At 50.2% G+C, this 61,823-nt stretch overlaps 2 protein-coding genes across 2 annotated transcripts; one reads left to right on the top strand and one right to left on the bottom strand.

Annotated features, from left to right (window-relative positions):
• Window positions 1-23,529: 23,529 nt before the first annotated feature.
• On the bottom strand, window positions 23,530-34,919 carry LOC139229781 (zinc-binding protein A33-like). Its single transcript, XM_070861366.1, has 6 exons — window positions 34,503-34,919; window positions 34,319-34,414; window positions 32,740-32,973; window positions 31,546-31,568; window positions 31,331-31,446; window positions 23,530-24,216 (listed from the first exon to the last, which is right to left on the bottom strand). Exons 1-6 carry the CDS (start codon window positions 34,911-34,913, stop codon window positions 23,666-23,668), a joined length of 1,431 nt encoding a protein of 476 aa, XP_070717467.1. The 5' UTR covers window positions 34,914-34,919; the 3' UTR covers window positions 23,530-23,665.
• A 15,839-nt stretch (window positions 34,920-50,758) lies between these two features.
• On the top strand, window positions 50,759-53,130 carry LOC139230136 (guanine nucleotide-binding protein-like 1). The gene is made up of 3 exons (XM_070861979.1): window positions 50,759-50,955; window positions 52,599-52,773; window positions 52,982-53,130. Exons 1-3 carry the CDS (start codon window positions 50,857-50,859, stop codon window positions 53,128-53,130), a joined length of 423 nt encoding a protein of 140 aa, XP_070718080.1. The 5' UTR covers window positions 50,759-50,856.
• The last annotated feature ends 8,693 nt before the right edge of the window (window positions 53,131-61,823 follow it).

Consider the following 61,823-nt stretch of genomic DNA (forward strand, 5'->3'; position numbering starts at 1 on the left):
ATTAACAGAGCTACCCCACCTCCTTTCCCTTCTTGTCTATCTTTCAGAATTGTCAGATACCCCTGTCAGTTTAATTCCCAGTCTTGGCCACCCTGCAACCACGTTTCTGTAATGGCCACCAAATCATACTCATTTGGAATGATTTGTGCCCTCAACTCATTTACTTTATTTCGAATGCTGCGTGCGTTTAGATAGTGTTTTAATACTAGTTTTTAAACCATGATTTTTAGTTTTGACCCCTCCTGCAGCCCCTTTATATTCATACATATTGTCCCTTCCTATTACCTTGTGGTTTCCACTTACCCCAATGGTTATGTTTATGCAATCTTCCCCAAAATTATTTTTTGCGTGCGGTCGCTTTAAATTTGCTGCATGCCCGGCCACTATGCAGCCACACATGCGCAATATCTCTCCCAGTGGCAGGAGCCGGGGAGCGGCCTGCGCAGGACTGTGCGATTGGTGTAACATTGGTGGGCGGCCCTCAATAGCTCAACAAAACTTGCAAAATGGCCTCCAGCTAAAATAATTGCCCATCCTGCCTTACAGGATTTCTTGCATTGTCATTTAGCTCTTCCTCCTCCAGTACCTTTTGTCATTTATCTTCAATGTGCACAGAGCTATCTCTCAGTAACCAACTCATCATCATTACCCCACACATCACCACCCACCTTCCTACAGCCAGAATCTCCCTGCACCTCACCAACTGCATCTTTGTCCTAACCATGTTCTCTGGCTTCTGAACTGCTTCCTCCATGATTTGGTCTTCTGCAGTACGAGTTAGTGCTTGATCTAATTGAATACTGGAACAGGCTTGAGGGGCTGCCTGGCCGACTCCTGTTCCTATGTTCCTGTATCTGCACATTGTGTCTTTACAAGTGTTTTTCCTGCTGTCAGTGTATTCTCTATTATCTTGTGTGCTCAGTTTCCTCCAGCACTTATTTCTGTTCCTCGCTGCCCCTGTACCTGTTTGCAAAAATCCCTGTCACAGCTCCCCAGTGACTCGCCCTCAGCCCATCCACTTCACTAAACTCTGACTCAATTAGTCCAATGCTATCCTCTGGCCTTTGCTAATTATCTTTCCAATCATTTCCTTCCATTAGTTCCCGTCCGCTCCTCTCAAAGGCCCAAACCTTTTCCTTCAGGTTTTGGGCAGCTGAGATCAGCGAGTTGCTCCACACTTTACTATTGACTCTTGAGCTCTTTCATGCTGCAAAGTCGAGCCTTGTTTAGTCTGTGTGAGCACTGCCAGTGGTTAACGTTAGTTTCTGTCTATTTCAGGAGAGTCTGCCCGAGGCGCAGAGGTACGACACGCTCTCCAAAAATAACTGAACAACATTATAAAGTAGGATATTGAAGAGCTGGTTTTATTTTCTGCTGTTCAATATTTCATATTTGCATCATCAGTGAAGACGACCAACAGCCAAACGTAGTGGAAGGCAGCTGGTCTCTGGGAGCATTCAAAGAGCCTACCTCGTAATGGACATTCTCAACCCTGGTACGGACGGCCGTTCCTGTTTTCTTACTTAACCCGTTAAATGCTCAATAAGTGGGTATATCTTAATACCAGACACGAGTACAAGATTGTAAGTATTATTCATACGGACCTCAAATAAGAAAATAAATGAAATGGCTGCATGTGATGTCTGATTCATGATTTATAATGCAACAATCAAATAATCACAACTATTTTAGAAGTAATTGGCCATTAATAATGCATTCATTAGTTAAAAAAAGTGATCTAAATCATTAACCTGTTACAGTGGGTCCTTTCATGGCTTAAAACTGGAAAATTAATACATGAGTATATTCACAACTGATTTGGTCAAATCACTTTCAATCACCGTTTCCCCATATAAAAGGCACAAGTCAGGAATGTGATGGACCACTCTCCACTTTCCTGGATGAGTGCAGCTCCAGAAACACTCAAGAAGCTGGACACTGTCCAAGAAAAGGCAGCCCTCTTGATTGGTACCCATCCACCACCTTAAACATTCACTCCCTCCACCACCGTCGCACTGTGGCTGCAGTGTGTACTATCTGCACGTTGCACTGCAGCAACTCCCAAACTCGTGACCTCTACCCTAGAGGGACAAGGGCAGCAGGTGCAGGGGAACACCCTCACCGACAAGTTACTCTCCAAGTTACACACCATCCTGACTTAGAAATATATCGCTGTTCCTTCATCGTCGCTGGATCACAATCCTGGAACTCGCTCCCTAACAGCACTGTGGAAGTAACTTCACCTCACAAACTGCAGCGGTTCAAAAAGGTGGCTCACCGCCCCCTTCTCGAGGGCAATTCGGGATGGGCAATAAATGCCGGCCTTGCACCACCACATCCCAGGAATGAATGGAAAAAAAGAAATACAGAAGAAACTTTCAACACGGAATTTTCGCACTTCTGTGAAAAAAGATTAAGAAATGGCCTTGAAGAGAGTGGAACACGGGGAAGGTTGAAAATATTTGTGAACAAAATGAAGTAAATCAGAAATATAACGGTTAAGTGATGTCAGGAATGTTTTTTTTAAATCTAGATTTTAGAAAGAAGCAGAGACAGAAAAAAATAAAAAAAACCTTTGCCAGATTTCTGAGCGGCCTCCAGCGGGTGTTTGAAGAGCAGCTGGTTCGGCTGCTCAGCGTGTCCTCACTCCGCCCATTTGTACCTCAGGATTGCAATCAGGGTCCTCTGTACGTCACGGGATCCCGGTTTACAAATGATGAGGTTTCCCCCCCTGAAACAGGCTGGCATTCTCGCAGCCCATCTCAGGACCCCACCCAAGGTGGTGATGGCTGGAACACCAGCGTAAACTTTAGTGTCATTTCCAGGTGACTATCACTCCGGCTACACCAGGCGGGGCTCTTAAAATCAGCCCCGTTAGTTCAGGATAGGAGCAGGAGGAGGCCATTCAGCTCCTGAAACCTGTCCCACCATTCAATGAGATCATGGCTGAGCTGTGTCCTCACTCCATCTATCCACCTTTGGCCCATTTCCTTTAATAACTTTGGTTAACAGAAATCTATCAATTTCAGGTTTAAAATTAACAATTGATCCAGCATCAATTGTGTTTTGCGGAACAGAATTCCAAACCATTGTGTGTAGAAATGTTTTCGAACTTTGCTCCTGAAAGGCCTGGCTATAATTTTTAAACTCTGCCCCGATTCCGAGACGCCCCAAGCAGCTGAAATACTTTCTCGTTTCTTCCTATCGGTTCGCATTAATATTTTGAAAACTTTGATCAAATCACCTCTTACCCTTCTAAATACCAGGGATGGGTAAAGTAAGGACCTGAGGCCGGAGCAAGGAGCAAATAAAACAAACGAGACGTTTAGTTCATGCTTCTGGGAAATAATTAAACCCCCAATCGTTTTGTTTTTCATAAATGCCGTTTCTATTGTGCAGTTTAATAACAGGCCTGGCAGCAGAGGTGTTGCACTGATTCATCTGAAACACTGCCATGTAGCGCCACCTTCTGCCTGTGGAGCAACATTACAGGCACGAAGGTCACTGGGATCACATAACAAAAAGGAGCAGGAGTTGGCCCTACGGCCCCTCGAGACTGCTCCACCATTCAATAAGATCATGGCTGATCGTCGATCTCAATTCCACGTTCCCACCCGATCTTCATATCCATAGACTTCAAAAATCTCTCTATCTCAGCCTTGGATTTATTCAGAGACTCAGCATCCACAGCTCTGCGGCAGAGAATCCCAAAGATTCACAAGCCTCTGAGTGAAGAAATTCTCCATCTCTGTCTTAAATGGCTGACCCTTATCCTGAGACTGTGCCCCCTAGTTCTCGACACTCCAGCCAGGGCAAACAACCTCTCAGCATCCACGCTGTCAATCCCCTTCAGAATCTTGTATGTTCCAATGAGATCACCTCATTCTTCTAAACTCCAGAGAGTAGAGGCCCATTCTACATCATCTCCCATCATAAGATAGTCCTCTCATCCCAGGAATCAATCTAGTGAACCTCTGTTGTTCCGCTTTCAAGGCAAGTATATCCTTCCTTAGATAAGGAGACCAAAACAGTACTCCAGGTGTGGTCTCACCAAGGCCCTGCACAATTGTAGCAAGACTTCCTTACTCTTATATTCCAACCCCCTTACAATAAAGGACAACAGACCATTTGCCTTATTGCTTGCTGGACAAGCATACTAGCTTTGTGTTTCTTGCACAAGGACACCCAAATCTCTCTCAACACCAACATTTAAAAGTTTCTCACCATTTAGAAAACATTCTGTTTCTATTTTTCCTACCAAAGTGAATAATCTCCCATTTCCCGACATTATACTCCACCTGCCACCTTCCTGCCCACTCACTAAGTCTATCTATATCCCTTTACAAGCTTATTTTGTTCGACTCACAGCTTACTGTCCCACCGAGCTTTTTATCATCAGCAAACTTGGATACATTATACTCTCTTCATCTAGGTCATTAATATAGATTGTAAATAGCTGAGGTCCCAGCACTGATCCTTACAGCGCCTCATTGTTACAGCCTGCCAACCTGGAAAAGACCCGTTTATTCCTACTCTCTGTTTTTTGTCTGTTAATCGATCCTCTATTCATGCTAATACATTACTTCCAATCTCATGATCACTTATCTTGTGTAATAACCTTTTATGTCATCATCATAGGCAGTCCCTCGAAATCGAGGAAGACTTGCTTCCACTCTAAAAGTGAGTTCTTAAGTGACTGAACAGTCCAATCCAGGAATTACAGTCTCTGTCACAGGTGGGACAGACATCGTTGAAGGAAAGGGTGAGTGGGGAGTCTGGTTTGCCACACGCTCCTTCCGCTGCCTGCGCTTGTTTTCTGCATGCTCTTTGTGGTGACCGAGGAGTGGACCAAGTGATATACAAGATCGACACTCAAGTAGTGAAGACAGACTTCGAGATGTGGTTCAAAACAGTTTTTTTGCAGGCCTGGGGGGGAACCTTCCAAGATTGCTCCTGGATACAACTCCGGTTAAATCTAAGTTACAGCATTATATATCTTTTAGTACAAGCTTATCTCGCAGGCAAAGCCTGCATCTCATCATTTTTCTTAATTAAAACATTGTGTGTCTTAAACATTCTTTTAGCTTATCTTGTACATATAGTAACCGTGTCTTATAGTATCTTTCTCAAGGCCTCATCTGCTTGGGTGTTTGGTGATTATATATCACTTATTGTCTGGTTGCTTCGGTTTTAGTTTTTGCAAGTTAGCATAATTATATAATACAGTGCTTTTAGATTTAGCAAGTTAGCATAATTATGAGTGTTTTTCTTCACCCTAGCCTTCGGATTTTGCAAGTTAGCATAATTATATGAGGATTGATACAGTGCTTTTCTTCAGCCTGGCTTTTATACATAAGTTTAAATGATCCCAGGCTATGCACCTTAAATTTGGGGCTTTTTAGGGGTACTTCAGTTCCCCCTTGTGGCCCATTGGTCACTGTACCCAATACGGCCACTTAATTTAAATACATTTTCCATCTGTTTCCCATTCCATGGCTCCCCCCCTTTTTGCACCCTTCTATTACCGTGCCCCCTCACCTTTTCTGGGGTATCTGGTCCACCTGATCCGTACAAACGGTATGATCCTGAATCAAACTTTCCAGTTTACCAGAATACTCTAGGCACTCTCTGCTAACAACGTTTGTGCGAATTTCCTTCCTGTGTTGTAATTCTGCCATTGTTACATAATCATCATGTGATGCTGCACTTGCCTGGAGATGCTTCTGCCCCTTGCTCTGTTGTCACATTATACATATCATTACTACCCAACACAGAACCAAGAACAATTGAACGAAAACCAACACACGGGATATAATCCTAATCCAAGGGTGGATGCTTACATTCATTCCCCAATCCCACAGTTTATGGAACCAAGGGACCGTATCCAACTCTTTCCCAATGTCTTTTGTCAATTTCGTAAGGTTTCTTTTGATGAGATGATATCGTTTGACACTGGCAACAAGTGAGTTCTTAAGCCGGTTCAAGTGTTCCGGCAGGCGTGGCATTGGTGGTGCAATATCACTTGTGTATTGTTCCAGCTCGTCCTGTAAACTGTCTTTTACATTCATCGTAGCTGCCTCCCGCACATGTATATAGAGCATTCGAGCGTGTCCCACACTTACTGACATCCTTGGGGTGAAGCAGGAATTTGGGTTAGTGATGTTACATACAGTTTCACCATACGTATATTCCCGGAGGGTCGTTGCCACACAGTATTCTCCCTTCCCGCGATCAGCGGAATGGGCGGCCTCCGTGTCTGCCGGACTTTCAACCAAGACACAGTTTTCAGTTTGATTATAACCACATTGGTCTCACTCCCCCTGTCCCACCAGGTGGGGACATGTGGTTAATCGACCCCTCCGTCTACACCCCTCCAAGGATATTCCCACCATTGCCTTGTTGTGTTTTATGGCATATCCGTCGGTAGGATAGTATTGTAAATATCTGTCCCGTCGGAATAGCCCGATGTTATCTACTTCGAACTGGGGGTACGGGCCTTGGCCAACTTCTTCGTTCTGCGTCTCTTTAATCTGCCTGCACATTCTCCCAGGAGCATCAGCACCACTATCAGCTGCACTGGGACTAACACATGGGATATAATTCTAATCCCTATCTTGTAACTTTACTCGGGTATGCCTCGCCTGTCTTGGCACTAGTTACATAACATCACCAACCAACTCAAGGCTATTACTATCTGTACTGCCACTAGGGTATGTGAAAGGATCCTTATCCACGGATGTATAATCTCAAGTACCAAGGCGGGTTTTTCAGGTTATCCTTTATTTCACTGTCCAGTTCTTATGCTTTATCCTTGAGCTCATCATATCTTTTAATGTTATTTCTTATTAGTTCTTTGAGCTCAGTTAAATCTTCAAGTAACAGGGGAATTGGTGGTGCTTGTTCTTCCATCTAATCATCAATATCTTGCTTAATCTCATCGCTTATATTTAATGTCATTGTCTTCCTGGCGAGTATATACGTCATGTGTGTTCTTCCCACTGCCACCCACACTCTGGGAGTAAAGCAAAAGTTAGGCATTGTAATGTTACAAGTCAAGCCTCCATAATTGTAAGTTCCCAGGCTAGTTACCACACAATCTTCTCCTCGCCCTTGATAGGTGTAATGTGTGGGTTCGGTTCGGGCAGGGCTTATTCCAATGACACATCTTTCCGTAGCTATCCTTGCTCCCGTCTCCCACTGGGTGAGGGCATATAGTTAGTCTTCCTTCTCTCCAGCACCCGGATAAAGATATTCCCCTTATATTTCCATTCTTTTTGATCTCATCCTGGTCCATCGCGGATGTACTCTTCCCATCGTATTATGTTTGTTTCCTCTCGCATCCTCCTGTAACCACATACACCCTGGTCATTCCTTTCAGGATGCAGGTGTCTAATGGCCCAGTGTGCTTTGCCATTTCTTTCAACTGTTATTTATTCAATCTGGAACTCGCCTGGTTTGTATCTGATCCATATTATGTCTCACCTGACCGATCATCCATCTCCCACAGGCATGACATGCGTCTCTTTTCCTGTCCTCGGCATCGTCCTCTCATTCCTGCTTATTTAGCTCGTTAATTGTTCGTGCATGGCCTTCCAATACGGATATACCCTCTTGCAGTTTTTTGGATGTTTTAGATCCTAACTCTGAAGATTCTATCCCTATCCTGGCCTGTTTCCTCATTAGTACCTCCATCATTCCCCTCAAACTATCTACTCCTGCCTGGATCACCTGTATATCTAGTGCATCGACTAGAGAGGTCCCTCTACAGTTAATGCGTCATTCCCTATGGATCTCCTCTCTCTTCCTCCTTTGTGTCTCAGCTGCTTGTGTTACTCCCTTGCTCCTGATGTGTCACTAGCTATTCTCAGGATTGTGTTTTGCAATCGTTTGTACAACGCTTCAGTCTTGGGGCTAAACTTTTCTGGCAGGTATAGATAGGGCTGATAGATTTATGCTCACAGGTAACATTTCAGCTACACATTGTCAAATAACGACATTACTTCTGTTCCAGGTTTAACTACCACGCGCTTTCCCAAGGTTAATTCCCCTGATTTACAATATTCAGGTAACATTTTGTTACCCATTTATCTTGTGGCTTCAAGATAAACGCTCCTGACACTCGGATGCAGCCCCCTAGGGGCTGCTTTACCTAATTGTTGTACCCTCCGGTGTGGGTAAATGCTTCTGGGCCTCCTGGGGGCAGCCTTGTAGCTTGTCCTTGTAGAATCGGAAGGGTGGTGGTGATCACATTTATATTCTGTTGATAAAACACATCCTGGATATTCCAGGTTTTTAGTTAGAGTCTTACCATTTCTATTTCAACAGGATTGTTTGCACCATGTCTCCCATTGTTTGCACCATGTCTCCGGGCGTGTGCCCTTTTCCAGATCCATTTCATTATAGCCAGTACCCCATATATTGCAAATATCCATCCTAATCCTCTTTTTAAAAAGTCCATCTGTCGCACCTTTATATTCTTTCAGCTGGGACCAGTGCTTCCATCGACCCCTACCTTTCATATTCACACAAGCCACGTATCTCCACTAATTAATACCTCATATGGTCCGCTCCACCTAGGTGCAAACCCTGGTTTCTCTGCCACCTCCTTAACCATTACCTTCGCTCCCACCTCGGGGATTATAGCCGAGGTGGTTATCACACTACCTTCGCCCTCCTCCTTCTGCCTTTCCCAGACCTCCTGTCGCATACCTTTCAACTGCTCACTCAATTCCCTCACATACTTTCTGATTCTATCTTGTAATGGTCCTAATAATGAAACCACCCGGAGTCATGGATAGGCTGTGATGTGAGAAACTTTATTACAAGCATGCAGGGGACAGAACTCTGTGTGCTCTGGTTACAGAAGAATATTACACTGCTTGTTTGGGACGTACATGCCTGCTTTTTATGAAGCCTCTTTTCTTGTGCAGTCAGCACTGCAAAACGATGATGGAAATGCACTGAACAGAAAGAACAAAATCAGCACTGGGTCTGTCCCAGGCTCTAGTTCGAAAAATGCCAAATATCCACTCTTATCTCAAACAATTTGTAGCTTGTATTCTGGATTGTAGGCGAGGGCTGATTCTTGCCCTGTTGCTGTGATTGTTGTAACACACTATTTGCAGAACCTCATGACCAGTTCTGCCACTGCAAGTCAGCAAGAGGTGTGTCTGCCAACAATTAGTTGGTATAAAAAAGTAACTGCTGTCATGATTCTGTTTCATAACGTTATTTTTTATATTATGTCAAGTGATTAAAATGGACAAATGCACAGTCCGAACGCGTGATCTTGTACTTTATCGTTTGGCAAGATGAGAGTTCAGCCTGTTGGAACGATCATTCTGTAAATCCTATTAATTAAGTACAGTGCTCTGAATTATTCAAAGTCTCGTGTCACACTCTATGGCAAGCATGCAATTATCGCCAGATCGAATGCAAAGTGTTTATATTTCAGTATTATAAGATTCAGGGGACAGAACTTTAACAAAGACTCTCTCCGATCGAACAATATATGTCTGTGACTGACAGCTGCTCAACCGTTGGCTCTGCCCATGTGACAGGCTAATGTCTACACCCGTGTCTTTTCCATAACTAGAACAGAGTCTAGCACGTAGGCTTTGAAAGCTGCTTTCCATTATCTCAAATGTTCCAGTTTCAAGGCCATTACATCTCACTTTCTGTGGTTCTTCAACCACCGTATCTGAAGTCACAAGTTCAACTTATATTGTCCTTTGTTCTAAACTGCTAAAGACTGCAGTTTTAACATTTTAATTTTTCCAAAGTCCCTTTTACACTTTCGCAGATAGCTCCCCACTTGTCCAGGAGTTTGACCTGATCCCCGAAGGTATTTCTAGATTGGTTCCAAACCTTTTAGTTCTTTTTTTAAAGAGATCAGATTTAACTTTTTATTTTAAATGTATTCATTTTGTTGTGCCTTTTCTTAACCAGTGGTGCTTGAAACATTCACAACATTAACTCTTCACTGTTCCCATCCTAATTTCTGCTCCCCTTTTGAGTTATTTGTATTTAATTTTGGATTACAACGTGTCAAATATGGTAATATTGTTTTTTTTTAAATCGGACTTCTCATTTATGCTTATAGTGATTCACAGATCACAGAATGCAAAGTACGTGGTTTATAATTGTGTGCCCAACTTCTGTTTTAGAAGCTGAACATCAAAAACTCTAATCTTTTGCTCTGTAACTTCAATTTTATGATACAGTATCTCATAAATTACATCTTTTTAAGTTTCAGCTTCTGATGCAGTAGTTGTGTAATTTTATTAAAAAGGCTTACAAACCCAAGATTTTCCAATACAATCAAAATGTTTATCAAGGAGAATCACCTGAAATATCTCAAAATCCCAATTCAAATATTGTACTGCCAATCTTTTATTTAAAACTCTTTTTACTGAGCTAGAAGCTTTCGCGACAAGGTTTTATACAAAGGGAAATGGGGGCGTACTTCCCCAGACTTCAGCCTTGAGAGACCCACGCAGGCTTTTTAAAGGCATTACAATCTCCCTTCTACGTTCTTTATCTCATTCCTAGACTAAATTTATTGTCTTTCGACCCAATGTAATCAATGATTACATGTGTTGACAAGTGAGCATGTCAAAAAAAATTTTTTTAAACCAACGGGACCACGCATTTTTTATCTTTTGATCAACAAACCTATCCTTTGTGCATTTCCTAGCTCCGTAACTTATCATCCAAATAAATCCACACCTGCGTCTCTAACTTAAAATGTAATTCAATTCTAGGTTCATACTTTCTTAAAGCTTCCCACATACAGGACAACACTGCAGCAAGGGTTTTAAAAAAAAACTTTCACTCTGTCTGGAAAAAGTGGGTGGAGCCAAAACAAACAGACAGCTCCACCACTTTCTCAAACAGGCTTTCAGACACATGAAAAATTCATTAATTCCCACCTCAAATATTCCGCAGTCAAAAATTACACAAGCATTTTCATTCAAAGACAGACATTCACAAAAGTCTCTCTTCATTCAACAAAGTTTATTGTTTGGCCGGCTCTATTTTTGGATCCATACTTCACTTAAGATAGTCACTATCGTGTTTTTTTTATGGTCGTCAGAAAAATATCTACTAAGCGAGCCGTCCGTCCCCCAATCTAGTGTATCTTTACATGCCATTTCTACACTGGGTCCAGGAGATGTCGCTCGGTATCACGATCCTACGGTCTAAGTGTGTTCCCTACACCTACTTGATCCTGGCCGTCACATGGGACTAAGTCCTCTTAATTCAGGTTCAGGCTAGGCGTTTGAGATATTAGACCGTCTGCTCGTGTTGATCAACCAGCGTCCTCCTTCAGCACCCGTTTCTCGTTACTGTCACACACTTGGTTAGGATTTTGCCGCTTCCCCGGCTACACCGACCCGCACCACTCCTCGAGTCTGTCCCCACTTGTTCTTTGGTCGTGATCTTGTCAAATTCCACAGTCCGTTTTGAGCACTCTAATTTATGGGTGGTAAATGAAAAGTACTCGCCCTCTTTCGCTCAACGTTCCTGGGGAATGGCAAGACGTCACGACCCTGCTCGCTGCACCAAAATGTGGTGACCGAGGAGTGGACCAAGTGATATACAGGGTCCACACTCAGGTAGAGACGACAGACTTCGGTATATGGTTCAAAATGGTCTTCAATCGCAGGCCTGGGGGAGAACCTTCCGAGACTGCCCTCGGATACAACTCCGCCGGTTAATCTTTATGTTAGTCTTTTATACCTTATTAGTACAAGCTTATCTCACAGGCAAAGCCTGCAGCTCAGCATTTCTCTAACTAAATCATTGTGTGTCTACATTCCTTTAGAATTACATTTCATCATATCTTATCTTGTACAGATAGTAACAGTGTCTTGTGCTACCAGTCCCAAGGTCTCATCTACTTGACTGGTTCCTATCTATTCTACCGTTAGCTTGCTGTCTTGTTTGTTAGCTTTTGTGAGTTACAATTAATACATGATGATTGATGCAGTGTTTTCTTCACCCTGGCTTCCATGCGCTTTAAATGATCACAGGATATGCACTTTTCCTTGGGGCTTTATGTATACTTCAGGGATCAAGGGGTATGGAGAGAAAGCAGGAATGGGGTACTGAGGTGAATGATCAGCCATGATCTAATTGAATGGTGATGCAGGCTCAAAGGGCCGAATGGCCGACTCCTGCACCTATTTTCTATGCTTCGATGTTTCTATGAGTATTTCCAGCATTGTCTCTTTTTATTTCAGCTTAATGTCGGTGGTCAGGGAACTTTACGAAACAACAATCTGAGGCAAATTGTGTTTGACTAACTTGCTTGAATTTTTTGATGAGGTAACGGAGAGGGTGGATCAGGGCAGTGCAGTTGATGTGTGTTTGGACTTTCAAAAGAAGTTTGATAAAGTACCACATATTAGGTATGTTAGAAAAATTGAAGCCGGTGGGTTACAAGGGGCAGTAACAGTGTGGATATAAAATTGCCTGAGGGATAGAAAACAGAGAGTTGTGGTGAATGGCTGTTTTTCGGACTGGATGGAGATATACAGTGGAGTTCCCCACAGTTCAGTACTGCACCACTGCTGTTCTTGATATACATTAATGACTGGGACTTGCGAGTACAGAGCACAATTTTGAAATGTGCAAATGACTTAAAACTTGGAAATGTAGTAAAGTGAGGAAGATAGTAATAGACTTCAAAAGGACAGAGACAGGTTGGTGGAATGGGGGGAGACATGGCAGGTGAAATTCAACACAGAAAAATGTGGTGATATATTTTTCTGGGAAGAATGAGGAGAGACAACGGCCCAGAAATCCCAGTTTCTCCTTCCCACGGGTGATCGACTGGATCCTAGAAAAAAGATGCGCACTTACCAGAACCTGCTGCGCCCACGAGAGATCCCGGTCCTGAGGCCTCCACTGACTGCGTGTTGGAGCGCGTGCACGTCAGGACATGCGCAGGGCTGGAGCTGCAGTCACATGGCTCTGGGCAGCCAATCAAGGTAAAGTATGTTCTCATTCATAATAATGGGAACTCCGTAAGTTGGAGATTCCATTATTATGAATGAGAAACCCCCCCAAACACACAAAACATTAATAAAAAAAGAGAAAAACTACACTACATATTTAACATTAATTTAAATTAAAGTTATTTAGGTATTATTAAAACAAATTATTTTTAGGAATTGTTTAAAAGATTTTTAATTATGTTTTAAAATAAATTTAACGTATCGGGCAGGGTTTTTAAAATAAAGTATTTTAAATATTATTTTTTGTTTTAAGTGTGTTTTAAAACTCCTGTACCTGTAAAAGTAGGCTATGTGCCTGCTTTTATCAGGCGCAAGAGTTTCCAGGACCACCACTGGACAAGATATGGGTAAATACCCCAATCTTGCCCTTGCCAATGTCCTGGATGTGGAGATGTGGAGGATCTGTCAGGCTCCAGCTCCAGCTTGACAGATCGGAAAAGTCGGTTTTCAGCACATGCGCATTGTGTGCTGAAAACCGGCTTTCGTGATGCCTTCCCCGGTCTGTACACACTCCGTACGGACCCGGGAGGCCGGGATTTCTGGGCCATTACATGCTAAATGGTACAAGTGTAAAGGGGGTGCAGGGAGAGAGTGTTCTGGGGATGTTTGTGCACAAATCTTTGAAGGTGACACACCAGGTTATCTGAGCAGTTAATGAAGTACAGGTTGTACCTCCCTTATCCAGGACTCCCTTATCCAGCACCACCCCTCGTCCGGCATGATTCTGGTGTCTGGGGGCGCATGCACAGAACGCGGCCGACTTTGGGGCCCGCCGACACTCGGCCCACCAGGGGCCCGCCGACACTTCCCTGCCCCCCCCCCCTCCAAACCCCTACCCCCCTCCTAACCTCAGGCCGCCTCCGCGCATCCCCCCTCGGTGTGACCTCCCTTTATCCGGCAAAAACCCTTATTCGGCACAGGCCTGGTCCCGAGGGAGCCGGATAAGGGAGGTTTAACCTGTATATGTGACCCCGGGTTTATAAATAGAGGCAGAGAATACACAAGCCAGGAAGTTATACGAAACCGATATAAAACACTAATTCTGCTCCAGCTGGTGTATTGTGTCCAATTCTGGGCACCACAATTTAGGAAAGAGGTGAAGACTTTGGAGAGGGTACAGAAAAGATTTACGAGAATGGTTCCCGGGATGAGGGATTACAGTTACACAGATAGACTAGAGAAGCTGAGGTTGTTCTCCTTAGAGCAGAGAAGGCTAAGAGGAGATTTGATGGAGGTGGTTAAATTTATGAAGGTTTAGATAGACCACTATCGCTTAACCAGGCTGGCCAAGTGGTTGTCCGTGAAGTTCTCCTTGGTGGGGTTGGAGGGACGTCTCCGGGACCTCAGCTGCTGTCTCGCATGGAGCTGCTGGCGGAGCTCGGAGATACGCTCTTCTTTCTGTGGGGCACGGAACCAGGAAAACAGGACGAGCGGTTAGAGCGAGATTGGGCGTGTGGTCAGTGCACGGGGACTTATTCCCACACGTTGGGCGAGTGGTTCAGGAAATCGCAGGCCCCGTGATTCTCCAGCCATTAAACGTCTGCAGCCCACTCACTGCCCTCTGACCCCCCCTCACCGCCCTCTGACCCCCCCTCACCGCCCTCTGACCCCCCCTCGCCGCCCTCTGACCCCCCTCGCCGACCTCTGACCCCCCCTCGCCGCCCTCTGACCCCCCTCGCCGCCCTCTGACCCCCCCTCGCCGCCCTCTGACCCCCCCTCGCCGCCCTCTGACCCCCCCTCGCCGCCCTCTGACCCCCCCTCGCCGCCCTCTGACCCCCCCTCGCCGCCCTCTGACCCCCCCTCGCCGCCCTCTGACCCCCCCTCGCCGCCCTCTGACCCCCCCTCGCCGCCCTCTGACCCCCCCTCGCCGCCCTCTGACCCCCCCTCGCCGCCCTCTGACCCCCCCTCGCCGCCCTCTGACCCCCCCTCGCCGCCCTCTGACCCCCCCTCGCCGCCCTCTGACCCCCCCTCGCCGCCCTCTGACCCCCCCTCGCCGCCCTCTGACCCCCCCTCGCCGCCCTCTGATCCCCCCTCGCCGCCCTCTGACCCCCCCTCGCCGCCCTCTGACCCCCCCTCGCCGCCCTCTGACCCCCCTCGCCGCCCTCTGACCCCCCCTCGCCGCCCTCTGACCCCCCCTCGCCGCCCTCTGACCCCCCCTCGCCGCCCTCTGACCCCCCCTCGCCGCCCTCTGACCCCCCCTCGCCGCCCTCTGACCCCCCCTCGCCGCCCTCTGACCCCCCCTCGCCGCCCTCTGACCCCCCCTCGCCGCCCTCTGACCCCCCTCGCCGCCCTCTGACCCCCCCTCGCCGCCCTCTGACCCCCCCTCGCCGCCCTCTGACCCCCCCTCGCCGCCCTCTGACCCCCCCTCGCCGCCCTCTGACCCCCCCTCGCCGCCCTCTGACCCCCCCTCGCCGCCCTCTGACCCCCCCTCGCCGCCCTCTGACCCCCCCTCGCCGCCCTCTGACCCCCCCTCGCCGCCCTCTGACCCCCCCTCGCCGCCCTCTGACCCCCCCTCGCCGCCCTCTGACCCCCCCTCGCCGCCCTCTGACCCCCCCTCGCCGCCCTCTGACCCCCCCTCGCCGCCCTCTGACCCCCCCTCGCCGCCCTCTGACCCCCCTCGCCGCCCTCTGACCCCCCCTCGCCGCCCTCTGACCCCCCTCGCCGCCCTCTGACCCCCCCTCGCCGCCCTCTGACCCCCCCTCGCCGCCCTCTGACCCCCCCTCGCCGCCCTCTGACCCCCCCTCGCCGCCCTCTGACCCCCCCTCGCCGCCCTCTGACCCCCCCTCGCCGCCCTCTGACCCCCCCTCGCCGCCCTCTGACCCCCCCTCGCCGCCCTCTGACCCCCCCTCGCCGCCCTCTGACCCCCCCTCGCCGCCCTCTGACCCCCCCTCGCCGCCCTCTGACCCCCCCTCGCCGCCCTCTGACCCCCCCTCGCCGCCCTCTGACCCCCCCTCGCCGCCCTCTGACCCCCCCTCGCCGCCCTCTGACCCCCCCTCGCCGCCCTCTGACCCCCCCTCGCCGCCCTCTGACCCCCCCTCGCCGCCCTCTGACCCCCCCTCGCCGCCCTCTGACCCCCCCTCGCCGCCCTCTGACCCCCCCTCGCCGCCCTCTGACCCCCCCTCGCCGCCCTCTGACCCCCCCTCGCCGCCCTCTGACCCCCCCTCGCCGCCCTCTGACCCCCCTCGCCGCCCTCTGACCCCCCCTCGCCGCCCTCTGACCCCCCCTCGCCGCCCTCTGACCCCCCCTCGCCGCCCTCTGACCCCCCCTCGCCGCCCTCTGACCCCCCCTCGCCGCCCTCTGACCCCCCCTCGCCGCCCTCTGACCCCCCCTCGCCGCCCTCTGACCCCCCCTCGCCGCCCTCTGACCCCCCCTCGCCGCCCTCTGACCCCCCCTCGCCGCCCTCTGACCCCCCCTCGCCGCCCTCTGACCCCCCCTCGCCGCCCTCTGACCCCCCCTCGCCGCCCTCTGACCCCCCCTCGCCGCCCTCTGACCCCCCCTCGCCGCCCTCTGACCCCCCCTCGCCGCCCTCTGACCCCCCCTCGCCGCCCTCTGACCCCCCCTCGCCGCCCTCTGACCCCCCCTCGCCGCCCTCTGACCCCCCCTCGCCGCCCTCTGACCCCCCCTCGCCGCCCTCTGACCCCCCCTCGCCGCCCTCTGACCCCCCCTCGCCGCCCTCTGACCCCCCCTCGCCGCCCTCTGACCCCCCCTCGCCGCCCTCTGACCCCCCCTCGCCGCCCTCTGACCCCCCCTCGCCGCCCTCTGACCCCCCCTCGCCGCCCTCTGACCCCCCCTCGCCGCCCTCTGACCCCCCCTCGCCGCCCTCTGACCCCCCCTCGCCGCCCTCTGACCCCCCCTCGCCGCCCTCTGACCCCCCCTCGCCGCCCTCTGACCCCCCCTCGCCGCCCTCTGACCCCCCCTCGCCGCCCTCTGACCCCCCCTCGCCGCCCTCTGACCCCCCCTCGCCGCCCTCTGACCCCCCCTCGCCGCCCTCTGACCCCCCCTCGCCGCCCTCTGACCCCCCCTCGCCGCCCTCTGACCCCCCCTCGCCGCCCTCTGACCCCCCCTCGCCGCCCTCTGACCCCCCCTCGCCGCCCTCTGACCCCCCCTCGCCGCCCTCTGACCCCCCCTCGCCGCCCTCTGACCCCCCCTCGCCGCCCTCTGACCCCCCCTCGCCGCCCTCTGACCCCCCCTCGCCGCCCTCTGACCCCCCCTCGCCGCCCTCTGACCCCCCCTCGCCGCCCTCTGACCCCCCCTCGCCGCCCTCTGACCCCCCCTCGCCGCCCTCTGACCCCCCCTCGCCGCCCTCTGACCCCCCCTCGCCGCCCTCTGACCCCCCCTCGCCGCCCTCTGACCCCCCCTCGCCGCCCTCTGACCCCCCCTCGCCGCCCTCTGACCCCCCCTCGCCGCCCTCTGACCCCCCCTCGCCGCCCTCTGACCCCCCCTCGCCGCCCTCTGACCCCCCCTCGCCGCCCTCTGACCCCCCCTCGCCGCCCTCTGACCCCCCCTCGCCGCCCTCTGACCCCCCCTCGCCGCCCTCTGACCCCCCCTCGCCGCCCTCTGACCCCCCCTCGCCGCCCTCTGACCCCCCCTCGCCGCCCTCTGACCCCCCCTCGCCGCCCTCTGACCCCCCCTCGCCGCCCTCTGACCCCCCCTCGCCGCCCTCTGACCCCCCCTCGCCGCCCTCTGACCCCCCCTCGCCGCCCTCTGACCCCCCCTCGCCGCCCTCTGACCCCCCCTCGCCGCCCTCTGACCCCCCCTCGCCGCCCTCTGACCCCCCCTCGCCGCCCTCTGACCCCCCCTCGCCGCCCTCTGACCCCCCCTCGCCGCCCTCTGACCCCCCTCGCCGCCCTCTGACCCCCCCTCGCCGCCCTCTGACCCCCCCTCGCCGCCCTCTGACCCCCCCTCGCCGCCCTCTGACCCCCCCTCGCCGCCCTCTGAGCCCCCTCACCGCCCTCTGTTCCCCCCCCTCACCGCCCTCTGTTCCCCCCCCCCACCGCCCTCTGTTCCCCCCCCTCACCGCCCTCTGTTCCCCCCCCCACCCCCCCCACCGCCCTCTGTTCCCCCCCCTCACCGCCCTCTGTTCCCCCCCTCACCGCCCTCTGTTCCCCTCACCGCCCTCTGTTCCCCCCCCCCCACCGCCCTCTGTTCCCCCCCCTCACCGCCCTCTGTTCCCCCCCTCACCGCCCTCTGTTCCCCCCCCCACCCCCCCCACCGCCCTCTGTTCCCCCCCCTCACCGCCCTCTGTTCCCCCCCCTCACCGCCCTCTGTTCCCCCCCCTCACCGCCCTCTGTTCCCCCCCCTCACCGCCCTCTGTTCCCCCCCCTCACCGCCCTCTGTTCCCCCCCCTCACCGCCCTCTGTTCCCCCCCCTCACCGCCCTCTGTTCCCCCCCCTCACCGCCCTCTGTTCCCCCCCCTCACCGCCCTCTGTTCCCCCCCCTCTGTTCCCCCCCCTCACCGCCCTCTGTTCCCCCCCCTCACCGCCCTCTGTTCCCCCCCCTCACCGCCCTCTGTTCCCCCCCCTCACCGCCCTCTGTTCCCCCCCCTCACCGCCCTCTGTTCCCCCCCTCACCCCCACTCTGTTCCCCCCCTCACCCCCCTCTGTTCCCCCCCCTCACCCCCCTCTGTTCCCCCCCTCACCCCCACTCTGTTCCCCCCCCTCACCGCCCTCTGTTCCCCCCCCTCACCCCCCTCTGTTCCCCCCCCTCACCCCCCTCTGTCCCCCCCCTCACCGCCCTCTGTTCGCCCCCCTCACCGCCCTCTGTTCCCCCCCTCACCGCCCTCTGTCTCCGCCCTCGAGTGTTTCAGACCACACAGACGCAAGCTCGAGATCCCACGACTGGCCTGATGTGTGTATTGTCCTTCTCCACAAGGTTTCTGTGTCATGTGTTCTGGGGGTTAAAGACCGACTGTTCAGTGACTTTTATTACTGGACCTGACGTAAATGTTGCCCCAGCTGGAGGATGGACCATCCAATGAAAATGTTAATGTGCGGAGAGAATCCGTTGCTAATGCCGTGTGGGTCTTCAGAACTGAGATGTTATTTAATCCCCTTGTGTTACATCCAGCTGTTGTGTGGGGGCTTTTGCAACACGGGCAGAGGTGTAAAACGGGCAGTATCGCCTCGGTCACCCGTTATACGCCCGGCCCAATATTCAGTTCCGTTGATGTAAATAGCACTCAATATTGGGCGTGTGGTATAACGGGCACCAAATACAATTCCACCTGTTTTGTGTCCCACCACCTAAGTCCAATTCCACCCCTACGGTCTATTGAACAAAGGGTCAGAGCTGCAGACGTCACAGTTCCGTTGCTCCTCTCTGCTTTCTTGGTCTGCACAGACCCGTTGTCTTATTACGGATGGCAACTCAACCCATTATCACCCGATTCATTTTTATTTCAGAATGTTATGACCGTCTTATCTGTATCGTTCTGAAAGAGTCTTATTTGCTTCTTGAGTCCTGCCGTGTCAGATTGTACAAACCGCTACTTTAGAGCGTCGCAGTGGATTGGACGACCCGTATTGTTCTGTTATGTTGGAAAGTGAATGGTGATCATTTCTACCTTGTACATTGCACAAACCCATCAGGATTTGATATCTCAAGATGCATGGATGGCTTTAACACCCCGCTCACTGTAATTGGTAAGGACGTATTTATAATAAAATGTTTGTGTATTCTGTTACACTACCTTGTAGTTTCTGCAATGTGTTAGCGAAGTTATAAATGAGTGGAAAGATTTTTTACTGATGTTGGAAAATCAGTGGTAGCCGCTCAGGGAGAAGGTCGTGGGTTCAAGTGCCACTCCAGGAACTTGAACCCAAAATCTAGGCTGGCACACCAGTGCAGTACTGAGGGAGTGCAACACTGTCGGAGGTGCCATCTTTCAGCCATGACACGATTTCTCATCGAGCAGGGGACTTCTCCCTGGTATCCTGGTCTATATTATGTGGCCCTTTATCTCTTGCTGTGCACAAATCGATCACCGTGTTTCCTACAATACAACAGTGACTACACTTCAAAAGTAATTCATTGGCTGTAAAGTGATTTGGGAAATCCTGAGTTTGTGAAAGGCGCTATAGAAATGCAAGTCTTTCTCTTTTTATCTATTTCTTTCATTATTTCTTTCATTTTCTCTCTCTCGAAGAGCAACAATGAACCCAACACCCTTTCCCTTGACCATCCTTGTCTTGTGTTCCCAGTGGGGTCCCGCCAGCTGACCACACAAAGTTCATCCCAACATTCCGGTACTTATCCCAGAAACTCTGTGTGGGGCTGGCTCCTGGCTGGGCTTCCCACACTGATACATGGAAATATCAGGCGGTTTCACATCACGAATACGGTTTGGTTTCTGAGCCAAGTTTCGGAGCTGTGAAGACAAATCGCCCCAGCGCCACAAATTCAATCGGTTAAAATAAACTGAACTCAATTTTACCCATTTCTACTGGGTGTTATCCTGAAGGGATATTGCTGCATGTTGGTTCAAAATGTGTGTCCATCATTATTGGAAACAATTTTGTTTTCTTTCAACAGAAGGACCACCGATATATGTCCAAGTGGAGATGGGGTGTGACTTGGTGGGGAACTTGGGGGTGGTGGTGTTCCCATGCACCTGCTGCTCTTGTCCTTCTCGGTGGTGGGGGTCAGGGGTCAGGGAGGTTCTGTTGTAGAATGCTTGGCGAGTTGCTGCATGTGATGGAGGGAGTGGGTGTTTAAGGTGGGGGAGGGAGTGGGTGTTTAAGGTGGGGGAGGGAGTGGGTATTTAAGGTGGGGGAGGGAGTGGGTGTTTAAGGTGGGGGAGGGAGTGGGTGTTTAAGGTGGGGGAGGGAGTGGGTGTTTAAGCTGTTGAATGGGCTGCTGATCAAGCTGACTGCTTTGTCTTCTATGGTGTTTGGATATTTATATATGTGTAAATTATATTTAAAATTCCTGTTCAAATAAAGTCACTTTTCAAATGCACCCATTGTCATTTAAGAACATATTCTTCCTGTGACCATAAACGCTGTTGCCTCCAATTACAAGGGATAGAACTGGTGGTACTGTTGGTTACAGAGAAAACAATTATTTATTTAACCTAAGTGTATGAAATTTTGCTTTTCATTGTGTGATTGACACTCAGAACTCGCAGCAATTGAATATCTTTGGGAATGTTAAAGAACCCCCACTTTTGACCTATCATTGGATATCAGGATACCTTCATTGCGTATTACAGTAAATGGGACATTTTCACCAGTAGGTATTTTCTCAAAACATGACCACCAATGTTGAAACAATGTAAAGGTGTGTGTGAACTTCCATGGTTGGAGATTGGGAAGCTGTGCAATACCAGGTCAACATCTTGGCAGAACCACACTGCCGGCTGGTGACCAAATGAGTCCCTTCAGCACCTGGTTATATCTGTGGAGATGACCAAAGACACCAACAGTCAACACGGCACGCTGTCTGTCATCTGCTGGCAGCCTCTCACTTTACCGGGCTGACACACCCCTTAACCCATGCTTTTCTGTTTCTGTCCATGCACATCGAGTACAATCTACAAAAACAATCTGATCAACAAATGTAACAAGATCAGGTTAGGATCAAAGTGCATCGGGACATAGGAAGAGGAAGAGGACATACAGTCTCTCGAGCCTGTTCCATCATTCACTTTGACCATGGCTGATCTATATCGTAACTCCATTTATCTGGTTTGGTTCCATATCCCTTCAGACCCTCACCTAACAAAAATCTGTCAAAGTCGGTTATGAAATTTTCAATCAACAACCTGACTCAACAGCTTTTTGGGGAAGAGAGTTCCATATTTCCACTACCCTCTGTGTGAAGAGGTGCTTCCTGACATCACCCCTGAATTTAATGGCTCTAATTTTAATGTTATGCCCCTTGTTCTGGAATCCCCCACCAGAGGAAATAATTTCTGGTCAATCTGTGCTGCACCCTCTCCAAGGCCAACATATCCTTCCTGAGATGTGGGGCCCAGAACTGAGCGCAGTGCTCCAGATGTGGTCTGACCAGAGCCTTATACAACTGGACCATTACTTCACCTTTTCAGGCAAGGAACAGAAATAAATAAAGTACATTGCCCAAGAATGTCCGCTTTGAGCGCAATCAGAAATTCGGGCCCAAATTACGTCAGTTTTGAGAAGTTTTATTTTCCGTACTTTGCCCGTGGATCCCAAATACCAGTTTTGCTCTATTTATTGCCCCACCCAAGAACAAGGCCCAATTATTGGGAGACAGTAAATGAAAGTGCAGTTAAATGAAAGGTGTTGCACACAGTGATGAGTTGTGCGCCCAGCGTCATTCTGTCCAAAGTAAACCAACAAAGTGAGTGCGCTGGGTTGTTAGTGAACCGTTAACCTTTTTCTCTCCACTTTCCATATTTGCATCTCAGCACTTTGTGAGCAGGAAAGAGTTGCCTATAGGCAGGAAGAACAAGAAATGTACCACAAATAACAGCATTCCTCACCACCTCACACACTTCACCTTTTTTGTATTGGTTCACACCTTGAGCACAACATATTCCCAAGTGTACAGAGTTTGAGTGAGTATACAGAGAAAAACATAGAAGTTACAACATGGACACAGGCCATTTGATAAATCCGTCCATGTCAGCATTTACCCTCCACCAAAACCAGTAATTCTATTCACATTTAACCGTCCTGTTCCCATATCGCACTCGGTAACAATCAGAGGGTCTAAGGAGCAGGAAGGGTGTTGGTAACGATCGGAGGCGAGCGGGAGCTGGGGTCAGGAATGATTTGGGACAGAATAGCAAATCGGGGGTCAGAGCAGCGGTTGGTCGATTGGATGGCCGGAGAAGCGAGCGGTGGAGCAGGACTGGGGAACAATTGGAGCGCCAGTGTAGCAGATCGGAGGACGAGGGAAGCGGGTGTACTGAAAGATCGTGTTGCGGAGAAGGAGATTGGGGTCTTGAACGATCGGGGGCCGGAATCACGTATTGGGAACTGGAAGATTGGGTGGGATCAGGAATGACCGGGGACCAGAGGACAAGCAGGGTTCCAGAGCAGCAGATCGGGGACCGCAGGGAATGTGGGGGGCGGATTCGGAATATCCAGGAGGTGGGTGAGGCAGACGACATCGGAGGACGGGAGGAACATGGGGAGGGGGGATCGGAGGCCTCGGGGCTTGTCCGATCGTGGGGAGGGGGTGAGGCAGGGACACTGGATCCAGGAGGTAAGTGTAAAGGTGCTTACCTCCTGGATCCAGCAGTACTCACCTTCCATTAGCTGGCGGCTTTCACCAGGCCTGAAAAACCCAACCAGCTGCAGTTACATTTAAAATGGAGGTTAAATCTGAGGCACGCCAGCCTCATTATAATATTTAAATGTTGACCCGCCTCCTGGGAGCGGATTGGCTGCCCGGCCCCGCCCCGCCTCCGTTAATACTGGAAGTGGGCGGGTTGGAGGCGGGTTCTGGTCAGGATTCAGATTTTAACACTTTAACTTCCCACCCGACCACAACCCACCCGTTTTTGGGTTAAAATTCCCCCATTGTCACTCGGTTGTACCCGCCCTGACCTCAGGTGACATTGGGACCATCCGCACCACCTGTGACTGAGACCGACGACCATCAGTTTGCAGCTGGCAGGAGGCAGGTAGGTGGTGTGAAATTATGGGATGGACAGGTTAGTGACCTTTGACCCCGCAGATTGTCAGTGGGGCGGAGTTTTTCCCGCCGTCACTCTGTCCCGGACAGAAGATGGGAAAGAGTGTCTCAGTGAAAGTGTGGGTGAAGGTGTGGAGTTGGGACATGTTGTCCACATTGTAAAATGACACCTGTCCCCTCTCATAGTCCAGGAACACCCCGATCTTCCGGGGATCCCCATTCGGGGTGAGGGGGGTATCAGAGGGGGAGGTGAAGGCAACATAGCCACTTCCGGGATAAAGCCCCACAGTCCAGTATCCGGCCTCAGGTCTCAGGCTGATTCCCCCTTTCCTGTTGACAGACTCTCGGGCCACTCCCACAACCCACCGTGTCTTGTTCCCCACCTCCACCTCCCAGTAGTGTCTCCCTGATGTGAATCCCTCCGATCCCAGGACACGGAGACGGCGATCAAACCTCTCCGGGGTGTCAGGGAGCTCCTGCTGTTTGTCTCCGTCTCTCACACTGGTCCGGTCCTCAGACACGATGAGCCAGGGATTCGCTGTGTTCAGATCCAGAGTCAGAGAGGCTGGAGCTGGGGGAAAGTTACAATAACACAGTGAGCGGTTTAGTTTGTTGCTGTGATTTATTCAAACACTTCCCCTTTTTAAAGTAGCCATTCGGGGGATTCCCGGGAACTGCGGTATGTTTAAAGGGCTCCAGGTTCTGTTATTGGAATCTGCTCTGACCCGGGGGTTTACACTCCTGGGGTCGCTCTGACCTCTGCTGACCACTGCGATCTGACCAGGAACTCTGCGGCCCCCGGTCCCCTGCTGTTCTCAGCGGCTGCACAGTGACCCAGGGACCTTCAGAAACACACAGGGAATCGGCACCAGAGGCTACGGCGGGGCTTCCGAACGGAAGAGGGGGAAAGGTACAGGCACCGGATGGGAAGAGAGAAGGGAAGGGAAAAGGGGAAAAGAAGCAAAAGTGGGGGAACTGCTGCAGAGGGAAAGAGAGAACCCAGAGGAGGAGGGAAAATAACTTTATATAAAAATACTCAGCAGAGGCAGAGAAAGAGGAGATTGGACAGAGGAAGGGAGGAGAGGAGCTGCCGCAGGGGGAAAGGGAAAGAGCGAGATAAAGAATTCAAGGAGAGAAAATGAGAAAAGTAGATGCAAGAGAAGAGAGAATTGGACAGAGAGGCTACGGCCCACAACTCGATCTGTCCAACAACCTGACCAGGAAGACAAGAAACACTGCAACAACCAGGTAGTCCCAGATTCAGAGACACAACATGAAACAAGCAGCCTGGACACAGCACCCTCAGAACACACCAGGTTTATGAGTGAGTGGGTGGGACAAATGCTGGCCACCTTCTCCTCAGCCAAGAGCAGAGGACAGTCACACTAATTGTTAAGTTCAGAATAACTCCACAAGACTGTGTTGTAAGCTCAATCCATTGTGACCTTGGTCTCTTTCATATAACTCCAAAGTGAGGCAGCAACATGGTGGCCTGCTTTTTATACCTGCTTGCACCAGGGTACACAGGTGACCCATAGGTCTCCCACAGGTGTGCCCTCTAGTGGCAAGTCTTACACACAGGTGAGGTTCACATACATAACATCACTTCCCCCCAAAGTTTTGAGTACAAGTTATTTACAGGTTGAGGCGATCTGGCGGTCTGCGTTCCCTGGTCGATCGCCTGAGTTGACACCTGGCATGGGTAAGTTGGTCGGGTCATCGCTGCACGGAAGCTGGGCTGGTCTGGTCGGACTGTCGGGCAAGGTGGGTTCATTCTCGTGGTTGACACCGAGGTCAATTGCTGGTTGGGTGTGTGTCGGTGGATCATAGATGGTCGGGTCTTCCTCAAACTGGTCTTGGTCGTCCGTGAATCGCAGTTTGGTCTGATCCAGGTGCTTTCTGCACGTTTGCCCATTCAACAATTTCACAACAAACACTCGATTCCCCTCCTAGGCTAAGATAGTGCCAGCAATCCACTTGGGACCGTGACCATAATTTAGAACAAACACAGGGTCATTGACTTCAATGTCACGCGAGGCCGCCACGCGATCATGGTACACATTATATCTGTGCCCCCGGGTTTCTACGTGATCATTGAGGTCCGGGTGGACTGAGGAGAGCCTGGTTTTCAGTGCTCTCTTCATTAACAATTCTGCAGGGGGAACCCCACTGAGCGAGTGGGGACACGTCCGGTAGCTGAGCAGCTCGATAACCGGGTCTGCAAGGAGCCAGCCGTTACACGTCTCAAGCATTGGATGCGGGCTTAAATGGGACAGACCTGACATGCTTGATGCCATTGCAGGTCATGAACTCGTTGAATTCCGAGCTGGTGAAACATGGTCCATTGTCACTGACAAGGAGGTCGGGCAACCCATGGGTGGCGGACATGGCCCTGAGGCTTTCAATGGTGGCAGTGGACGTATGCAATGACATTATTATACATTCAATCCATTTTGAGTAAGCATCCACTGCTATGAAAAATATCTTCCCTAGAAAGGGGCCAGTGAAATCTACGTGGACCCTGGACCATGGTTTGGAGGGCCATGACCACAGACTCAGTGGGGCCTCCCTGGGTGCGTTGCTGAGCTGTGAGCAAGCGTTACATTGGTGTACGAATGACTCTAATTTGGAGTCAATGCCGGACCACCAGACTTGCGACCTGGCAATAGCCTTTATCATGTCTATGGCTGGATGGGTACTGTGTAGGTCGCGTATAAATGTTTCTCTGCCTTTTTGGACAAAATCACGCGATTCCCCCATAGGAGGCAATCCAACTGGACTGACAGTTCGTCCTTGCGGCGGTGAAAAGGCTTGATTTCCTCTTGCATTTCCCCGGGAACCCCCGACCAGCTCCCACTGAAGATGCATCTTTTTACTGGTGATAACAGGGGGTCTTGGCTGGTCCAGGACCTGATCTGGCGAGCCGTGACGGGTTATCCTTTGCTCTCAAAAGCATCCATTACCAGAAGCAAGTCTGCGGGTTGTGCCATTTCCACCCCGGTGATGGGCAATGGTAGCATCCATTACCAGAAGCAAGTCTGCGGGTTGTACCATTTCCACCCCGGTGATGGGCAATGGTAGCCGACTGAGGGTGTCAGCGCAGTTCCCTGTGCCTGGTCTGTGGCACATTACATAGTTGTATGTAGACAATGTTAGTGCCCATCCTTGGATGCGGGATGAAGCATTGGTGTTACATAGAAACATAGAAAATAGGTGCAGGAGTAGGCCATTCGGCCCTTCGAGCCCGCACCACCATTCAATAAGATCATGGCTGATCATTCACCTCAGTACCCCTTTCCTGCTTTCTCTCCATACCTCTTAATCCCTTTAGCCGTAAGGGCCATATCTAACTTCCTCTTAAATATATCCAATGAACTGGAATCAACAACTCTCTGCGGTCGGGAATTCCACAGATTAACAACTCTCTGACTGAAGAAGTTTCTCCTCATCTCAGTCCTAAATGGCTTACCTCTTATCGTTAGACTGTGTCCTCTGGTTCTGGACTTCCCCAATTTCAGGAACATTCTTCCTGCATCTAACCTGTCCAGTCCCGTCAGAATTTTATATGTTTCTAAGAGATCCCCTCTCATCCTTCTAAACTCCAGTGAATACAAGCCCAGTCGATCCAGTCTCTCCTCATTTGTCAGTCCTGACATCCCGGGAATCAGTCTGGTGAACCTTCGCTGCACTCCCTCAATAGCAAAAACGTCCTTCCTCAGATTAGGAGACCAAAACTGAACACAATATTCCAGGTGAGGCCTCACCAAGGCCCTGTATAACTGCAGTAAGACCTCCCTGCTCCTCTACTCAAATCCCCTAGCTATGAAGGCCAACATACCATTTGCCTTGTTCACTGCCTGCTGTACCGGCATGCCAACTTCCAATGACTGATGACCATGACACCCAGGTCTCGTTGCACCTCCCCTTTTCCTAATCTGCCGCCATTCAGATAATATTCTGCCGTCGTGTTTTTGCCCCCAACGTGGATACCTTTGCTTTCTGAGAGCAGTGATGTGAGCGGTTTGTGGTCGGTTTCGAGCTCGAACCAGAGACCGAATAGATATTGGTGCATTTTCTTAACCCCGTGTACACAAGCCAATGCTTCTTTCTCAACCAGCCTTGGATAAACTTCTGGACACATATGCAACCGGTTGCAGTTTGCCTGACACATTTGCTTGCTGTAACACACACCCGACCCCGTATGACGACGCATCACATGCTAGGACTAAGTGTTTACATGGGTCATACAACACAAGTAATTTGTTAGATTATAGCAGGTTTCTGGCCTTGTTAAAGGCTGTTTCTTGAGATTTACCCCAAACCCAGGCATCATCCTTGTGTAGCAGCAAATGCAAGGGTTCCAGCAAAGTGCTCAACCCCAGTAGAAAGTTACCAAAGTAGTTGAGGAGTCCCAGGAACGAACGCAGCTCCATCACGTTCTGTGGCCTGGGTGCATTCTTGATGGCCTCTGTCTTGGAGTCTGTGGGTCTGATGTCGTCCGCCGCAATCTTTCTCCCCAGAAACTCGACCTCTGGCGCCAGGAAAACACACTTTGAGTGTTTCAGCCTGAGTCCCACTCTGTCCAGTCGCTTTAGAACCTCTTCCAGGTTGTGCAAATGTTCGGTGGTGTTTCGACCAGTGATCAAGATGTCGTCCTGGAACACCAGTGTACATGGAACCGATTTCAGCAGACTCTCCATGTTCCTCTTCCGCCGCTGAGCAAATCCCAAAGGGGCATCTGTGGTACAAGAACAGTCCTTTGTGTGTGCTGATGCACGTCAACTTCTTTGCCGGTTCAGCCAGCTCCTGGGTCATGTACGCGGAGGTTAGGTCTCGCTTGGTGAACAACTGTCCCCCTGCTAGCGTTGGGAATAAGTCCTCCACTTTGGGTAGCAGGTACTGGTCCTGTAGCACGACTCGGTTGATCGTCACCTTGTAGTCCCCTCAGATTCTGACCGTCCCATCGCTCTTTAATACCGGCACGATTGGACTGGCCCACTCGTTGAACTCGACTGGCGATATGAGTCCCTCTCATTGAAGTCTGTCAGCTCGATTTTGACTTTCTCTCGCATCATATATGGGACTGCTCGGGCCTTGTGATGAACGAGCCGTGCCCCAGGAACAAGGTGGATCTGCACTTTGGTGCCTGTGAAATTGCCGATGCCTGGCTCAAATAACGCTGGGAATTTGTTTAGCACCGGGGCGCACGGGTCGTCATCCACCGAGGACAGTGCTTTGATGTCGTCCCAGTTCCACCGGATCATGTCTAGCCAGCTCCTGCCGAGCAGCATTGGGCCATCGCCTGGCACAATCCATAGTGGTAAGTTATACACCATTCCCTCTTACAATACTTTCACTGTCGCACTGTCAATTATAGGTATGAGTTCTTTGGTGTAAGTGCGGAGTATAGTGTGAATCGGGCTCAGTTTTGGCCTCTGTGCCTTGTTACTCCACAGTTTCTCAAAGGCCTTCTGACTCATAATCGATTGACTTGCCACTGTGTCCAATTCCATGGAGACTGGAATAACATTAAGTTTGACTTTTAACATTATCGGAGGGCTTTTGGTGGTGAAGGTGTGTACACCATACACTTCCTTCTCTTCCTCTGGTTGAGTTGCCTCTCCTGCTCAATCAGCGTGATCCACGCTGGATCGGTCGCTCTCTGCTGACTTTGCCACGTGGGGAGTCTGAGGTCGCTTGCACATTCGCTGGAGGTGCCCCATTGTTCCACAGCCCCTGCACACTTAGTGCTTGAATCGACATTGATGGGCTCTATGACTGCCCCCACAGCGCCAGCATGGTGTTAATGGATTCACATTAACACTCCCCAGCAGCCTCTGAGTCACACTGGGCCTGGCCTCTGTGGCCGTGTGGACCCTACCATGTACAGTCCTGCCTGCTGAAGGCATTATTTTCAGCACAGTACTTGCCGGTGAGCTTCGGTTCTGTGAAGATATCTGTTTCGTGTTGTCGCTCGTGGATGTGAAGACTTGGGCTATTGTGATGGCTCTGCTCAGATCCAGGGATTCGGCAGACAGCAGTTTGCAAAGGATGCCCTTGTCGCCAATTCCCAGCCGAAATAGTCCCGCAATATTTCCCCCAAGGATCCTGCAAAGTCGCACTGTCCCGCAAGGCGTCTTAGGTCGGCAACGAAACTCGCCACGTTCTGGCCTTCGGAGCGACCGTGCGTGTAAAAGCGGTACCTGGCCATCAGGATGCTCTCCTTTGGCTTGAGGTGCTCCTTAGCCAGAGTGCACAGCTCTGCGTACGGTTTCTCCGTTAGTTTGACCGGTGCCAGCAAATTCTTAAGGAGGCCATATACCGATGACCCACATACGGTGAGGAGAATCGTCCTGCGCTTGATCTCTGTTTCAGCAGGGTCCACTTCGTTGGCCACAAAGTACTGGTTGAGGCGCTCAATGAAGGTTTCCCAATCATCACCCTCAACAAATCTCTCAAGAATACCAACGGCAGCCATTTCTGCGTGAAGCTTCGGGATCTGTAACTCGTCACCAGTTGTTAAGTTCAGAATAACTGCACGAGACTGTGTTGTAAGCTCAAACCATTGTGACCTTGGTCTCTTTTATATAACTCCAAAGTGAGACAGCAACATGGTGGCCTGCCTTTTATACCTGCTTGCACCAGGGTACACAGGTGGCCCATAGATCTCCCACAGGTGTGCCCTCTAGTGGCAAGTCTTACACACAGGTGAGGTTCACATACATAACTCTAATCACCTGCAACCTCCCCATTACTCTGGAGAGACACATTCCTGGAGAAGGAGGCCGCTCCATCCGAATGAAATTTGATGAACAGGAGAACCCAAAGTGATGCTTCAGTTCAGTGTCCCGAATGAGGAGTCCCCACATCAGCATTCCTCACACTCGACCCACCTATGGACAGCACAGGAACCAGGAGTGGAGACCCAAACTGTGCTCTTCACTCCAAACAGGACAAGCTCCCAGCGGACACAGGACACGAGGACCAGCAGCCGGAGCAATCCGAGATCAGTGTGGTGTCCTGGGCCTAGAGGATGTACGGTGGGCCCACACCCCAAAGAGAAAGAATTCACCTTCTCCTTGAACCCACACAAGACACACTCCAGGATCGGCTACTCCTCCCTGAAGCATCCCGTCTATCCCGCCTAACCTGTTGTGATAGGAGGTAAACAGGACTTGCACCAATTATCCTCCATTCAGTCCTCTGAGCCTCAAACATGACTCAGAGTTCCTGCCTACCTCTGGGCAAAGCTCATCTCCTCACATATACCCTGAGGTGGAAAATGCAGGACTGAACTATTGCACATGGTCACTCTGTGCCCTAATCTCAGACGGTGAGCTCTGACCTGGAAAATCCACACCAACTGACACCCACCCTACCAAAGTTAACATCCCATAATCCCGGAGCTTTCTCCCCTCCGACTGAACCTCCCACACCCTGTACTGGAGACACAGAACCAGATACTCTGAAATTCATCACAATCATGTCAATACATAAGAAAAGTAAGGTTATCCCCACATGGTCACCATACACACTCCTTAATGCTGCCTATAAAATATTGGCCAAGGTCCTGACCTCCAGACTAGACACGGACATCAGTGATCATTTAATCTGGGGTCTGGGAGCCGGTTTAGGCTCCTCTCATCTGGGTTTATAAATCAGGGAAAGGAATATCAGAGTTTTACCGGGGTTAATGGTGTCTATCATTTCTCTCCACGCTGTGTACTGTAAAGGGCCGTTGAACTTTCCGATCGACAGCTTGTCATCTGCCAATGATAGTTTATAATAATCCTCACCAGTCCTGTAAATATTAAACAGTTGATGTTATAAATTGACCATAAACACTTTGCTGAGTTATTTTACTAAATTGTGCAGAGTTTCAGTAAACAGTTTGTCCTACCTCCTCTTCTGACACGTTTCCTCCTGAAATCAATAAAACACAAATCTGAGTTGACGGAGACTGACCGTCTATATCCGGACAGCAGAAATTACACCCACATTGTTACAAGATGCTGATAATTCCCAATTCTCACTGCCGGGACCACACAGATAGAAAGAGGATATATTTGAAAATCAGACAGCAGAAATTTCAGGAAAAATTATTAAAATCATTTGGGAGAAAGAGGTTGCAGTTGGAAAATGTGATTTGTGTTGTCAGGTTGTGGAAATGAACACCAGTCTCACTCAGAGACACAGTGACTCTCACACCCACCGTACCAGACACACCCACACACTCACACAATGTAACTGGACCAGGAATGTAATTCGGGATCCAGGAGGGGTTACTGAGCCCGATCGTGTAACATCAGTACAGATACAGTCAGGAACCATTATCCTCGGCAGTTCCTCGGAATCGAGGAAGATTTGCTTCCACTCTAAAAGTGAGTTCTTAGATAACTGAACAGTCCAATACTGGAATTACAGTCTCTGTCACAGGTGGGAGGAGAGGTAGAAGGAAAGGGTGGTTGGGACTGGTTTGCCGCACGCTCCTTCCGTTGCCTGCGTTTGATTTCTGCATGCTCTCGGCAATGAGACTCGAGGTGCTCAGCGCCCTCCCGGATGCACTTCCTCCACTTAGGGTGGTTTTTGGCCAGGGACTCCCAAGAGTCGGTGGGGATGTTGCATTTTATCAAGGAGGCTTTGAGGGTGTCCTTGAAATGTTTCCTCTGCCCACCTTGGGCACACTTGCCGTGTAGGAGTTCCGAGTAGAGCGCTTGTTCTGGGAGTCTTGTGTCAGGCATGCGAACAATGTGGCCCGCCCAGTGGAGCTGGTTGAGTGTGGTCAGTGCTTCGATGCTGGGGATGTTGGCCTGATCGAGAACGCTAACATTGGTGCGTCTGTCCTCCCAGGGGATTTGCAGGATCTAACCTCTTGGGGAACACAGAAACAATTACAAGCTAAGTATAAGATGAGGGCAACTCATTCCCGGATCCTGCAGACAGTGTGGGAGACGGTTAGTTCAGTCACAATAGAAGATCCACCCCGGAATAGATAAAACAATCGGTTTAAATCAGTTTAGAATTTTTCAGCAAATGCTGCATTTATTTCAACATTGTCAGTTATTTTACAACTAACCCGCAATATAATCCTCACCTTCAGAAATGTCAGCCCGTCTTGTTGCTCCATCTGTTTCTGCAACTTTGAAAGCTGCTCCTCAATAGAATTTAAATTCTCTTGAATTTCTCGAAGGTTTTTCTCCATTGTATCTACAATCCTCTCCTCTTCTCCCCTGAGATCTCTGATTAAACGCTGCTCTTTCTCAGTGAGAATCTGGTGCATTTTAGCGAACTCGGATGTGATGTGGGTCTGCAGACTGCTCGACTGTTCCTACCAAATGAAAGGTGAAAAATAATCCTGTCCTGTGATCAAGTCACAAATGACATCCTTTGTGACTGTGACAAAGGTAAACTAGCCCTCCGCGTCCTTCTCGACCTGTCTGCAGCCTTTGACACGGTTAACCACTCCATCCTCCCCCAATGCCTCTCCACCATCGTCCAGCTGGGTGGGACTGCACTCGCCTGATTCCATTCTTATCTATCTAATCGTAGCCAGAGAATCGCTTGCAATGGCTTCTCTTCCCACTCCCGTATCGTTACATTTGTGGTCACCCAAGGATTTATCCTTAGTCCCCTCCTATTTCTCATCTATATACTGCCCCTTGGCGACATCATCAGAAAACACAACGTCAGTTTCCACATGTACACTGATGACACCCAGCTCTACCTCACCACCACTTCTCTCGACCCATCCATGGTCTCCTTGTCTGACATCCAAATCTGGAGGAACAGAAATGTTCTCCAATTTAATATTGGGAAGACCAAAGGCATTGTTTTCGGTTCCCGCCACAAACTCCGTTCCCGAGCCACTGACTCCATCCCTCTCCCCAACTTCTGTCTGAGACTGAACCTCGCTGTTCACAACCTCGGTGTTATATTCACCCTGAAATGAGCTTCTGACCACATATCTACAGCATAACTAAGACCACCTATTTCCAACTACTTAACATCACCCGTCTCCGCCCCTGCCTCAGCTCATCTGCTGCTGATGCCCTCATCCATGCGTTTGTAACCTTTAGGCTTGACAAATCCAACGCATTCCTGGCTGGCCTCCCACATTCTACCCTACGTAAACAAGAGGTGATCCAAATCTTGGCTGCCCATGTCCTAAATCGCACCAAGTCCCGTTCACCCATCAGCCCTGTGCTCGCTGACCTACAATGGCTTCCGGTTGAGCAACGCCTCGATTTCAAATTTCTCATTGTTATTTTCAAATCTCTCCATGTCCTCGCCCCTCCCTATCTCTGTAATCTCCTCCAGACTCACAACCCTCCAAGATGTCTGCGCTCCTCTAATTCTGCCCTTGAGCATCCCTGATTATAATCTCTCAACCATTGGTGGCCGTGCCTTCTGTTACCTAAGCCCCAAACTCTGGAACTCCCTGCCTAAACATCTCCGCCTCTCTACCTCTCTTTCCTCCTTCATGACACTCGTTAAAACCTCCCTCTTTGACCCAGCTTTTGGTCACCTGCGCTTATTTCTACATATGCTGCTTGGTGTCAAATGTTTATCTCATACTACTCCCGTGAAACGCTGTGTAATACAAGTTGTTGTTGTTGTTGTTAAAGGAACAAAACTAACCGAGATCCCAGAAAATCAGCACAGGGAGAGCTTACCCTAACTTCGGAAATCTGCCGTTTCTGTTTCCGTTCTGTTTCTAGAACCGCCGATTTCTTCTCTGTCAGAGATTCTAAAGAGGATTTCAGCTGATCCTGGGGTTGGGAGAAAATCACAGAATGAAAGGGCTGGACCAGGAAAATGTGATAAAATAATCAGGTGATAAAATCTGTTCTATTTTACCTTGTAGATTACAACAGCTTCTTTAATCGACATGAAGGTGTGAGCTTTGTGTTCCCGCGAAACGACACAAGTCAAACAGATCAGTTTCTTGTCAGTTTCACAAAACAGCTTCAGTTCTTCCTGATGTTCCTCACAGTGAAGTATATTTTCCTTCTCTCTCGGATTCAGGGTTAATTTTCGAGCTTTCTCCGACAGACTGGACAAGGCCCGACTGGTCCTGAGGTTTATTTCTGGAAACTCCTCTCTACATTCCGGGCAGGAGTTTGCCTCCTTCTTTTCCCAACACCGTGTGATACAGGAGCGGCAGAAGTTGTGTCCACAGTCCAGTGAAACCGGATCGGTGAAGAATTCCAGACAAATGGGACAAGTTACCTCCTCAGTCCAACTCTCGGGCTGCTGCTTGGAAACCATGTTCACACTCAGCACTTCCTGATTCAACCCCCTTTCAGTCTCAATGTTGCTGAGCTCCAGCTGGATCCTGTCACTAGGTGGCGCTGCTGGACAATATTTCTCAACCAAGGATTTTTGTCGGTTTCCTGAAAAAGATTTTGTTGCGGGAAAACCACACATTTGATTTCTGTGCAGTGAAGGGCCGTATTAAACAAACCGATTTACTCTGTGCATCAGTTTAATGTCGTCATCAATCACAGGCAGTCCCTCGAACGAGGATGACTTGCTTCCACAAGAGTTCAAAGACGTTTCAATGAAGGACCTGATGTTCCAGTCCTGAACTCCAGTTGAGGGGGTGGAAGATGTCTGTGCGTGGATTGTTTAAACGTGTGGTGACCGTTGCACATCAGCCACCACACGGGCTTGACAGAGCTCAGCCTTTATCCAGTGGCAAGGGTTAACCAGGACGACTGGAGACCTGCTCTGCTGCACGGACCTAGTGCGCACACATATCGCAGTGTGGGCTGGTCCGTGCTGCCCCTGGGCCCTCGGCTGTTCTGGGTCCATGCCTTCATTCGCTGCACCTTCACCCACAATGTCCAGGGCCTGGTGCTCCAGCTCTATTTATAGCCCCGACCTGCAGTGGTGTTCTCACAGGTCAGGGCGGCCCATGATGTCCCAGGGCCTGGTGATTAATTAGAGAAGGGGAAGGGATGCTGGTCAGATCACTGCCTTTAATTAACACGGTGCGTCGGGGCGGGGGGTACAAGGTGCTGGGGTGTGGTCTGACCAGCATTTTAACCAACCATCGCAAGTCTGTGATTCCTCGCCTGGGAAATCCGGGCTTCAAATTGCATGTTTCAGGGGATAAAATAGTGATTATGAAGACGATGTTAAATAAAATGGAGAAGCGATAGTGATAGGGGATTCAATTGTAAGGGGAATAGATAGGCGTTTCTGCGGCCGCAACCGAGACTCCAGGGTGGTATGTTGCCTCCCTGGTGCAAGGTTCAAGGATGTCTCAGAGCGGGTGCAGGCCATTCTGAAAATGGAGGGTGAACAGCCAGTTGTCGTGGTGCACATTGGTACCAACGATATAGGTAAAAAATGGGATGAGGTCTTACGAGACAAGTTTAAGGAGCTAGGAGCTAAAGTTAAAAAGTAGGACCTCAAAAGTAGTAATCTCAGGATTGCTACCAGTGCCACGTGCTCGAGTAGGAATCGCAGGATAGCTCAGGTGAATACGTGGCTTGAGCAGTGGTGCAGCAGGGAGGGATTCAAATTCCTGGAGCATTGGAACCGGTTCTGGGGGAGGTGGGACCAGTACAAACCGGACGGTCTGCACCGAGGCAGGACCAGAACCAATGTCCGAGGAAAAGTGTTTGCCAGTGCTGTTGGGGAGGAGTTAAACTAATATGGCAGGGGGGTGGGAACCAATGCAGGGAGACAGAGGGAAACAAAATGGAGACAGAAGCAAAAGACAGAACGGAGATCAGTAAAAGTGGAGGGCAGAGAAACCCAAGGCAAAAAACAAAAAGGGCCACTGTACAGCAAAATTCTAAAGGGTCAAAGTGTAATAAAAAGGAAAGCCTGAAAGCTCGGTGCCTCAATGCGAGGAGTATTCGGAACCCAGGAGAGGGCTCTGAGCTAGTTAGAGTGGGTGAGAGCTCAGATGAACAGGACCCCAAGAAAGAATGCAAAAGGCAGGAGGCAACAGAGCAGAGTAGCACTGGGGTAAGTGTAAACCACAAGGAAGGGACAAGATGTATGAATATAAAGGGGCTGCAGGAGGGGTCAAAACTAAAAATCATGGTTTAAAAACTAGTAATAAATGAAGGCTTTGTGTCTTAATGCAAGGAGTATCCGCAATAAGGTGGATGAATTAATTGTGCAAATAGATGTTAATAAATATGATGTGATTGGGATTACGGAGACGTGGCTCCAGGATGATCAGGGCTGGGAACTCAACATTCAGGGGTATTCAACATTCAGGAAGGATAGAATAAAAGGAAAAGGAGGTGGGGTAGCATTGTTGGTTAAAGAGGAGATTAATGCAATAGTTAGGAAAGACATTAGCTTGGATGATGTGGAATCTATATGGGTAGAGCTGCAGAACACCAAAGGGCAAAAAACGTTAGTAGGAGTTGTGTACAGACCTCCAAACAGTAGTAGTGATGTTGGGGAGGGCATCAAACAGGAAATTAGGGGTGCATGCAATAAAGGTGCAGCAGTTATAATGGGTGACTTTAATATGCACATAGATTGGGCTAACCAAACTGGAAGCAATACGGTGGAGGAGGATTTCCTGGAGTGCATAAGGGATGGTTTTCTAGACCAATATGTTGAGGAACCAACTAGGGGGGAGGCCATCTTAGACTGGGTGTTGTGTAATGAGAGAGGATTAATTAGCAATCTCATTGTGCGAGGCCCCTTGGGGAAGAGTGACCATAATATGGTGGAATTCTGCATTAGGATGGAGAATGAAACAGTTAATTCAGAGACCATGGTCCAGAACTTAAAGAAGGGTAACTTTGAAGGTATGAGGCGTGAATTGGCCAGGATAGATTGGCGAATGATACTTAGGGGGTTGACTGTGGATGGGCAATGGCAGACATTTAGAGACCGCATGGATGAATTACAACAATTGTACATTCCTGTCTGGCGTAAAAATAAAAAAGGGAAGGTGGCTCAACCGTGGCTATCTAGGGAAATCAGGGATAGTATTAAAGCCAAGGAAGTGGCATACAAATTGGCCAGAAATAGCAGCGAACCTGGGGACTGGGAGAAATTTAGAACTCAGCAGAGGAGGACAAAGGGTTTGATTAGGGCAGGGAAAATGGAGTACGAGAAGAAGCTTGCAGGGAACATTAAGGTGGATTGCAAAAGTTTCTATAGGTATGTAAAGAGAAAAAGGTTAGTAAAGACAAACGTAGGTCCCCTGCAGTCAGAATCAGGGGAAGTCATAACGGGGAACAAAGAAATGGCAGACCAATTGAACAAGTACTTTGGTTCGGTATTCACTAAGGAGGATACAAACAACCTTCCAGATATAAAAGGGGTCAGAGGGTCTAGTAAGGAGGGGGAACTGAGGGAAATCTTTATTAGTCGGGAAATTGTGTTGGGGAAATTGATGGGATTGAAGGCCGATAAATCCCCAGGGCCTGATGGACTGCATCCCAGAGTACTTAAGGAGGTGGCCTTGGAAATAGCGGATGCATTGACAGTCATTTTCCAACATTCCATTGACTCTGGATCAGTTCCTATGGAGTGGAGGGTAGCCAATGTAACCCCACTTTTTAAAAAAGGAGGGAGAGAGAAAACAGGGAATTATAGACCGGTCAGCCTGACCTCAGTAGTGGGTAAAATGATGGAATCAATTATTAAGGATGTCATAGCAGTGCATCTGGAAAATGGTGACATGATAGGTCCAAGTCAGCATGGATTTGTGAAAGGGAAATCATGCTTGACAAATCTTCTGGAATTTTTTGAGGATGTTTCCAGTAAAGTGGACAAAGGAGAACCAGTTGATGTGGTATATTTGGACTTTCAGAAGGCTTTCGACAAGGTCCCACACAAGAGATTAATGTGCAAAGTTAAAGCACATGGGATTGGGGGTAGTGTGCTGACGTGGATTGAGAACTGGTTGTCAGACAGGAAGCAAAGAGTAGGAGTAAACGGGTACTTTTCAGAATGGCAGGCAGTGACTAGTGGGGTGCCGCAAGGTTGTGTGCTGGGGCCCCAGCTGTTTACATTGTACATTAATGATTTAGACGAGGGGATTAAATGCAGTATCTCCAAATTTGCGGATGACACTAAGTTGGGTGGCAGTGTGAGCTGCAAGGAGGATGCTATTAGGCTGCAGAGTGACTTGGATAGGTTAGGTGAATGGGCAAATGCATGGCAGATGAAGTATAATGTGGATAAATGTGAGGTTATCCACTTTGGTGGTAAAAACAGAGAGACAGACTATTATCTGAATGGTGACAGATTAGGAAAAGGGGAGGTGCAACGAGACCTGGGTGTCATGGTACATCAGTCATTGAAGGTTGGCATGCAGGTACAGCAGGCGGTTAAGAAAGCAAATGGCATGTTGGCCTTCATAGCGAGGGGATTTGAATACAGGGGCAGGGAGGTGTTGCTACAGTTGTACAGGGCCTTGGTGAGGCCACACCTGGAGTATTGTGTACAGTTTTGGTCTCCTAACTTGAGGAAGGACATTCTTGCTATTGAGGGAGTGCAGCGAAGATTCACCAGACTGATTCCCGGGATGGCGGGACTGACCTATCAAGAAAGACTGGATCAACTGGGCTTGTATTCACTGGAGTTCAGAAGAATGAGAGGGGACCTCATAGAAACGTTTAAAATTCTGACGGGTTTAGACAGGTTAGATGCAGGAAGAATGTTCCCAATGTTGGGGAAGTCCAGAACCAGGGGTCACAGTCTGAGGATAAGGGGTAAGCCATTTAGGACCGAGATGAGGAGAAACTTCTTCACCCAGAGAGTGGTGAACCTGTGGAATTCTCTACCACAGAAAGTAGTTGAGGCCAATTCACTAAATATATTCAAAAGGGAGTTAGATGAAGTCCTTACTACTCGGGGGATCAAGGGTTATGGCGAGAAAGCAGGAAGGGGGTACTGAAGTTTCATGTTCAGCCATGAACTTATTGAATGTTGGTGCAGGCTAGAAGGGCTGAATGGCCTGCTCCTTCACCTATTTTCTATGTTTCTATGTTTCTACCTAAACGCACACAGCATTCAAAATAAAGTAAATGAGTTGATGGCACAAATCATTACAAATGAGTATGATTTGGTGGCCATTACAGAAACGTGGTTGCAGGGTGGCCAAGACTGGGAATTAAAGATACAGGAGTATCTGACAATTCGGAAAGATAGACAAGAAGGGAAAGGAGGTGGGGTAGCTCTGTTAATAAAGGATGATATCAGGGCAGTTGTGAGAGACGATATTAGCTCTAATGAACAAAATGTTGAATCATAGTGGGTGGAGATTAGAGATAGTAAGGGGAAAAAGTCACTGGTGGGCACAGTTTATAGGCCCCCAAATAATAACTTCACGGTGGGGCGGACAATAATCAAGGGAATAATGGAGGCATGTGAAAAAGGAACGGCAGTAATCATGGGGGATTTTAACCTACATATCTATTGGTCAAACCAAATTGCACAGGGTAGCCTTGAGGAGGAATTCATAGAATGCATACAGGATTGTTTCTTAGAACAGTATGTAACAGAACCTACAAGGGAGCAAGCTATCTTAGATCTGGTCCTGTGTAATGAGATGGGAATAATAAACGATCTCCTAGTAAAAGATCCTCTCAGAATGAGTGATCACAGTATGGTTGAATTTGTAATACAGATTGAGGGTGAGGAAGTAGTGTCTCAACGAGCATACTATGCTTAAACAAAGGGGACTACAGTGGGATGAGGGCAGAGTTGGCTAAAGTAGACTGGAAACACAGACTAAACGGTGGCACAATTGAGGAACAGTGGAGGACTTTTAAGGAGCTCTTTCATAGTGTTCAACAAAAATATATTCCAGTGAAAAAGAAGGGCGGTAAGAGAGGGGATAACCAGCCGTGGATAACCAAGGAAATAAAGGAGAGTATCAAATTAAAAACCAATGCATATAAGATGGCCAAGGTTAGTGGGAAACTAGAAGATTGGGAAAATTTTAAACGACAGCAAAGAATGACTAAGAAAGCAAAAAGGAAAGGAAAGATAGATTACGAAAGTAAACTTGTGCAAAACATAAAAACAGATCGTAAAAGCTTTTACAGATATATAAAACGGAACAGAGTGACTAAAGTAAATGTTGGTTCCTTAGAAGATGAGAAGGGGGATTTAATAATGGGAAACGTGGAAATGGCTGAGACCTTAAACAATTATTTTGCTTCCGTCTTCACAGTGGAAGACACAAAAACCATGCCAAAAATTGCTGGTCACGGGAATGTGGGAAGGGAGGACCTTGAGCTAATCACGATCGCTAGGGGGGTAGTGCTGGATAGGCTAATGGGACTCAAGGTAGACAAGTCCCCTGGTCCTGATGAAATGCATCCCAGGGTATTAAAAGAGATGGCGGAAGTTATAGCAGATGCATTCGTGATAATCTACCAAAATTCTCTGGACTCTGGGGAGGTACCAGCGGATTGGAAAGCCTCTGTTTAAAAAAGGGGGCAGACAAAAGGCAGGTAACGATAGGCCGGTTAATTTAACATCTGTAGTGGGGAAAATGCTTGAAGCTATCATTAAGGAAGAAATAGCGGGACATCGAGATAGGAATAGTGCAATCAAGCAGACGCAACATGGATTCATGAAGGGGAAATCATGTTTAACTAATTTACTAGAAGTCTTTGAGGATATAACGAGCATGGTGGATAGAGGTGTACCAATGGATGTGGTGTATTTAGATTTCCAAAAGGCATTAGATAAGGTGCCACACAAAAGGATACTGCAGAAGATAAAGGTACGCGGAGTCAGAGGAAATGTATTAGCATGGATAGAGAATTGGCTGGCTAACAGAAAGCAGAGAGTCGGGATAAATGGGTGTTTTTTGGGTTGGAAATCGGTGGTTAGTGGTGTGCCACAGGGATCGGTGCTGGGACCACAACTGTTTACAATATACATAGATGACCTGGAAGAGGGGACAGAGTGTAGTGTAACAAAATTTGAAGATGGCACAAAGATTCGTGGGAAAGCGGGTTGTGTAGAGGACACAGAGAGGCTGCAAAGAGGTTTAGATAGGTTAAGCGAATGGGCTAAGGTTTGGCAGATGGAATACAATGTCGGAAAATGTGAGGTCATCCACCTTGGAAAAAAAATAGTAAAAGGGAATATTATTTGAATGGGGAGAAATTACAACATGCTGTGGTGCAGAGGGACCTGGGGGTCCTTGTGCATGAATCCCAAAAGGTTAGTTTGCAGGTGCAGCAGGTAATCAGGAAGGCGAATGGAATGTTGGCCTTCATTGCGAGAGGGATGGAGTACAAAAGCAGGAAGGTCCTTCTGCAACTGTATAGGGTATTGGTGAGGCCGCACCTGGAGTACTGCATGCAGTTTTGGTCACCTTACTTAAGGAAGGATGTACTAGCTTTGGACGGGGTACAGAGACGATTCACTAGGCTGATTCCAGAGATGAGGGGGTTACCTTATGATGATAGATTGAGTAGACTGGGTCTTTACTCGTTGGAGTTCAGAAGGATGAGGGGTGATCTTACAGAAACTTTTAAAATAATGAAAGGGATAGACAAGATAGAGGCAGAGAGGTTGTTTCCACTGGTCGGGGAGACTAGAACTAGGGGGCACAGCCTCAAAATACGGGGGAGCCAATTTAAAACCGAGTTGAGAAGGAATTTCTTCTCCCAGAGGGTTGTAAATCTGTGGAATTCTCTGCCCAAGGAAGCAGTTGAGTCTAGCTTATTGAATGTATTCAAATCACAGATAGATAGATTTTTAACCAATAAGGAAATTAAGGGTTACGGGGAGCGGGCGGGTAAGTGGAGCTGAGTCCACGGCCAGGTCAGCCATGATCTTGTTGAATGGCGGAGCAGGCTCGAGGGGCTAGATGGCCTACTCCTGTTCCTAATTCTTATGTTCTTATGTATTAAAAAAATGAAACTGTACAAACGATGGCAGCAGTTGGAAATGTAATCCGCGCGCTGGGCGCTCACCGTTCCATCGGTGCCCCTTCTCTGGGTCAGACGTTTGTTTATCCTGCAAACCTCGTGGGCTGTCGCCGCACACACACGCGCGCGATTGGACAGGTTTTTGTACGGCAGGGGAAGTTCGAGGATTGTGGGGAGCGGGCAGGAGCGGGCGGGAGAGGGGAGGGGAAGTGGAGGCCGCGATCCCATCGAGTGGCGGAGCGAGGCTGGAGGGGCAGTGCTTCTTGCTCCTGCCTCTCACGTTATTAATGTTGTATGGAGCCAGGAAACAGGCTCTGAAGGCGTAGAAATAATTGCTCTAATCTCAAATGTTTTGCAGGTGATGTGAATATGTCAGAAACTGATAATTATCCTGGATTTGTTAAACTATTTAATTGCACCACCCTCCATACATTGATGTGCTTTTTATTACAGTTTATTGATTTAATGTGAGGTTTTGGGGGATGTGCCGTTATGTTGCTCCACATGTTGGCCCAGATTTGAAGTTTGGAGCCACCTCTGGTCATATTTCAGGCCCGGGCAATCTGAAAGTGAGAGGTGGGCGGACTGGGCGGAGTCTTGCTGAATTCCCGGGGAGGAGGGTACATCGGGTGGGGGGAAGAAGGCAGCCTCCTAACTGCTGGAAACACATTCTTGTGCTCAATTCTCACTGCAGCTGGTGGTGTCCGGGCACGGCCGTGCTACAGGAGCGCTTGGACAGACCTGGAACTATCGAATCCCTAAAGCCCCTCTCTTTATCCGTGCAGATGTTGGTCTGAGCAGCCACCGTTATCCGTGCAGATGTTGGTGTGTGCTTCCTACAGCTGGTGACTGCCCCCATTAAACCCCGAATGACTGTATCCCCCTCTCTCCAATTGTGCAGGTCCCGGTGTGTGTCCCTTACAACCGGATCCACCACAATTATCTGCCAAGTGCATTGTGGAACAACCCACTCTGCATGGACCGAGCGAGACCCAGTGTGAGCGGATGTTTGGGGCGGTTTTCTCCTTCGTTCTTAGCCGCAGGGCCATGGGTCTGTTCAGCTCAGGGGAGTCTCTCAATCTGATTTGAAATGCACAACAGTCCCAGAACAAACTCTCTCCCCCTCCCCACACCAGCTTCCCCCCCACCCCTCCCCCAACACCGGCTCATTCACCCGCTCCCCAACACAAGATCTCCCCCCAACACAAGATCTCCCCCCAACATAAGATCTCCCCCCAACACAAAATCTCCCCCCCTCCCCCAACTCCAGCTCTCCCCCACCCCTCCCCCAACTCCAGCTCCACTCCCCCCAACTCCAGCTCCCTCTCGCCTCCCCTCTGCAACAACTCCCACTTTCCCCACTAACACAGGCCAATATATCCTTGCTGAGGTACGATGCACAACTATTTTAAAAGCAACTTTCAATCAATGCCCCTCTTTTTTTTGAGGGCACCAAAAATCATAAATTAACAATTAAAGATTAAAGGGAACCTTTGTTGAATCAAATCAAATTAAAATTCTGTTCCCTGTTGAAATGATGCACTCCAGTCCCTCCGGCGCCCACCTCTTGCAGAAGGCCGTGAGCGTACCGGTGGACACCGCGTGCTCCATCTCCAGGGACACCCTGGCTCGAATGTAACCACGGAAGAGAGGCCGGCAGTCGGGCTGAGCGACCCCCTCGACTGCCAGCTGCCTGGACCAGTTAATGACCACCTTGGCCAGGCCCAGGAGGTACGGTGCACAAGACTGAACGCAGCACTCCAGGTGGGGTCTGATCAAGGCTCTGTACTGAAGCACAACTTCTAACCTTTGTATTCCAGCACCCTGAGATAAAGGACTACATTCCACTGATCTTTGTGATTGCTTTTTGTTGCTGTCTACTAGCTTTAAATGATGTGTACTTGGCCTCCCCAATCTCTTGCTCCTCTACAGTCCCGAGTTTCTCACCATTTAGAGACCCCTCGATTTAACTTTCTTGGGCCCAAAGTGGATAACCTCACACTTACCCACATTGAATTCCAGTTGCCGTTGTTTTCCACAGCTCAGTGGGAAGGACCATTGAGAAACCAACCACTGACACCAGGCTGCACACTGACCCTCACCCCGAACATTCAACAATATTTTTAACACAACAATAACAGTGAACATTTAACAAAAAATTATTTTTAACAAGATCTACCAATATACAGCCCATGGACAGGGTGCCCCCTCCCGAGTAACGGGACCAATACGTCGTGCAGCAGGGGACCTAAGGGCCTGCTGCTGTGGTGTGGAGGGAGGGGGGGGGTCGGGAGGCGGGGGGGTGATGTTGGCAGAAGCTCCTCAGTGGCTGGAGGAGAAGATGTTTCGGGAGAAACGTCAGAAGGAAGTTCTTCGTCCTGACTCGCATCTGTGCTGGTGGTTGTTGGGACGGCACCTTGGGGTGCAGTGCCATCTCCCGACACTATCACATACCACAAGGCATGGACGGTGTCAGTCGTTCGGCCCATTGCCACCACTATCCGCTCCATGCTCTCCGTTATTCGTGCAGACATTGTGGCAATGTTTCCGGTCAACCCACCAATCGCCTGGAGGAGCTCTCGACCGATGTTGATGCTCGCCCTTGACAGTGCGACCATGTCCCCGTTAGGATCTGCCCGTCGCAGCGCGTGCCTACCTCGCCGACGCAACCTCCGTGGGGTCAGCGTGGGCACTGTACACCTTGGAGTGGCCTGCTGCAAGCCGCTTGGCCCCACTACTTCATCCGTCGATGAAGACATGGCCGCAGCTACAACAGATGACAATTGGTCATCTTCCTCCTCCTCCTCAGTAGTCTCCTCTGCACTCGCGGTGATGGCCCGCAGTGATGACCCACGGTCATGACCTGTGGTGATGACCTGTGGTGATGACCCGTGGTGATGACCTGTGGTGATGACCCGCGGTGATGACCCGCGGTGATGACCCGCGGTGATGTCCCATGGTGATGACCCATGGTGATGACCTGTGGTGATGACCCGCGGTGATGACCCGCGGTGATGTCCCGTGGTGATGTCCCGCGGTGATGACTCGCGGTGATGACCCGCGGTGATGACCCATGGTGATGACCCGCGGTGATGACCCGTGGTGATGACCCGCGGTGATGGCCGGTGAAGACAATGATGACCCACGGTGATGACCCGCGGTGATGACCCGCGGTGATGACCCGTGGTGATGCACAGGCATTCATGGAGGGGCCTCCCTTTGCACCTCGGGAGTCTGGGGACCGACAAAACATAATTGAGGTTATTAGAACAGAAGGGTAGACATGAGAATGCTTGCTCTGTGCTGACATATGTAGGTGGAGCAACACTACTGCAATAAATGTGAACGAGAGACGTTACATATGATTACATCATAGGGTTGTACATCTATGGAATTCTCTGCCCCTGTGGAGGCTGGGTCATTGAATATATTTAAGGTGGAGATAGACACATTTTTCAGCGATAAGGGAGTAAAGGGTTATGGGGAGCGGGCAGGGAAATGGAGCTGAGTCCATGATCAGATCAGCCATGATCTTATTGAATGGTGGAGCAGGCTCGAGGGGCCAAATGGCCGACTCCTGCTCCTATTTCTTCTGTTCTTATGTTGTGAACCTGAGAGTAGTACAGAAGCTGCATGCAGAACATGCCATCATTCATATATTATAATGAAATGCCGTTACAGGACTTTGAATTACCACTGGTTTACCGCTGCTTTACACATTACTCACGTGGTACAACAGGATCTGCACCACCACGGGTGGCAGAGCGACTGTGGCTGCCCACTCGTGCTGCAGCACGTTCCTCCAAGTCCGTCAGGGTGTTTATTTCTGCAGGGCCTCCTCCGGTGCGCCTCTGCTCCAATTGATTTTTGAAATCTTCCTCTGCAAACGTGACAAGAGCATGGCATAAACTAACTGACTAGGTCCTATTACAGAAAGACAAAAGATTCTAACATTATATGCTAATACGGTTTGTATTCACAATGGATGCATGGTTATAACATCTACGTTTAGAGAAAATATTTAATAACATCGTGTTTAGTAACTAATGCTTGACACCAAACACCTCGCGTACCATCTCCAGGAAGGGCCCATCCACGGGCCGTGCCATTCGGCACCTGAGGGGAGGTAGGTGGTTTATTTCACTCGATGGAGGACCCCCGGGGGGTGGGGGGGAATCAGGACCGCTGGTGAGCTCGGCAATGACAGGAGTGTAATGGGAGGGGGCACCGTGTCCATGGGCTGTGCTCGGAGACCTCCGTGTGACCGGAGCTAATGTCCCAAAGTGTCCCAGGGCAGACAGTGAGCCAGGACAGCTCTCCCCCAGTCCAGGCTGGGTCACTGTGTAAGTGACAGCAGCCGGAGAGACTGACACAGTCTGGGTAAAGGTGACCAGACCCCTCAGTGCTCAGTCGTGCCCCATCCACCAACGTAACACAAAAGGAGACGGTGCCAAAATTAGACTGAAAGGGCGCACGTTCTGACCCCAGTCCAAATCTTAGCAGGGAATCTACACCAGAAAACCCAGCTTCATTACAATCCGGCAGATTTACATATTCAGTGGATCATTACAATTTAAAATCTATTTAATACTTACTCTTGTGGATACAACCGGGCTGTTCCACCTCTTGTGGCACTGGTGCAATTCCCACCTATCGTGGGACACCGAGGACACCACATCGACCATCTTGCCCCATATCTTCTCATACGTCCGGGGTGGAGGTGTCCCACACCCACCCCGGGTTAATTGGCCCCACCACGTCTCCACTTCATTCACCAAAGCATCGTTTGCCTCATCAGAGAAGGGTTTAGCCCTCCTTCTCCCTGCAACTTCCTGCACTCTCTCCCCAGTCTTCGTGCCACATCTCCATCTCAATTTTTGCTATTTTTCTCACGATAACTCTCTTTAACTTTACAAATCACAAATCCTTCAACCTCCTTCCTTCACACAAGCTCCTCTCCACCACAAACACTCTTTCTCCCTCCCTTTGTCTTCTGAGCATGGGCAGATGACCCCTGACCCCCCGAATCTTCTTTGCAAAAAAAATCGCTTGCTCAGAACAGCCGTTGCTATGGACACCAGCCTTACACGACTGAATACATCGCTAAGACCCATTCCACATCGCTAAGGCTATCGCCCAAAATAAAAAGCCAAAAGTAGCGGTCAAAAAAATGGGCGATATTCCAGCGATCCTGAAAAATACAAAATCACTCAGGCCGGAAACATTGTCAATTTTTTGGGTGATAAAAATCTTAGTGGAATGTCTAGCCCATAGAAAGATAGAAATTTACAGCGCAGAAGGAGGCCATTTCGGCCCATCGTGTCCCTGCCGGCCGACAAAGAGTCACATGGCCCTCGGTCAGCAGCCCTGAAGGTTAAATATAAACCGATGAACAATGAACAATGGCGGAAAGGTAAAGAGCACCCAGCCCAACCAGTCCGCCCCACACAACTGTGACACCCCTTACACTGAAACATTCTACACTCCACCCCAACTGGAGCAGTGCGATCTCCTGGGAGAGGCAAAAAACAGATAAAAACCCAACCCAACTGGGGAAAAAAATCTGAGAAAATTCCTCTCTGACCCATCCAGGCGATCGAAACTAGTCCAGGAGATCACCTTGGCCGTATTCGATTCCCTGAAGTACTTACCATCGTATCTGTACCAGCCAACAAGAGGTTATCCAGTCCAATCCCACTTTCCAGTTCTAGGTCTGTAACCCTGCAGGTTACAGCACTTCAAGTGTTCATCCAAGCACTTTTTAAATGGAATCCAGCCGATTTTCCCCAGCCGGCCCCTCCCCCCATCCACTTAGAGTGCAGAGGTCACTTGGAGTGCAGAGGTCACTTGGAGTGCAGAGGTCCAGGGTCAGATTAAGGGCCTGATGGGCCTGGGGCAAACTGATCCAAATGGGCCGATAGTTATGTTTGTTCATGTTCATTACATTACGTTTATGATTCTGATTCTGAGTATGGAAACATAGGCCAGTATATTCAACAATGAAAGCAGATATTCTGTATCAAGTAGGTATTTATTCTGGTTCTGGTAACATTGCAATACTAGATTCCTGTACATATATGTAAATTTCTCTCAATAAGATGTGAAATAAAACAGGCGAGTACATATTGTGTTGTGTATGTGGGTCCATCAGTGTATATAGGTCCTTCTGTATACCGGTATAAACAAGTGAATCTAACCTGTATAAACAAGTGTATACCCTGCAGATACTTTACAAGATAACATTGCGAGACTTCCTGTACGTGAATGTTCTTTGTTGGGCCTGGGGCTGCAGCCCCATCCGCCCCGTGGTTAATGCGCCCCTGCGGGGGTCACTTGGATGTCCCGAGTGCAGTGCTGGCTGAGTTCAGTAACTCTGGGCTCAGCTTCAGTTGAAGTTGGGACTGACTAGTGTATGTGACAACCCTCTGAAGCGGTCACTGCGCCCCTGGACTTGGGAACTCTCTCCCTAAACCACTTGCTACCTGTGTGTGTCCGGGGCCACTGGGAAAGAGCAGTAATGAGGCCTTTCCAATTCCGGCACATCCCGAGAATGATTCAAAAATAGAAAGATTGATTCCCTTCAAAAATCTCCTGTTAAAGACCACTGCTGTCTTCTCGTGTCTCGCCCCCGGAGCGTTGCGACTCCTGCTCGGTGCTCTCCCTCCCCCTTTGGGCCCAATCCAAGGTGAGAGAGAGGTGCTGTATAAAAACCTGACGGCTGTTTCCCAGCTCCTGTTCCTGCTGCGTTCTGCCTCTCCCGGATTCTGCTGTTCTCTGGGTGGCTCTCGCAGTGACACCTGCTGACAGGAACCCGCACTACATCAGCACCACCAACACAAGCCCTCGCCCGCCTCACAGAACCACAGCACAGAAGGAGGCCATTCCCACCATCGTGTCCACGCCGGCCGACCAACAGCTACCCAGCCTAACCCCACCTTCCAGCTCCAGGTCCGTAGCCCTGCAGGTTACGGCACTTTAAGAGCACATCCAAGGAGCTTTTAAATGTGGTGAGGGTTTCTGCCTCTACCACCCTTTCAGGCAGTGAGTTCCAGACCCTCACCACCCTCTGGGTGAAGAAATGGTTCCTCATCTCCCTCTAATCCTTCTACCAACTACATTCAATCTATGTCCCCTGGTTATTGACCCCTCTGCTGAGGGAAATAGGTCTTTCCCATCCACTCTATCTCGGGCCCCTCAGAATTTTATACAATTAAATCTCCCCTCGGCCTCCTCTGTTGCGAGGAAAGTAACCCCAGCCTCTCCAATCTTTCCTCATAGTTAAAGTTTTCCAGTCCAATTAGTCCCACTCCCCCACTGCTCCTCCCCCCCAGCCCCGCAATTTTTGTCCTTTTCACGTATTTATCCAATCCCCTTTGAAAGTTAAATCTGCTTCATCCAACCTTTCAGCCGGTACATTCCAGATTTAAACATAGAATAAAAATAAACTCTCCCCATCGCCCCTCTGGATGTTTTGCCCATTGCCTTAAATCGGTGACCTCTGGTTACTGACCCTCCTGCCACAGGAAACAGTGTCTCCCTATTTACTCGATCAAACCCTCGATTAAAATAGAGGCTGGGAACATGAGGACAGGAGGGGGCCATTCAGCCCCTCAAGCCTGTTCCACCATTCAGTTAAATTATGGCTCATCTGTATCTTAGCTCCATTTACCCGCCTTGGTTCCACATCCCTGTTTGCCAAACAAAAATCTATCAATCCCAGTTTAGAAACTTGCAATTGAGCCCCAGCCTCAACAGCTTTTTGGGGGAGAGAGTTCCAGATTCCCACTGCCCTTTGTGTGAAGAAGTGCTTCCTGACATCACCCCTGAACAAACCTCGCTCTCATTTGCAGGTGATGCCCCTTGTTCTGGACTCCCCGCCCACTCGGGGAAATAGTTTATCTCGATCTGCACTATCAAATCTTTTAATGATCTTAAACCCCTCAGTTAGATCCCCCCTCAATCTTCTATACTTGAGGGAATACAAGCCTAGTCTGTGCAACCTGCCCTCGTAATTTAACCCTTTGAGCTCCCGGTAACATTCTGGTGAATCCGGGCGGCACCCCCTCCAAGGCCAATATATCCTTCCTGAGGCGCGGAGCCCAGAACTGAACGCAGTTACTCCAGGTGGGGTCTGACCAGAGCTTTATATAACTGCAGCAGAACTTCCAGCCCTTGGGATTCCAGCCCTCGTTCCTTCCTTCCTTCTCGAAGCGGCTAACTGCTTTTCTGTCTCTTGCTCGTGGACCTGAGCAGTTGGAAGGAGAAGATGGAGCGTGACGCGGCAAACACTCACCACGAGGACCTGACCGACGAGGAGGACGAAGGTGATGCTGTCCTGGTGGAGCATCAGACGGATTCTGCCGTGGAGATGTGCGCACCGGTGGACCAACTGTACAAGGATGGCATCCTCACCGTGGGTTGTGTGGGTGAGTTGGCACAACCGGAGCATTGGGCTTTTAACGTGGTCGATGCAGTGGGTGGTAACCGCTGGAAACCAGCAGCTCCCTCCCTTGTCTTTAAGGAGCCCGTGTTTTCCTTGCCGAGAAAACAGTGCACTTGGCTACCACCAGATGGCAGTGCTGCAGAAACCCCATCGCTCAACTTGTTTAAAGTTTAAAATAATGTTAAACTGTTCCTGCTTCCTGGCACGTCTCCATCCTCGTCCCTCCTCTTTTCTCCACACACAGGCATGTTTCTAACGGGGGTCACTAGGTGGCAGTCAGGAGCAGCAAGCCGGGCTCGTTCCTTTCGGTCTCCCACCCTGGGGCACTGAGGCTAAATGTCGCTCCCCTACTGACACTCTGCCTGAGGCTAACTAACTCAGCACAGACCGTGGATTGAAGCTGGGTCATCGTGGTGTGTGTGTGTGTGTGTGTGTGTGTGTGTGTGTACCACCTCAGGCTGGGCACTGACTTACTGAGCCACTGCGGTAAAAGAAAAGAAAGACTTGCATTTATATAGCGCCTTTGACAACCTCAGGACGTCCCAAAGTGCGCCACAGTCAAAGAAAGTACTTTTAGAGTGTAGTCACTGTTGTAATGTGGGAAACACGGCACAGCAAGCTCCCACAGACAGCACTGTGATAGTGACCAGATAATCTGTTTTTGTGATGTTGATTGAGGGATAAATATTGGCCAGGACACCGGGGATAACTCCCCTGCTCTTCTAAAGTAGTGACATGGGATCTTTTACATCCACTGGAGAGAGCAGACGGGGCCTCGGTTTAACGTCTCATCCAAAAGACACCACCTCCGACAGTGCAGCACTCCCTCAGCACTGCATGGAAGTGTCAGCCTAGATTTTGTGCTCAAGTCTCTGCAGTGAGACTTGAACCCACGACCTTTAGTTATGTTAAACCTGTATCGAACCTTGGTTGGACCACACTTAGAGTACTGTGCACTGGTTGCCATATTATACAAAGGATATAGAGGCACTGGAGAGGGTGCAGAGAAGATTTACAAGGATGATACCAGAAATGCGAGGGTATACATATCAGGAAAGGATGAACAGGCTGGGTCTCTTTTCTCATGAAAAAAAGTCGGCTGAGGGGTGACCTAATAGAGGTCTTTAAAATTATGAAAGTTTTTGATAGAGTGGATCCAGAGAATGTTTCACTTGTGGGGTAGAACATAACTAGGGGCCATCGATATAAGATGGGCACCAAGAAATCCAATCGGGAATTCAGCAGAAAATTCTTTACCCAGAGAGTGGTGAGAATGTGGAACTCACTACCACAGGGAGTGGTTGAAGTGAATAGTATCGATACATTTAAGGGGCGTCTGGAACAACATATGAGGGAGAAGTGAATAGAGGGTTATGGTGATAGAGTTAGATGAGGAAAGACGGAGGAGGCTCGAGTGGAGCATAAACACCGGCATGGACTGGTTGGGCCGAATGGCCTGTTTCTGTGCCGTGTATCCGATATAATCCTATGACCTTCGGACTCTGAGACCAGAGTGTGACCCACTGAGCCACGGCTGACCACTAAATGGGCAGACCATTCACCTCCCACCTCACTGAGTCACGTCCCGTTTCTGAAGATTGCCGTTTTGCCTCCCTCTCGCTCTAGATTCTGGCCGGGATTTACCCCATCGCACAGATCCAGGAGCCTTACACCTCCGTCGGTTACCTGGCCGCGAGGATCCCCGTGCAGAAGCTGCTGAAGCTCAAGCCCCCTGACGTGGAGGAGGACAGGCCCGGGGAGCAGGCCGAGACCAGGTTCACGGCCTGGGACATCTGTGAAGGTAACTGGACGGTGAGATCAGCAGTCGGGGAATTGTGGGCTGGGACAAAGGGGAGAAGAGGCTGTTTACTAGTTATTGTTAAATAATCTGTGAGCTGAAAAACTTTTTTGGGCCTTGCGTCTTGTATTAATACCGAGCTCCAGGCTGGACCTGGGCTGAGAATTGATGCCTTTCTGACGTACACCGTCTGTCCTTTGTCACCTTACAGCCTGGGCGGAGAAGAGGGGCTACAAGACGACTAAAGCTGCCCGGAATGAGGTGTACCGGATGGCCAACAGCATCCTTCCATTGACTGACTGTGGACGGGGGCCTGTGTCTGTACATGCGACCCCCAGGCTACACCGTACAGAAAGGTGAGGGCTCGGTCTCCTTGTGTACCGAGTGTCAGCGGGAGCGGCTGTGGGGAGTCGAGCCAGAGTTTGAGCTTGGGACCTGAATCTCCACTACAGAGCGCTGGAATCACTGGCACCTCGAAAACGGCAAACCTCTCGTCACACAGATGGTGGGATCTTGGTGGGCAGCTTTCTTCGGGGCCAGCGGTGAGCGAGAGCCTTTGCTTCACCGCTGGCCGCAAATTCCAGGCCCTTGTTTTTACACAACTCTTAAAGAGCGCGTCTCACTTACCTCGTTACCAACAACATCTTGTATTTATATAGCGCCTTTAACGCAGTGAAAGGTCCCAAGGTGCTTCACAGGAGTATTATGAGACAAATATTAGACACCAAGCCACAAAGTAGAAATGAGCGCAGGTGACCAAAAGCTGGGTCAAAGAGTTCGGTTTTAAGGAGCGTCTTGAAGCAGGAAAGAGAGGCTGAGAGGTTTATGGAGGGAGTTCCAGAGCTTGGGGCCCAGACAACAGAAGGCACGGCCCCCGATGGTCGAGCGATTATAATTAGGGATGCTCAGGAGGGCAGAATTAGAGGAGTGCAGACATCTCGAGGGGTTGTGGGGCTGGAGGAGATTACAGAGATAGGGAGGGGCGAGGCCATGGAGGGATTTGATAACAAGGATGAGAATTTTGAAATCGAGGCATTGCTTAACCGGGAGCCGATGTAGGTCAGCGAGCACAGGGGTGATGGGTGAGCGGGACCAAGCTGAAGGGTTCTGCTGTCTTTCCTCGTACCTCGTGGCACGAGGGGATGGGCCTGGTTGGCTCTTTCTCTGCACTGTGTCCAGTGCTTCCCTTGGGTCTCGGTGATCAGAAACAGACACAGCCCTCCAGAGGCAGTGTAACCCGGGGTAGGGGACACTGCACAGTGTGCGTGTGCACCCTCTGACTTGTTTACGGTTTGGGCTGCATTGTTTAACGTGCGGCTTGCTTTACTGATGGGCTGCTCGGCAGTGGTTGGACCCGATCCGAGCGTTTAACATATTGATGCAAGTGTTGACCCTTGAACCTGCTGTGCCTGTTTCATAGTCATGGTATCTTGCAGCACAGGAGGGTGATCGGCCCATCGTGACAGTGCTGTCTCTTTGAAAGAGCTCTCCAATTAGTCCCACTCCCTGCTCTTTCCCCATAGCCCTGAAAAATCTTTCCTCTTCAAGTATTTATCCAACTCCCTTCAGAAAGTTGCTAATTATAAAGGGTTTTGACAGAGTCATTGGGAGAAACTGTTTCCACTGGCAGGAGGGTCAGTAACCCTCCCAGAGGTCACAGAGTGCAAAGTTCACCATCATCATAGGCAGTCCCTCGGAATCAAGGAAGACTTGCTTCTACTCCTGAAGTGAGTTCTTTGGTGGCTCAACAGTCCAATACGAGAGCCACAGACTCTGTCACAGGTGGGACAGATAGTTGTTGAGGGAGGGGGTGGGTGGGACTGGTTTGCCGCACGCTCTTTCCGCTGCCTGTGCTTGATTTCTGCATGCTCTCGGTGTTGCAACTCGAGGTGCTCAGCGCCCTCCCGGATACACTTTCTTCACTTAGGGCGGTGTTTAGACAGGGACTCCCAGGTGTCAGTGGGGATGTTGTGCTTTATCAGGGAGGCTTTGACGGTGTCCTTGTAACGTTTCCTCTGCCCACCTTTGGCTCGTTTGCCATGAAGGAGCTCCGCAAAGAGCTTTGGGAGTCTCGTGTCTGGCTTGTGAACAATATGGCCTGCCCAGCGGAGCTGATCAAGTGTGGTCAGTGGTTCAATGCTGGGGATGTTGGCCTGATCGAGAACACTAATGTTGGTGTGTCTGTCCTGCCAGGGGATTTGTAGGATCTTGCAGAGACATCGTTGGTGGTATTTCTCCAGCGAATTGAGGTGTCTACTGCACATGGTCCATGTCTCTGAGCCATACAGGAGGGCGGGTATTACTACAGCCCTGTAGACCACGAGCTCGGTGGCAGTTTTGAGGGCCTGGTCTTCAAACACTCTTTTCCTCAGGCAGTCGAAGGCTGCACTGGCGCACTGGAGGCAGTGTTGGATCTCGTCGTCAATGTCTGCTCTTGTTGATAAGAGGCTCCCGAGGTATGGGAAATGGTCCACATTGTCCAGGGCCGTGCCGTGGATCTTGATGACTGGGGGGCTGTGCTGTGTGGTGAGGACAGGCTGGTGGAGGACCTTTATCTTACGGATGTTTAGCGTAAGGCCCATGCTTTCATACGCTTCAGTAAATACGTCGACTATGTCCTGGAGTTCAGCCTCTGTATGTGCGCAGACGCAGGCGTCGTCCGCATACTGTAGCTCGACGACAGAGGTTGGGGTGGTCTTGGACCTGGCCTGGAAATGGCGAAGGTTGAACAGGTTCTGTAGTTTAGTACCACTTCAGCGGGGAGCTTGTTGACTGTGAGGTGGAGCATGGCAGCGAGGAAGATTGAGAAGAGGGTTGGGGCGATGACACAGCCCTGTTTGACCCCGGTCCAGACGTGGATTGGGTCTGTGATGGATCCGTTGGTAAGGATCACGGCCTGCATGTTGTCGTGGAGCAGGTGGAGGATGTTGACGAACTTTTGGGGGCATCCGAAACGGAGGAGGACACTCCATAGACCCTCGCGATTGACAATGTCAAAGGCCTTTGTCAGGTCGAAGAAGGCCATGTATAAGGGCTGGCACTTTTCCCTGCATTTTTCCTGCAGCTGTCGCGCTGCAAACATCATGTCTATGTGTCCCGTAGGGGACGAAATCCGCACTGTGACTCCGGGAGGAGCTCCTCGGCCACAGGGAGAAGACGGTTGAGGAGGATTCTCGCGACGACTTTCCCCGTGGCTGATAACAGGGAGGTTCCTCTGTAGTTGCCGCAGTCGGACTTGTCCCCTTTTTTAAAGATGGTCACGGTCACTGCATCTCTGAGATCTCCCGGCATGCTCTCCTCCCTCCAGATGAGAGAGATGAGATCATGGATTGTGCCAACAGTGTCTCTGTGCCATATTTCAGTGCCTCAGTAGGGATTCCATCTGCTCCCGTAGCCTTGTTGTTTTCAAGCTGTCTTCCGGCTTTTTCTACCTCGTGCAGTGTTGGGGTTTTGCCGAGGTGGTGGTGGGTAGCATGCTGCGGGATGGAGTCGAGAACACTCGGGTCAAAGGCAGAGTCTCGATTGAGGAGATCTTCGAAGTGCTCCTTCCAGCGGGCCCTGACTGCCTCGGTGTCCTTGATGAGTGTTTCCCTGTTCTTGGCCAGCAGTGAGGTGGGGCCTTGGGTGTTTGGACCGTAGGTGGCCTTGACTGCGATGAAGAATCCTCGCACACCATGGCTGTCGGCCAGCTGCTGTATCTCCTGTGCTTTCTCCATCCACCACCTGTTCTTTAGGTCTCGGGTTTTTTGTTGGATCTCAGCCTTGAGCCGTCTGTAATGCTGCTTTGCTGCTCCCGAGTTGGGTTGTTGTTTAAGGCTCAGAAATGCCCTGCACTTGCGATCTATTAGCACTTGGATCTCCTGATCATTCTCATCAAACCAGTCCTGATGTTTCCTGGTTGAGTGACCGAACGTCTTTTGCAGGCACTGGTTATGGAGGCCTGGAGGACAGACCAAGCGCTGTGGGCATTCTGCGTCTCGGGGTCATCAAGGCACGCCAGATTGGCTGTGAGGCGCTGACTGTATCGGGCTCTCTTAGCTGGGTCTTTGAGTGCCCCGTCAGTCACTTTTTTGCGGCACTGCTTCTGCTGTCCCCTCCGCTTTGGGGCTATGTTGATGTCAATGATGGATCGGATTAGGCGATGGTCCGTCCAGCAGTTGTCAGCTCCTGTCATGGTGCGGGTGATGCACACATCCTTGCGATCCCTGGCTCGGACGATGACATAGTCGAGCAGGCGCCAGTGTTTGGAGCGAGGGTGTTCCCATGACGCCTTGTATTTGTCCCTCTGGCGAACAAGGTGTTGGTGATGACAAGTTCATGTCCTGGACATTTTATCAGGAGTAGGGTACCGCTGGAGGTGGCTTTCCCTACCCCCTCTCTGCCAATCACGACTTCCCAAAGGGCTGTGTCCTTGCCGACCCTGGGATTGAAGTCACCGAGGAGAATCAGTTTGTCATCCGCGGGGACGCAGAACAGGGATTTTTCGAGGCTGGAGTAAAAACTCTCTTTAGCCTTATCCGTTGCATTGAGTGTTGGGGCGTAAGCACTGATGACTGTGGAACACTGATTCCGGGATAGGGTGAGTCGGAGAGTCATGAGGTGTTCATTAACCCCGGAGGGGAATCTTTGAGGCGGTCGACCAGCTTGTTTTTGATGGTGAAGCCGACTACATGAAGGTGGTGTTCTTCCTCTGGTTTCCCTTTCCAGAAGAAGATGTAACCTCCACCTTGTTCCTTGAGCTGGCCTTCCCCTGCCCGCCGGGTCTCGATTAGGCCGGCGATGTCGATATCAAAGCGTCTAAGATCCCGGGCAACTATCGCATTCCGGCCTGTTACTGTTGGAATGTCCCTGAGGGTCCTGACGTTCCAGGTCCCGAACTTCATGTTAGAGGAGTGGAAGATGCCTGTGCGAGAGATGTTTTAAGGTGGAGTGGTCGTTGTACACCGGCCACCCCACGGGCTGAGCTGAGCAAGGTCTTGGTCCAGTGGCAAGGGGCCCAAGACCACTGGAGACCAGGCACTAGTATATGGGTCTAGTTGCCTACAGCGAGATGATAGCCGCAGGCTCGGCGCTGAGAAGCGCCCTGGATGGTAGGTGGTCCAAGGTATTCGGAGGGTCAGTGGCCCCCTGGGGATCAGTAACACAGGGTGCTGGGGGAGGGGTTACTGAGTGACAGTGTGAGGGAGCTGGATTAACATCAGTACAGATACAGTCAGTAACACAGTGCTGGGGGAGGGGTTACTGAGTGACAGTGTGAGGGAGCTGGATTAACATCAGTACAGATACAGTCAGTAACACAGTGCTGGGGGAGGGGTTACTGAGTGACTGTGTGAGGGAGCTGGATTAACATCAGTACAGATACAGTCAGTAACACAGTGCTGGGGGAGGGGTTACTGAGTGACAGTGTGAGGGAGCTGGATTAACATCAGTACAGATACAGTCAGTAATACAGGGTGCTGGGGGAGGGGTTACTGAGTGACTGTGTGAGGGAGCTGGATTAACATCAGTACAGATACAGTCAGTAATACAGGGTGCTGGGGGAGGGGTTACTGAGTGACAGTGTGAGGGAGCTGGATTAACATCAGTACAGATACAGTCAGTAACACAGGGTGCTGGGGGAGGGGTTACTGTGTGACAGTGTGAGGGTGCTGGATTAACATCAGTACAGATACAGTCAGTAACATAGGGTGCTGGGGGAGGGGTTACTGAGTGACAGTGTGAGGGAGCTGGATTAACATCAGTACAGATACAGTCAGTAATACAGGGTGCTGGGGGAGGGGTTACTGAGTGACTGTGTGAGGGAGCTGCATTAACATCAGTACAGATACAGTCAGTAATACAGGGTGCTGGGGGAGGGGTTACTGAGTGACAGTGTGAGGGAGCTGGATTAACATCAGTACAGATACAGTCAGTAACACAGGGTGCTGGGGGAGGGGTTACTGTGTGACAGTGTGAGGGTGCTGGATTAACATCAGTACAGATACAGTCAGTAACACAGGGTGCTGGGGGAGGGGTTACTGAGTGACAGTGTGAGGGAGCTGGATTAACATCAGTACAGATACAGTCAGTAATACAGGGTGCTGGGGGAGGGGTTACTGAGTGACAGTGTGAGGGAGCTGGATTAACGTCAGTTCAGATACAGTCAATAACGCAGGGTGCTGGGGGAGGGGTTACTGAGTGACAGTGTGAGGGAGCTGGATTAACATCAGGACAGATACAGTCAGTAACACAGGGTGCTGGGGGAGGGGTTACTGAGTGACAGTGTGAGGGAGCTGGATTAACATCAGGACAGATACAGTCAGTAACACAGGGTGCTGGGGGAGGGGTTACTGAGTGACAGTGTGAGGGAGCTGGATTAACATCAGTACAGATACAGTCAGTAACACAGGGTGCTGGGGGAGGGGTTACTGAGTGACTGTGTGAGGGAGCTGGATTAACATCAGTACAGATACAGTCAGTAACACAGGGTGCTGGGGGAGGGGTTACTGAGTGACAGTGTGAGGGAGCTGGATTAACATCAGTACAGATACAGTCAGTAACACAGTGCTGGGGGAGGGGTTACTGAGTGACAGTGTGAGGGAGCTGGATTAACATCAGTACAGATACAGTCAGTAACACAGTGCTGGGGGAGGGGTTACTGAGTGACAGTGTGAGGGAGCTGGATTAACATCAGTACAGATACAGTCAGTAACACAGGGTGCTGGGGGAGGGGTTACTGAGTAACAGTGTGAGGGAGCTGGATTAACATCAGTACAGATACAGTCAGTAACACAGGGTGCTGAGGGAGGGGTTACTGAGTGACTGTGTGAGGGAGCTGGATTAACATCAGTACAGATACAGTCAGTAACACAGTGCTGGGGGAGAGGTTACTGAGTGACAGTGTGAGGGAGCTGGATTAACATCAGTACAGATACAGTCAGTAACACAGTGCTGGGGGAGGGGTTACTGAGTGACAGTGTGAGGGAGCTGGATTAACATCAGTACAGATACAGTCAGTAACACAGGGTGCTGGGGGAGGGGTTACTGTGTGACAGTGTGAGGGTGCTGGATTAACATCAGTACAGATACAGTCAGTAACACAGGGTGCTGGGGGAGGGGTTACTGAGTGACAGTGTGAGGGAGCTGGATTAACATCAGTACAGATACAGTCAGTAATACAGGGTGCTGGGGGAGGGGTTACTGAGTGACAGTGTGAGGGAGCTGGATTAACATCAGTACAGATACAGTCAGTAACACAGTGCTGGGGGAGGGGTTACTGAGTGACAGTGTGAGGGAGCGGGATTAACATCAGTACAGATACAGTCAGTAACACAGTGCTGGGGGAGGGGTTACTGAGTGACAGTGTGAGGGAGCTGGATTAACATCAGTACAGATACAGTCAGTAACACTGTGCTGGGGGAGGGGTTACTGAGTGACAGTGTGAGGGAGCTGGATTAACATCAGTACAGATACAGTCAGTAACACAGTGCTGGGGGAGGGGTTACTGAGTGACAGTGTGAGGGAGCTGGATTAACATCAGGACAGATACAGTCAGCAACACAGGGTGCTGGGGGAGGGGTTACTGAGTGACAGTGTGAGGGAGCTGGATTAACATCAGTACAGATACAGTCAGTAACACAGGGTGCTGGGGGAGAGGTTACTGAGTGACAGTGTGAGGGAGCTGGATTAACATCAGTACAGATACAGTCAGTAACACAGGGTGCTGTGGGAGGGGTTACTGAGTGACAGTGTGAGGGAGCTGGATTAACATCAGTACCGATACAGTCAGTAATACAGGGTGCTGGGGGAGGGGTTACTGAGTGACAGTGTGAGGGAGCTGGATTAACATCAGTACAGATACAGTAAGTAACACAGTGCTGGGGAGGGGTTACTGAGTGACAGTGTGAGGGAGCTGGATTAACATCAGTACAGATACAGTCAGTAACACATGGTGCTGGGGGAGGGGTTACTGAGTGACAGTGTGAGGGAGCTGGATTAACATCATAGGAACTTAGAAAATAGGTGCAGAAGTAGGCCATTTGGCCCTTCGAGCCTTCGACCATCATTCAATAAGATCATGGCTGATCATTCACCTCAGTACCCTGTTCCTGCTTTCTCCCCATACCCCTTGATCTCTTTGGTCGTAAGGGCCGTATCTAACTCCCTCTTGAATATATCCAATGCACTGGCCTCAACAACTCTCTTCAGTCGGGAATTCCACAGGTTAACAACACTCTGAGTCAAGAAGTTTCTCCTCATCTCAGTCCGAATTGGCTTACCCCTTATCCTTAGACTGTGTCCCCTGGTTCTGAACTTCCCCAACATCGGGAACATTCTTCCTGCATCTAACCTGTCCAGTCCCGTCAGAATTTTATATATTTCTATGAGATCCCCTCTCATCCTTCTAAACTCCAGTGAATAAAAGCCCAATCGATTCAGTCTCTCCTCATATGTCAGTCCTGCCATCCCAGGAATCAGTCTGGTGAACCTTCGCTGCACTCCCTCAATAGCAAGAACGTCCTTCCTCAGATTAGGAAACCAAAACTGAACACAATATTCCAGGCGAGGCCTCACCAAGGCCCTGTACAACTGCAGTAAGTCCTCCCTGCTCCTATACTCAAATCCCCGAGCTATAAGGCCAACATGCCATTTGCCTTCTTCACCACCTGCTGTACCTGCATGCCAACTTTCATTGATTGATGTACCATGACACCCAGGTCTCGTTGTACCTCCCCTTTTCCTAATCTGCCGCCATTCAGATAATATTCTGCCATTGTGTTTTTGCCACCAAAGTGGATAACCTCACATTTATCAAAATTATACTGCATCTGCCATGCATTTGCAAGCTCACCGAACCTATCCAAGTCACACTGCAGCCTCTTAGCATCCTCCTCACAGCTCACACCGCCACAGCTTAGTGTCATCTGCAAACTTGGAGATATTACACTCAATACCTTCATCTAAATCATTAATCTATATTGTAAATCGCTGGGGTCCCAGCACTGAACCCTGCGGCACCCCACCAGTCACTGCCTGCCATTCTGAAAAGGACCTGTTTATCCCGACTCTTTGCT

The sequence above is a fragment of the Pristiophorus japonicus genome, chromosome 19, assembly GCF_044704955.1.
Source record: "Pristiophorus japonicus isolate sPriJap1 chromosome 19, sPriJap1.hap1, whole genome shotgun sequence".
Taxonomy (NCBI): Eukaryota; Metazoa; Chordata; class Chondrichthyes; family Pristiophoridae; genus Pristiophorus; species Pristiophorus japonicus.

Bases quoted from the DNA above. Each gene is read 5' to 3' on its own strand.
- LOC139230136 (XM_070861979.1), top strand. From the start codon at position 50,857: ATGCTGTCCTGGTGGAGCATCAGACGGATTCTGCCGTGGAGATGTGCG. The intron at 50,956-52,598 runs GTGAGTTGGCAC...CTCTCGCTCTAG, and splicing joins CCTCACCGTGGGTTGTGTGG to ATTCTGGCCGGGATTTACCC. The intron at 52,774-52,981 runs GTAACTGGACGG...GTCACCTTACAG, and splicing joins GGCCTGGGACATCTGTGAAG to CCTGGGCGGAGAAGAGGGGC.
- LOC139229781 (XM_070861366.1), bottom strand. From the start codon at position 34,913: ATGGTTTCCAAGCAGCAGCCCGAGAGTTGGACTGAGGAGGTAACTTGT. The intron at 34,415-34,502 runs GTAAAATAGAAC...TCCCAACCCCAG, and splicing joins AAGCTGTTGTAATCTACAAG to GATCAGCTGAAATCCTCTTT. The intron at 32,974-34,318 runs GTAAGCTCTCCC...TTCATTTGGTAG, and splicing joins GGCAGATTTCCGAAGTTAGG to GAACAGTCGAGCAGTCTGCA.